The sequence below is a fragment of the Malania oleifera genome, chromosome 3 (assembly GCF_029873635.1).
Source record: "Malania oleifera isolate guangnan ecotype guangnan chromosome 3, ASM2987363v1, whole genome shotgun sequence".
Taxonomy (NCBI): domain Eukaryota; kingdom Viridiplantae; phylum Streptophyta; class Magnoliopsida; order Santalales; family Ximeniaceae; genus Malania; species Malania oleifera.
This window is the reverse complement of record NC_080419.1, coordinates 2,285,806-2,355,038: the sequence shown is the minus strand read 5'-3', so window position 1 is coordinate 2,355,038 and position 69,233 is coordinate 2,285,806. Positions and strand designations below refer to the sequence as shown.

General features: G+C 35.4%; 1 protein-coding gene across 1 annotated transcript; it reads left to right on the top strand.

Moving 5' to 3' along the window:
* Positions 1-14,571: 14,571 nt before the first annotated feature.
* Positions 14,572-37,875, top strand: LOC131151707 (uncharacterized). Its single transcript, XM_058103084.1, has 14 exons — positions 14,572-14,951; positions 15,086-15,198; positions 15,580-15,676; positions 15,772-15,896; positions 16,847-17,387; positions 17,556-17,741; positions 25,258-25,551; positions 26,229-26,381; positions 27,144-27,298; positions 28,168-28,273; positions 28,389-29,339; positions 30,656-30,737; positions 31,175-31,537; positions 37,406-37,875. Exons 1-14 carry the CDS (start codon positions 14,847-14,849, stop codon positions 37,597-37,599), a joined length of 3,465 nt encoding a protein of 1,154 aa, XP_057959067.1. The 5' UTR covers positions 14,572-14,846; the 3' UTR covers positions 37,600-37,875.
* The last annotated feature ends 31,358 nt before the right edge of the window (positions 37,876-69,233 follow it).

The following is a 69,233-nucleotide window of genomic DNA, read 5'->3' as shown; positions in this document are numbered from 1 at the left end:
GTGCTTGGCTTGGAGCAATATTGGGATGGGTGAAGCAATATTGGGATGGGTGACCTCCTGGGAAGTTTTCTCAAGAAGTGTGTGAGTGAAGACAAAACACACTGAAAAGGACACGTGTTGATCTGTGGGGTCAGTCATTAGTCCAAAGGAGAGATGCAATGCTCCCTGGCAGACCCAGGTTGGGGTGATACACACATATCATCGTATGAACAGTGACACGTGAGTTAACTAGAGCCGCATATCCAGGAAGTGATGCGGTACAATCTTGGCCATCCAATATGTATTTTTTCTGGACGGCCGAATCGCTACCATGTCAGCGATCCACCTCAAATTCTCAAAACGAACTATGTTCTACCATGTGGCAAGTTGTGACGACCCAAAGAATAATGGTATTTAAATAATAAAGAGAGAAAGAAATGGAAACAGTAACAGAAGGAGTCAGTCGACGACATCGAACTTTGGGAAAAATACCCCAATAAATTTATCAGGGTCTCGTCAACGAATACAGGGGATTCATTGACAAGGGTACAGCAAGACCTCGTCGACGAGGGCGAGCTTCGTCAACAAGAAAATACCGAGAGAAGAATTTGGGCTACTCTAAATTTCATCGACGAAGGGTAAGGTTCGTTGACAAAATTACTTAAGGACTCATCGACGAGATGACGTGGCTCGTCGATGAATCCCGTAGTATAAATAGCCATAAATTGATTTTTAATTGTAGAAAATTGTCGTAAACCCTCTCTCTCTCTCTCTCTCTCTCTCTCTACCCCTACGGCTCCTCCCTCTTCTCTATTTGATTTCGGCCCCGTTAGTTGCCGGATCGACGATCTGAGGCCACCACGACGCTTCTGACAAAGTTCTCTGCAAGTCTGCCGGAGCGGATCGTTGGTGGGACAAAGTTGGAATTCATCCCAAATCCAGGGTAAGGTCTTTTATTCAATTTTTGGCCTTCTGGAAGTTGTAAGAAATGATGTAAGCCAAGAAATATTAATGTTTTGTTCTAGGATTTATGGTTTTCAGGGTGTTAAGTGGAGAACTCTGCGGATGTAGGACCCATCTTAGTATGAGGACTTTAGTAGGAATTAGGTAAGGGAAATATGCTATGCTAGGCAATTTTACTATATTTCAGTATAAACTATATGTTTTTATCAGATGATTATTCACGATAGAAATTTATACAGGTTATCATTTATGTATAATACGTTTAAAATTACTGTGTGGCTTGAGAATATAGGTATAGTAAAGAAACATGTTTTACAGTATTTTCAAGATATGAATTACAAAATATACAACCATTTATAGTAATTACAGTATCATGATTATACAGTTTACAGTACCATGATTATACAGTTTTCAGTACCATGACTTATATATTACAGTTCATTTCAGAGATATAGATGATACAGTTACAATTTATTTCATTGTCATGGTTTTTACAGTTATTACAGAATCATGGTAAAATAGCTAGTTGTATATAGAAATATATTATATAGTATCAGACCCTGTTGGACCATACAGTTACAGAGCACAGTACCGTAGCTATTTACAATTTACAGAGTGCAACCACCTATTCAGATAATACGTGGTAGTAGGTCAATCGTATAGTGCCCTAGACGTAGACAGGCTCCCCATCAGATATGAGTTGAGGAGGGAAGATCAGATCGAGGAAGTATAGTGGTTTACCCTGGTCGACCAGCTAGGGTAGATCCCACCTACAGGCCGCACAACCGTGTCATGAGGGGTTAAATTATGACACACAGTTATCCACAGGGAAATTTTCAATTATTATTATGTATATACAAATTTCCAGAGATAAAAAATATACTTATGTACATTAGAAGTATTTTAAATAGTAACCTAAAATACTGATATGTTAAGCAACATAGGAATGGTGGTGGTTTATATTATTTGTACTGTATTTACAAATCTAGTTATACATGATTTTATAGAAACAAATTTTCATAATATTATAACTCATTTGCCACACACTAGTAATAGCATATTTCGTCTTACTGAGCGTTGGCTCATCTTAATTATTTTAACATTTTTCAGGTGATCCAAGTAGGCGAACAGATCAGGCTCAAAGGTAGAGGGGGCTCGGTATTGCCCTGACAGTTGTGTGAGTATTTTTGGGAATATTTTGTATAGCCCTAGCCAGTTGAGGGTATTCTGGAAAATAGACATATATTTATATTTGGGGAAACACTTTAGCACTCTAGTATTGTATATAATTACATATGGTTATGTTTATTGATTTCTGCTTCTCGCTGCTTAGGTCGATGATTCAGTTTAATCCAGTATGGTATCAGAGCATATTAAATGTTATAGTATAAAATAAAATAAAAAACCCAATTAAATAGTAGATTGTTACAGTTTGGTATCAGAGCTTAGGTTGCTAGGTTTTGTAGACTTTAGAGTGTAGCAGAAGTAATACCAGAGTATAGGAAAGAATTTAAGGTTTGTTCTGTGGTCTGGGTACAGGATTACCGTGGTGGTTTCTGTGTTTTTCCTGGGGTAACGATTTCACGAAAACCATAGTAAACTATTGTCCGGTCGTGTGTCTAGGTGACAGAACTGGATATTGAGTTAAGGTTAGGGAAGGTAATTAATTTTGAATTGGTATAGGATAGGTCAGTGTAGGAGATGGGGTACTTAAGTGTGTTTCTTATTTTCAGGATGGACCTAGGAAGCAGTGGCACGAATGCTGGGGAGGATAGGCCAAGACCTTCCAGCATAGGTGAAGGAGATACAGATGTTGTACTGCGTAACGTCACTCAACAGGTGATGGCTGAGATGGCCAGGAGCTCTAGGCTGTTCGATCGAGCAGTTTATGCGGATGAAGCTCTCATCCTTTGCTGGAGGAGATGACCCGATTGTAACTGAGAATTGGGTTCAGGATATTGAAGAGACGTTGGCTGTGCTTCCTTGCACAGATGAGCAGAAGGTGGTGTTTGCGGCGTTCAAACTGATAGGGGAGGTGAAGCGTTGGTGGAGATTAGCGTGTCTAATAGAGAAGCAGAGGCCGGTTTCGGTTTCAGTTCCAGTGACGTGGGACCAATTCAAGGAGCTATTCTTCAAGTGGTATTTCCCTGCGATCATTCGGAGCACAAAGGTAGTAGAGTTTATACATCTGGTGCAGGGGCAGATGACCATATCTCAATACGCGGCTCGGTTTATCGAGTTGTCGCGTTTTCCTCCGCATCTAGCACCTGATGAAGAGAAAAAGGTGAGGAAGTTTGAAGAGGGACTGAGGTAGAACTTGTTTGAGCAAGTGATTGGTTTCAAGGCTCAGACATTCACAGAGGTTGTAAATAGAGCTGCGATCATTGAGAGTGGTATTCATAGGCTTTTGGTAGCTCAGAGTCAGAGGAAGAGGTCTGCACCTCAGAGTTTTCAGGCTGGCTCTAGTAAGGCTCCATGGAGAGGAGGTCAAGATAGGAGGGATTAGTGGCTGACGATAGGACCCCGTGGGAATCAGGGTACGCCGACTTACCCAGTATGTCAGACGTGCGGGAGACGTCATTTAAGGGAGTGCCGGGTAGGTAGAGGAGTATGTTATCACTGCAAATTACCCGGTCACGTGGTACGCGAATGCCCAGGTCAGCTAGACCAGGTTGCAGCTCCCATGCCCTATCAGGGAGGACATCAGGCAACTCGGGGAGGATACCAGGCGCCTCGTGGTGACCAATAGAGGAATGTTGCCCTAGCACGAGAATACGCTCTGACGCTGGGTGATGTAGAGGCTGCTACAGATGTGGTGAAAGGTACATTTACTGTTTTATCATATCCAGTTATTGTTCTTTTTGACTCGAGTGCTATTCATTCTTTCATTTCTGCATCTTATGTTAAATTATCTGAGAGTGAGACCCAGCCATTAGATATAACGCTATCAATAGCTACACCATCAGGGTCAATGATCAGATGTCAGAGGGTACTTAGAGGCTATCCGATAGAAATTAAGGGGAAAGTGTTACCAGTTGATTTGATTGTATTTGATATGTGTGGGTTTGATATAATATTGGGTATGGACTGGTTGGCCGCTAATCACGCCAATATTGACTGTCATCAGAAAGAAATAATTTTCAGACCCCCTAGAGAGCAGTAATTCAGATTCGTTGGTTCGTGGGTGCGTGCTCCATCGCAGCTGGTCTCAGCCATGCAGGCGAGTGGATTACTCTTGGATGGAGGTCAAGGGTTTATAGAATTTGTGAAAGAAGTATCTAAAAATGAATTGAATATTGACAGCACTCCAGTAGTACAAGAATTTCTAGAGGTGTTACTTGGATTGCCTCCTGTGCGCGAGGTGGATTTTCTTATAGATTTACCTCCAGGGCGCCGATTTCTAAGGTTCCTTACTGTATGGCTCCAGCTAAATTGGGAGAATTAAAGGAACAGTTGCAAGACTTGCTGAACAAGGGGTTTATACGACCCAGTGTATCGCCGTAGGGAGCTCTCGTGTTGTTCGTAAAGAAGAAAGACGGGTCTATGAGGATGTGTATTGATTACAGGGAGATAAACAAGCTTACTATTAAGAATAAATATCCTTTACCCCGCATCGACGATCTGTTTGATCAGCTCTAGGGTACACGGGTATATTCCAAGATCGACCTCAAATCAGGGTATCATCAAGTAAGAGTGAAAGCAGAGGATGTCACGAAAACAGCCTTCAGGACCAAGTACGAGCTCTATGAATTCCTCGTTATGCCGTTTGGTCTAACGAATGCCTTAGTTGTGTTTATGGACTTGATGAACAGGGTTTTTCCACCAGTATCTAGATCAGTTTGTAGTAGTTTTCATTGATGATATACTGGTGTGCTCGAGGAGTTTTGAGGATCATGAGATGCATTTGAGGCAGGTGCTGCAGACACTCAGGGAGGAGAAACTTTACGCCAAGTTTAGTAAGTGTGAATTTTGGCTTGAGAAAGTTGCATTTTTAGGCCATGTGATCTTAGGAGACGGTATAACAGTGGATCCTAGTAAGATTGACGCGGTGGTAAGTTGGGCTAGGCCGAGGAATGTGCAGAAAGTTAGGAGTTTCTTAGGACTGGCAGGTTATTACCGTCGTTTTGTTGAGGGGTTTTCGGCTTTGTCAGGACTACTCACACGATTGACTAGGAAAAATGCCGGATTTGTGTGGGATGAAGAATGCGAGTAGAGCTTCCAAGAATTAAAGCAACGACTCATCACTGCACTAGTACTGACAATTCTATCGGGAGGTGATGGTTATGTTATCTATAGTGACGCGTCTTTGAAAAGGCTTGGGTGTGTACTGATGCTGTAAAGACCCAAAAATTTAAAAAGGATTAAAATAATTTAGAAAAAAATAATAAATAAAATAACAGATAAATAAATAAAAGGAATGGTGTGGAAAAAAGAAAAAAAATTAAAAATAAAGAAATTAAATTAAATTAAGATAAATTAAATAATTAAATAACTAGTTGTTAAATTAAATATTATTGTATTGGATTTATAAAAAAAAAATAATTAAAATAAGATATATATATATAAAGTTACTGACAGAAGAGGATAAGAAAGAAGGAAGAAAGAAAGAAGAAAGAAGAAGAAGGAAGAAGAAGAAAGAAGAAGAAAGGAGAAAATGTCAGGCGGCCACCCCCCCCCCCCCCCTCCTGAAACTTTCCTGCGTGCGCACCAGTCGCCTCCGTCTCTCTCCTTCTCTCAATTACTCGGCGAGTTTACAACGGATGGGGAAACGGAAAGTGCCGTTGGAATCCTGGCTCCGCCACCGACATTTCTACGGGAGCAGATTTTTCATAGGAAGGACTTACGCACTGCTCCTAAGGAAAGGTAATTTTTTCCTATTTTCTAAATTTCGCCGTTAATACGTGGTTAAATCGATGAACGGACACCACCACGGGATCCTAGTCGTCGTCATCGTCATTTTGACGTAGGTAATTTTTCAATAGGGATTTTTTAGGCCCTACTCCAAAGTGAGAGTAGGATTTAGGAAATTTGGCAATTTGGCTAAATTTAAGGGTATTATTATTTATTTAGGAATTATGGCCATAGGAAGTATTAAATTAATATTTTATTCATGAATAATTTATTGGAACTAGGAATTTAATTTCAGGGTCCGGGTGAGCGCCGCAGGTATTTTTCGGAGTCCCTGTTGGCGTAGTTCAAGAAATCTGGTAAGGGAAAAAATATATATTAAATCAGAATTTTTATGAATTTAATGGAAAAATAAATTGTGTTATATGTATGTGTAATTTTTCAGTATGGGTAACATGCCAGCTGTTTAAATTATATATTTTTTTAAGTTTAGGGCTGTTTATTAGATATGTATATGCAAAAAATGAACTGATGAAAGTGGGAAATATTTTCAGGATAATTAAGTAAGAAAGGAAAGGTATTTTTAATATATAAACATTAAATATTGGTTGGCTTATTTTACAGGCAGTGTATGAATTTTACTGTTAAATTGTGTGGCATGAGAATCTATGCAAATATATGTTAAATGTATGAGATGCAGGTTAAATAAGTAAAACCATGAAAATAAAATATGATATGGACAATGTTGCCTGTGTGTGTTAATGCAATCATGTAAACAGCTGAAAGATGCTGGGTAAACAGTTGAAAAATGCTGGGTAAAACAGGTAAAAGTCGCTGGGTAAATGTGTCACAGCTGAAAGTGGTTGGGTAAATGTATAACAGCTGAAAGATGCTGGGTAAAACAGCTGAAAGATGCTGGGCATGAAATGAAACGAAATGAAAAGGGAAATGAATGAAATGGAAATGAAATGTGAAATGTGAACAATATAAAATGGGAAAGAGTCACTTAAAGTGAAATACAATGCAATGTTAAGTCATGAATATGAATAGATGTGGATAATTAAATAATGATAGAAAGAATGATGTATTATGATATTAGAAGTATGTATGTACATAGAACATGTTACGATTGGGCAAGGCGTACCTTTCTCTTGAGGGCTTGCTGAGTAAGGCGAGTGCACTAGTAGTTACAGATGTGGCAGTAGTCACATAACGTACTAGGGCAGAGGGAACCTACTTGTATGGGCGGGTAGAATTCCCTATCCTTAGGGCCTTTGCCGATAAACTATTGTTGAATGCGTGAGTACGAGATTAATTTATCACTTGAGGGCTTACTAAGTAAGGTGAGTGCCCTGGTATGCTTAAATTGTGACCTTCGGGTTGCCAAATGTATCAGAACAGAGGGGTGCTACTTGTATGGGCGGGTAATCACCCCTATCCTTGGGAAATCTCGTGGGTTAAACATTCACATGTGTTTGATTAGGATCAGGGAATGATTCGAAAAATTATGTTAAGGAATTTCAAATGTTAAATATTATGTTATATATAAACTCATGTTGGCCACACACTGCTTTAATATATGGTTTATTCCCTTACTGAGATATGTCTCACCCGAATATTAATTCTTTCTTTTTTTTTCAGGATTTCTCAGGATCGAGCTTTGAGAGCTCGAGATTTTATAACATTTTTGGAAGATATAAGAAAAAGGGTATATTTTTATGTTAATTCTGATATATATATATATATATATATATATATTTTATGTTTTATATCTTTATGTTTTAACTCAGTTATGAAAGGATAGTTGTTAAACATACTAGTATTAGTGGATAATGTTTTGGAGACATGTATATAATTGAATACTGGTGGATGATTAATTTATTATAGTTGGTAATTAGAATTAGTAAACTCTGGTTTTATGTTATATGGAGATTATGATCATATTTTCCGCTGCGTATGTTATGTTAATTATGGATTATTAGGTATAACGTGCCGGACCCGGGTTTAAGGGTTCGGGGTGTTTCAGATGCAGCATGGTAAGGTGGTGACGTATGCGTCCAAGCAGTTGAAGGAGTATGAAAAGAACTATCCTACTCACGATTTGGAATTGGCTGCGGTTGTACACGCATTGAAAATCTGGAGGCATTACCTTTGTGGTGAGAGATATGAGATATTTTCGGATCACAAGAGCCTAAAGTACTTCTTTATACAAAAAGAGTTGAATATGCGGCAGAGGAGGTGGTTGGAACTCATTAAGGATTACGACTACACCATCAGTTATCACCCAGGTAAAGCAAATGTGGCAGCTAATGCACTGAGCCGTAAATCAGAAAATACAGTACAGCTAGTCGTAGTTATTCAGCACCCAATTCAGATGGACTTAGAAAGATTCGGTGTAGAATTAGTGGAGGATGATCCTCAAGTGCTTATTGGCAGTCTGGTTGTACAACCCACATTATATGAAAATATTAAAACTACTCAGAGAGATGATCTAGAGTTAGTGGAGGTGCTTGCCAGAATACAGGATGGTCAGGAAGAGGAATTTAGCATTTCTGACGATGGGGCTTGGAGATTTCGTACCAGATTGTGTGTGCCTGCAGATGACAGCATTAGGAGGACGATTTTAGAGGAGGCACACAGATCTCTATACATAGTCCATTCGGGCAGCACGAAAATGTATAAGGATCTATGAGATTATTTATGGTGGAGTGGCATGAAGAGAGAAATAGCAGAATTTGTGCAGTAGTATTTGACGTGCCAGCAGGTTAAGGCTGAGCACTAGAGACCAACTGGTCAATTGTAGCTATTATTCATTCCTAAGTGGAAGTGGGACCACATATCCATGGATTTTGCTACTGGGTTGCCGCCAGCTCTGCATGGTCAGAATGTCATTTGGGTAATAGTTGATAGATTGATGAAGACAACACATTTTCTGCCCATTAAAGTCAGCTACCCTATGAACCGGTTAGCAGAGATATATATACAGGAGATTGTTCGACCCCATGGAGTGTCGGTATCCATAGTCTCGGACTGTGATCCACGTTTTACATCACGATTCTAGAGTAGTTTACAGGAGGCATTAGGGACTTAGTTAGCATTCAGCACTGCTTTCCACCCTCAGACCGATGGTCAGACTGAGAGAACAATCCAGGTATTAGAAGATATGCTTCATGCCTGTGTGCTAGACTTTGGAGGTAGCTGGATTCAGTTTTTGCCGCTAGTTGAATTTGCTTATAATAACAGTTATCATATCAGACTAGCATCGGCATAGCACCCTACGAGGCATTATATGGTAGGAGATGCCGATCTCCTCTTTTCTGGGATGAAGTAGGCGAAAGGCGAGTTTTGGGTCCACAGATAATTCAGAAAGCGTGTGATAAAGTCTGACTTATTCAAGACAGAATTAGTGCAGCGCAAAGTCGGCAGAAAAGCTACGCGGATACTTGTCGCCGAGAATTTAAATTCGAAGTGGGTGATCATGTATTTTTGAGAATAACTCCACTGAAGGGGATCTTGAGATTTGGGAAGAGGGTAAGTTGAGCCCTAGGTTTATTGGCCCATTTGAGATACTAGAGAAGATTGGGTCAATAGCCTATCGGCTAGCTTTACCGCCATCTCTATTTCGAGTTCATGACGTATTTCATGTTTTTATGCTAAGGAAATATGTCCCAGATCCTTCCCATATCATCAGCCATGCAGAACTGGAAGTCAGTGAGGCTTTAGCATATGAAGAAGCTCCAGTACAGATTTTAGATAGAAAAGAACAAGAATTGCGCAGCAAGAAGATACCACTAGTAAAAGTTCTATGGAGAAACTACGCGATTGAAGAAGCCTTATGGGAGCTTGAAGATGAAATCATACGGAAATATCCTCATTTGTTCGATGAATTATAGTATTGATGTATATGCTAGGATGGTAATTTTATTTTGTTAAGTTTAGTGTAATTGTAACGTAGAGCATAGGTTAGGTAGTATTTTGGTTTTAGGGGAAATTTTCTTTTATGGTTGTAATCTCCCAAAACTACCCATGTAACCACGATATTCCTCCGCCATAAGTGAGGGTAGGTAATAAAATAAGTAGACCATTTGCCTTTATGGGATGATAGAAGGATATATAGATAGTCAATTTTGAGGACGAAATTTTATAAGGAGGAGAGAATGTGACGACCCAAAGAATAATCGCATTTAAATAATAAAGAGAGAGAGAAATGGAAATAGTAACAGAAGGACTTAGTCGACTTCGTCGACGACATCGAACTTTGGGAAAAATACCTCAATAAATTTATGAGGACCTCGTCGACGAATACAAAGGATTTATCGACGGGGGTATAATAGGACCTCGTCGACGAGAAAATACCGAGAGAAGAATTTGGGCTACTCTGAATTTCGTTGACGAAGTGTAGGCCTGGCAAAACGGGCGGGCGGGCCGGATTTGGGCGGGTCACTAACGGGCCGGGTCATAAACGGGCCGGGTCATTAACGGGTCGATGTTAAACGGATCACATACATATCAATCCTAACCCGCCCGTTTAATAATTGGGTGGGTAACGGGTCACCCGTTTAAAAATATATAATTTTTTATTTTAAAAATTTTTATAATCTCATATAAAATGACATTTAAAAAAAAAAAAACTGCATTTTATTTATTAATTTATAAACAAAAAAAACATAAAATGCAAAAAACAATACATCCCTTTGCAGGAGAGTCAGCGACGACGACTGGCAGGAGACGACTAGCAACCTGGCAGATCCGGCACGCCAGAGGAGAGGAAAGATTGCCGGACTGGAGAGGAGAGGTCTGCCGGACTGGAGAGGAGAGCTGGAGAGGATCTGAGAGATAGAAAGAGTAAGAGCTGAGAGCTAAGACTGAGAGCCGAGAGCCGTGAGGTCAGAGACGACCCAGACGGCCAAAGGAGGAGACTGGAGTGGAGGTGCGGCGCGGGATAGGATTAGGGTTTTTTTTTTTTATGTGTGTGATTGTGTTTGTGAAGAGTGAACCGTGACTCTGTGAGGTGTGAGTTGCGTGAAGTTGAAGTGAAGGGGGCTGAAGCCGTGAAGCGTGAGAACTGAAGCACACAATTGAACTGAAGCATAGCAAATTAGCGGGTGACCCGCCGGGTGACCCGCCCAAACCCACTTAACCTGTTTATAAACGGGTTGACCCGTGACCCGCCCAATTATTAAATGGGTTAGCTTTCTTAAACCCGGACCCGTTTTAAACAGACGGGTCCGGGTGACCCAACGGGTTATGACCCGTTTTGCCAGGCCTAACGAAGGGTAAGGTTTGTCAACGAAATTACTTAAGGACTGGTCGACGAGATGACGTGGCTCATCGATGAATCCCGCAGTATAAATAGCCCTAAACTGATTTTTAATTGCAGAAAATTGCCGTAAACCCTCTCTCTCTCTCTACCCCTATAGATCCTTCCTCTTCTCTTTTCAATTTTGGCCCCGTTAATCGTTGGATTGACGATTTGAGGCCACCACGACGCTCCTGGCAAAGTTCTCTGCAAGTCTGTTGGAGCAGATTGTCAGTGGGACGAAGTTGGAATTCATCCTAAATCCAGGGTAAGGTCTTTTATTTAATTTTTGGCCTTCTGGCAGTTGTAGGAAATGATGTAGGCCAAGAAATATTAATGTTTTGTTCTATGATTTATGGTTTTTAGGGTGTTAAGTGGAGAACCCTGTGGATGTAGGACCCATCTTAGTAGGAGGATTTTAGCAGGAATCAGGTAAGGGAAATATGCTATGTTAGGCAATTTTTCTATGTTTCAGTATAAACTATATGTTTTTATCAGATGATTATTCACGATAGAAATTTATACAGGTTATCATTTATGTATAATACGTTTAAAATTATTGTGTGGCTTGAGAATATGGGTATAGTAAAGAAACATGTTTTACAGTATTTTCAGGATATGAATTACAGAATATACAACCATTTATAGTAATTACAGTATCATGATTATATAGTTTACAGTACCATGATTATATAGTTTACAGTACTATGACTTACAGATTACAGTTCATTTCAGAGATACAGATGATACAATTACAGTTTATTTCATTGTCATGGTTTATACAGTTATTACAGAATCATGGTAAAATAGCTAGTTGTATATAGAAATATATTATATAGTATTAGACCCTGTTGGACCATACAGTTACAGAGCACAGTACCGTAGCTACATACAGTTTACAAAGTGCAACCACCTATTCAGATAATACGTGGTAGTAGGTCGATCTTATAGTGCCCTAGACGTGAACAAGCTCCCCATCAGATATGGGTTGAGGAGGGCAGATCAAACCGAGGGAGTATAGTGGTTTACCCCGGTGGGCCAGCCAGGGTAGATCCCGCCTACGGGCCGCACAACCCTGTCATAAGGGGTTAAATCATGACACACAGTTATCCACAGGGAAGTTTTCAGTTATTATTATGTATATACAGATTTCCAGAGATAGAGAATATACTTATATACATTAGAAGTATTTTAAATAGTAACCTAAAATACTGATATGTTAAACAACATGAGAATGGTGGTGGTTTATATTATTTGTACTGTATTTACAGATCCAGTTATACATAATTTTATAAAAACAGATTTTCATAGTATTATAACTCATTTGTCACACACTAATAATAACATATTTCATCTTACTGAGTGTTGGCTCATCACAATTATTTTAACATTTTTCAAGTGATCCAGGTAGGCGAGCAGATTAGGCTCGCAGGTAGAGGGGCCATATTACCCTAACAGTTGTGTGAGTATTTTTGGAAATATTTTGTATAACCCTAACCAGTTGAGGGTATTCTAGAAAACAGACATATATGTATATTTTGGGAAACACTTTAGTACTCTGGTATTGTATATAATTACATATGATTATATTTATTTGATTTCTGTTTCTCACTACTTAGGTCGATGATTGGGTTTAATCCAGTATGGTATCAGAGCATGTTAAATGTTAAAACATAAAAAAAAAAAAACCTAGTTAAATAGCAGGTCGTTACACAAGTGATATCATACTGAACCGCCAATTCATTTATCTAATTTTAAAATTGATTTTTAATTAATTTTTAATTTATAAAAATTGAAAAAATTGTTAAACATAAAAAGAAAATTAGAAAAAAATAGTAAAAAATTAGAAAAATAATTAAAAATCATTTGAGTTATTTTGACTTGGATAATAGAAAAATGGGAAAATAAAAATGTCAAAAATAAAGGAAAAAGTCCCAGAAAGTTGTAGAAAAATATTGAACAAATTTCAGAAAATTCTTAAAAATTTTGGAAACCTGAGAATGTTTTAAAGATTCTTTTTGCTCAAAGTTGGTGAATTTGTTTGATTATTTTTTGTATATATTCTATTTTTATGTGTGTGTGTCTCATTCATAAACAAAAGGTAAAGAGGTATTTTAGACCTCACTTATATTAGTTTGAAGGGGGGCTTATCTAATAAGATTCCCTCCTTTGAATGTCTTATTAGACATTCTTAAATCGCACCTTATTTCACATTTTCTTTTAAAATTTTAATATTTATTTGATTTTTAAAGGAGTTAATTAAAATTCATTAAATTCAATTAAGGGATAATTCATAATTAATTAGGTATCGTTCGTAGAATGGGTGTGTAGGAGGTGATAGTACCTTCCCCTCGCATAATTGAATTTCCTATCCCAACTTTGGTAAATGCAGACCGAGACTACTGGTTCCTTAACCTAGGATTAGTCTAAAGACCAATCAACAAATAGTAATCAGGTGAACTAACTGAACCGAGAAAAATAATAGGTTAGTGGTAACTCCATTGAACCTTTAATATTATTATTTCTCACTATTTAGGACCCTTTATTCGGGATATTGCGATAGTTGGAATCATGATCTTTGATAAGGTTGCTACAATGCTTGGTTTTGGTTAATGGTTTACTCAAATTTGTCAAGTGCCTCATTGACATGTAGTGCCACTTGTGCATGGAATAAGTGATGGTTAAGGCGAAACCACGCATAATACAAGTTGTTGACTCGTAGGTTGCATGCAATGTTAATGTTAAATATTTGTTGACAAGTTGACTAAGCAAAACAATTAGATAGAAATTTTCCTTAATAAGGCTGAGATGCAGGATTGTTTGAAGAATTAATTCATGGATTGACATTTGGACATGTTTCTAGCTACATAATTATAAATATAGTTGGTTATGCTTTATTAGCAAATATTGATTACGTCCAACACGACATAGATAATTGAGATTGACAACTATACATTAGTATTGACATGGTGTTCTTGCACATATAATGAATGTGCAATCCTTGTCTTGAATAAGAACAATGTTAGGAAGTGTTGCTCTTGTAAATTGTTGTCTTATATATATCATACTTGCTTACACACACTAGTCGGATTAACCATCGAGTTTCAAATTATGTCATTAGCTTAACCAAGTGAACCACTTGGTTTCATCTTAGTGTCAAGACATGCAATATGAAATTAAACTCTGTAACAACTTCCTTTCATGCTTACGGGATGTCTGCGTAAACAAAAGAGGTACACTAGAATCAATAAATTTATTAACTCAATAAAACAAATTAAAATTTGATTATCAATTAAAACTCGCTTACAAATTTAGTAAGTAGTAGTGAATTTTTTTTTACTCCTCAGGTTTGAAGGTTATTGCTAGAAGAAGGATAATTTTTAACTTTGTACTCCCACTCCCTCGCCTCCCCCTCCAATTCTTTTTGAATTTAAAATCTAAAATTAAATTAGCAAAATAATGTTTCTTAAAAATTTAGGGGTATGGAAAACGCACAATGTATGATGGCTGTTTAAAAGAAAAAAAGGAAGAGTAAAATCGCGGTCTCAAAGCACGTTTTCTCGCCAAATCCAAACAAGAAAAAGCTCACCATCACCATCACTGTTCTCTATTTCCGACAACTGGAGAACCCAGCGATTGATCGTATCTCTCTCGCGCCGTCGTACCCCTTCTCTGAACCTTAACTTGCAGAAACTCAAGAAGTGAAAAAGGAAAAAACACTCAAAGAAGTAAAAAGAACGCAAGAAAGAGGGAGAAAATGGTGAAGGTACGGATGAACACGGCCGATGTGGCCGCTGAGGTAAAGTGCTTGCGAAGATTAATCGGCATGCGCTGTGCCAACGTCTACGATCTCTCTCCCAAGGTACTGCGTTTCTTCTTCTTCATCAAAAACCCTAATTCATTCGAGCTTCTTGATCAATAAAATGAGAAAATGTTGTGGTGATTCGGATTTTTAGGTGTTGCTCCTGAATTTAATTGTTTCTGTTTAATTTGCAGACGTACGTGTTCAAGCTTATGAATAGCAGTGGAATGACCGAGTCTGGGGAGAGCGAGAAGGTTTTGCTGTTGATGGAAAGTGGTGTCCGATTGCACACCACTGCTTATGTTCGGTACCAATCACTGTCCTCTTTTTTGGGGTGCTGTATAAATTAGGAAAACATGAAAAAAAAAGAAATTAACGTGTAATTATTGTTTATTAAGTTAGGTGTAACACATGTGCAAGATGAGATAAGGGAAACTGGTTAACATAATGTAAACTGAACAACAGTGTAATGAGGATGAATGATTTAGTCTTTGTTAGAGGCTATATGAGTGTGAGGAGTAGACCTAGAATAATTTGGACCTGGATAGTGAGTGCAGACTTCACAGTACTCCAAGTTATATTTTTTCCTTTGCAAATTGTACATACTTTTTTGGAATAAGAAAATGCATTTCATTTATAAAACGTATAGTAGAAATTGTTTTGTCAAGACTCATACTTTCTGCTGTAGGGATAAAAGTAACACCCCATCTGGGTTTACTCTCAAATTAAGAAAGCATATACGCACAAGAAGGCTTGAAGATGTGCGGCAGCTTGGTTATGATCGGGTACAGATATATCCTTGTCCTGAAATTGTGCAAATTCTTTATTGGATGATTATGGTTTAACATTATGTATTTATGTTGTATTATGTTGTTTTTAGATAATTCTCTTTCAGTTTGGATTGGGTGCTAATGCGCATTATGTTATACTGGAGTTGTATGCCCAAGGAAACATACTCCTTACAGATTCTGATTTCATGGTCATGACTCTTCTTCGATCACATAGGTTTGTGATTCCCATTCAGTGTTTTATTCTATATCCTTTCACTAAGTAACAATACAAACTCGTGTATTAATTATACGCATACTTGCGGACAGGCATGTATTGCAGGAGGGCAGACACATTTTGCAGTAGCATAAGTGTATTTGTATATATTTTAAGTGTTCTTTCATTTTCCATTTATTGGGTATAACAGCTGAAGGCACAACGAAGAATGAATACTTATTTGCATATTTATGTATATTTATGAGGACCTATTTTTTTTCATTTTCCTTTTAGCCGGTATAAGAACTCTACGTGCAATTGAATCACTACTGAATGCTGGAAGATGTATTTATCTGCTTTATTTATTTTACACGAAGGTGAAAAAGTATATGTTTATTTGTGGTTGCATTTGTTAAATCACCACTTGACCTGAGTGCTTCAGCTGGTAATTGTGGGTCAACACTGAGCCTTTTATACTGGTTATTGAAATAAGATAACTTTTAACAAATGAAGAGGGCAATAACAATTAAACCTATAGAACAAATAAGAAATTATACTGATTATGGAAATAAGATAACTTTTAACAAATGAGGAGGGCAATAACAATTAAAACTTTGACCTCTTGGCAACCATGGTTCTCTTACTGTGTTAGATCACCACTTTGACCAAAAAGCTTAAGATGTCAAGTTGTGGGCAAACAATGTCTTTCAAGCCTTTCTGCCTAGGTAGGTGGAATAGTGTGGCTATTGCCTTGTTGCAAATGTATGATTATTAGCACTTAGTTACATGCTTTTTTCCTTTATATTTTTTGTAGTCACATTTTTTAGACTATTTTTCTCCCTTGTGGATAACTACTAGGAGCCTTTTGTTTTAGTATATCAAATCTTTTCCAAGAAACTTTTTAAAGTTTTCTGGCTTTAATCATAATAAATTTGGAAGTTTGATTAAATATGTAAAATCCATATTTATAGGGATGATGATAAAGGATTAGCAATCATGTCACGTCATCACTATCCAATTGACATTTGTCGTGTTTTTGAGCGGACAACTGGTGCAAAGTTGGAGGCAGCCCTTACTTCTCAAAATTCAACAGATAATAATGAAATGAATGAGGTTAAGGAAGCTGGAAGTAATGCACTGGATATAGTTAAAGAAATGCAGGGTAGCAAGAAAAGTGGAAAGTCTTCTGAGTCGGGTAGAAATACTAATGATGGTGCCCGTGCCAAGCAATTCACGTTGAAGATTATTCTTGGGGAGGCACTGGGTTATGGACCTGCACTTTCGGAGCATATTATATTGGACGCTGGTCTGGTTCCAAGTACAAAACTCACCAAAGATATCAAAATAGATGATGATACAATTCAGATTTTGGTCCAAGCAGTTGCAAAGTTTGAGGACTGGCTGGAGGATGTTATATCAGGTGATAGAGTTCCTGAAGGATACATTTTAATGCAGAACAAAAATTTTGGGCGGAAGGAATGCGCCAAATCTCAGCCAGGAATTGTTGACCAGGTCACTTTTATAGTTCTACGTGTTCTTTTTTCTTTATATGCAGTAGACTGGGCATGAATGTTCTTCTCCTTTTGGTATGATGCATTTTTCACCCATTTGTGAATGTGTGCAAAAAGAAAATATTGTAATTTGATTACTCTTATTAATTGTATGCTTCCTTCTCTGCAGATCTATGATGAATTCTGCCCTATACTATTGAACCAGTTCAAATCAAGGGAGTCTGTGAAGTTTGAGACATTTGATGCAGCATTGGATGAGTTCTACAGTAAAATTGAGAGTCAACGGTCAGAACAACAGCAAAAGGCAAAAGAGGGCACTGCCATGCAGAAACTAAATAAAATTCGCAATGATCAGGTTTGCACTTTTGTAGTTGTTAGTTCTCAGGAGTTACGTAGGGTTCCCTGTGCAGCTAATTTGCTGCTTGCTTGTCCATTAAATTCCAGTCAATTATTTTTAATAGAAAAAGAAATATATAAAGATAGATAAAAAGAGAGACCTACAAGCTAGATTACAAGCTAGGAGAGGACAAGAGATCCTCAAAGAAAAAAATTTAAAGAAAAGAAAAAGAAAGTAAAAAGAAACTAAAAAAAGAAAAATCCACTCTAATTAATAAAATCCCTCTTTAAACCCTTCCCTTCATAATTAATAGAGCTTTGAAGTCTTGCCATTTCGCATTGACTTTTATTCGCATTTCTCTTTTCAACTAAACTTCATTCCCTACACGATCCTTTAGACACAAACCCGTTTCATCCAAAAGATTTTTAGCACCTCCATCCTGCACATTAACCTCCTTCCCAGGAATAGGTAACAGCCCATCCCTACATTGATTAGTCACAGCCAAATCTACACCCAAATCCACCTTCTCAAAATTACTAATATCCTCCAAACCTTCTAGCGGAGCAGGAGGCACATAGGAAAGATGCCCAAGTGTGTCAAAAGAGTCAGAGACGTAATCCATTTTCCCACTAATGTCATCCAACAAAAGACCACTAGCACAAGAAAAATTGCTATCGAACCCATTGTCCTCGTCTGAGATATCCCCACACTTTTTTCCTCTTGAAAATGATTTCTTCCTTTGTCAGAACTAGACTTGGAACAATTCTGAGATTCCTATAGCATAAAACTTTCTTGCCTCATCTTTTTTTAAAAACTTACTCCATTTATGTTTGAATTCATACAATTATTAACAAGTAAACCTTTCTTACTTCCCCTTCCTTCCAAGTTGTACGACATTTGTACACCGTTATGTACTTAGCCATTTCACACTCTTTTGCATCATTTGTTTTACCAGAGATGACCAGAAGAACTCATCTCCTGTGTATGCGAACAATGAGCAAAGCATTCTCAAATGTGTCTACGAGAGATTCTGGTCTCTTGATTCAATAAAACAACAAAACCAACCCTTAAGTCTCACTAAATGGGGTCGGTTATATGAATCATTTTCTGCTAATTTATGCGATCATGGACCATTTCTTTTGACCGATTTAGGGATATTAAATTCTAACTCACTATCTTCTCCCAAGTTATTTTAGGTCTACCCCTACCCCTTCTATTGCCCCCACAATAACTAACTCACTCTTCCTCACCGGCGCACTATGTGGCTTATGTTGTAAGTGTTCATACCATCTGAGTTGTCCCTCCCTTATCTTATCTTCTATAGGAGTTACACCAACCTACGTTGCAAGTGTCCATACCATCTGAGTTGTCCCTCCCTTATCTTATCTTCTATGGGAGCTACACCTAACTTACTGCTAATATATTCATTCCTTAATTTATCTTTCAATATTATATCACTCATCCATCTAAGCATTCTCATCTCGATAACTTTTACTTTTTGGATATTTTGTTTTTTCGTCACCTAACATTCTGATCCACATAGCATAACAAGTCTTATAGCTATCCATGATCTTAAATTTCCATGAAATTGTTTCATTGAAATTTTTGATTTCCATCACCCTCGAAATCGAAAAGGCAGCCGATTTCTGTCTTGCATAATTTCCGTTGAAATCTCAACGAATCATCTGAAATTTATCGAAATCTTGAATTTTAGTGAAACTTGTCAAAATTTTAACTATATGATGAAATTTCATCAGAATTCAAATGAGAAATTTAGTAGCGAAGTGAAATTTCTATCTTAATTATTGTATTTATTTTATCGAAACAAAAGATTATTACAAGTGCTTTTGAAATTATATGAAAAAATAAAGTTACAATAACATTTTATTTAACCATTCATGTCTAAACTATCATTATTTGTAAACTAAATAATATTTAAATGATTTATGAATTTCATTTGTATTAACTGGATATGTTTAATGTACATTATCTTACAAATATGTTTGATACACATGCTATTTTACAAGTTTTCCACCTCCTACAAAACATAGATGTATTTAATTTGTAATATATTAGTCCTAAAACTTATATTATTATGTTTGTTAACCATTTCTAAAGTTTCACAAAGAATTTCATACTTTATTACTAATTTCCGTTATTTTTTCAAATCGAAATTCGAAATTGACATCAAAATTGAAATTTCCATACTTTTTTAGTTTCGAAATTTGAGTCGAATTTGAAATTTAAGACCTTGTAGCTATCCTATAAAACTTCCCTTTTAATTTTAAGGGTATTCTACGATCGTAGAGCACACTTGAAGCACTTCTATATTTTACCCAATTTGGTTTAACTCTATGCATTACGTCATCTTCAATTTCTCATTCAGCTTGCATAATAGATCAAAGGTATCGAAATCTACAAGTGCTATTTATTTCTTCATCATCAAGTTTAACTTTGTCTCTAATATTCCTCCTATCATTACTAAAATTACATTTCATATATTCTGTCTTATTTCTACTTATCCTAAAGCCTCTAAAATTCCAAAGTTTCGCTCCATAATTCTAACTCAACCTTTACTCCGTCCCTAGTTTGATCAATTAATACAATATCATCTACAAACAACATATACCATGGAACCTCCTTTTGAATACTCTTAGTCAATTGGTCCATCACTAAAGTAAAATGATAAGGATTCAAAATAGATCCTTGATGTATACCTATGGTGATTGGAAATTCTCTAGTTTCTCCATCTGTAATCCTTACACTAGTCATTATTCCATTGTACATATCCTTAATGACATCAGTATATCTACTATATACACCTTTTTTTTTTTTCTAAAACCTACCATAGAACTTTCCTAGGTATCCTATCATATGCGTTCTTTAAGTCAATAAATATAATATGCAAGTCCCTCTTCTTTTCCCTCAACTTTTCCATTAATCTTTCTAAAAAATATACAGCTTCTGTGGTAGATCTCCTAGACATAAAGCCAAATTGATTTTCTGAGACATTCGTTTCTAACCTTAATCTTTGTTTAACTACCCTTTCCAATAGTTTCATCGTATGACTCATAAGTTTAATTCCACGATAGTCATTACAATTTTGAATATCTCCTTTATTTTTGTATTTAGGTATTAAAATGTTTTTCTTCCATTCATCTAACATTTTCTTAGTTTTTATAATTGTATTAAATAAATTGGTTAACCATATAATTCCGTTATCACCTAAGCATTTCCAAACTTCAATTGGGATGTTATCTGGTCCTATAGCTTTCCCATTTTTCATCTTTTTTAGTGCAAATTTAACTTCGTTAACTCTAATTTTGCAAATAAATCTCATATTTTTGGTCTTTTCCTCATTTGACAATTCTAAGTTTAAGTTTTTTATTTGGTTTTCATTAAACAACTTACTAAAGTAACTTCGCCATCTTTCTTTAATGTCTTCGTCCTTAACCAAGACAATATCATCCTCACTTTTTTTACATTTTACATTTCCTAATTCCTTACTCTTCCGTTCTCTAGCTTTAGCAAATTTAAATATATCTCTTTCCCCTTCTTTTGTATCTAATCTATCATACAAACTATTAAATGATTTGTATTTAGCTTCACTAACGGTTTTTTTTTGCATCTTTTCTCGTCTCCTTATACTTTTCAAAGTTATCACTGTTTCCACATTTTTGCCGTGTTTTATACCAAATTCTTTTTGTCTTTACGTTTTTTTGTACATCTTTATCCCACCACCAACTTTCTTTGCTATTCGAGAATCTTCCCCTTGATTAACCTAAAATCTCTTTTACTATATTTTTAATAGAGTTAGCTAATCTACTCCAAAGAGTATTTGTATTTATCCCATCCTCTATAGTCCAATCCCCATCTTTGATCATTTTATTTTTAAATTTTATTATATTTTCTCCATTTAGGTTCCACCACCTAGTTCTCTTACACTGGTTTATTTTATACATTTTCTTCCATTTTTTAATACATATATCTAACACTAAGATTCTATGTTGTGTGATTTGACTTTCACTTGGAATAACTTTACAATCCTTGCATGATAGACGATCTACCTTCCTAGTTAAAAAAATAAAAATAAAATCTATTTTACTTTTATTTTGTCCACTTTTAAAGGTTATTAAGTGTTCTTCTCTCTTATTAAAGCAAGAATTCATTATACTAAAATCATATGACATAGCGAAGTCTAAAATCATCTCCCCAGGCTCATTTTTGTCTCATTATACTAAAATCATATGTATCCTCTCATAATTTTTATTATCCCTTCCAATGTGTTCATCCAGATCTCCTCCTATAAATATTTTCTCAGTCCCTGGTATACCTTGTATAATACTATCCATATCTTTCCAAAATTATCTTTTTAAGATTTTCTGTTAAGCCGATTTGAGGAGCATAAGCACTAATGATATTTATTATCTCTTGTCCTAATACCATCTTGATTTTTATAATTTAGTTCCCTACTTTATTTACATCAACAATGCTATCTTTTACGTTTTTGTCTATAATAATTCCTACTCCATTCTTATGTTTTTCTTTTCCAGTGTACCAAAGTTTAAATCTTAATTTATCAATTTCTCTAGCTTTCTCCTCCACCCATTTAGTTTCTTGAAGGCAAATTATATTAATTCTTCTTTTGATCATTGTGTCCACAATTTCCATGCTTTTACCCGTAAGTGTCCTTATATTCCAAGTTGCTAATCCAATCCTAGTTTCCTGAGCTAATGTCTTTACCTGCCCACATCTTGAATGATGTAGGAACCCTCGCATATTTGATACCGTACCCGGGCGCCAACACGGAGCATCGCTTCGGGGTGATGACCTAGCCCACCCTCGCCCATTTTTTGCTACACCCGGGTGGTACAAGTGCAACGCGTCGCTCATAGGGGACGTCCCAACAAATATTCGGTAAGGATTCATATCATAGTGATCTGACAAATTTTACGCTGGCTGTTAGCTACCTACGCAACCTTCATCCTTTACCCGGGCTTGGGAGTGGCTGTATGTGAAAAATTTAGGACATTAAGTACATCACAGGCGGAGTTATTCTGGCCTCTTGATTGCAGGAGAAAATTCTTGTATCCAATGGGTTGCATCGCCTGCTCCTCCAGAGGATTTCCACCCATAACTCCTCCACTCCTGGACAAACAGCCTTGCTCTTCATAGCAATCAGTAGAATTCAGGCCTCCCCATTAGTTGGAACCACATGGAAACAAAACCTTTGATCCTTATTAGAAAATCTATCAACACCAAGGCTCTTACACCAACCTATTGGGCCTTATCAGCACTATTTACAGAGAGAAAAAAGCTCCCTTCATTATGCAGAGGATGTTTCACACCAACCTATTTTTATCATGAGAATGGGCAGTTGGAATGGCTGGTCCAATTTAGATAACAAAGGGCCTCCCCTTTTTTCAAGAATCTGGCGAACAACAAACAAATCTTCATCTCTTCTTCCTTCCCAACAGAAACCCTATCTGCCTCTACCAGTCTGCCATTCCCTTCAGTAAACCGAGCTACCTTTACTGACGGAGTCTTCATATCTGAGCAAGAACTAAAGGTTTCCAGCAGAGAACCCAGTTTCCTTTTATTGAAGATCACCCCCCTAGTGGATACATAGCCTGATCATTCCCTGTCATTGCACCCTCCCTCGGTGTCTGCTCATCTTAATTGCTTTCTTTCCCCTTGTTGATCTTCTCTCCTAACACCACCTGGCTCCACTGTCAATTGACTGGCTGGCTTCGCTTATTTTTACCATTACATTCAGGAGGGATCATCTTTGCCACCACATTTACGATGGATATCCCTTGCCACCTTGCAAAACCCTGTCACAAGGCTTTGCCACCTATCACCCTTCAAGCTCCCTGCGATGAACACTAAATATCTCTTCCCTTTGCACCCCAGACCTAACTCCAAAAACTTCCACACCTTCATTGGATGACTTTCTTTTTTGGATGTTAAAAGAAGAGTTTCATTAATAGATAAAGAATATACAGCCAGGAGAATAAGACATCTCCTTTACAGAGTCTGGAAAAATCTAGATAAATGCACAAGGAAAAAACTTGGAAAACTTAAAGAAAAAAAAGCAATTAAAACGTGCACAAATTAACAATCCAACCCATAACGACCCCCTTAAAATTCCCCTGCCCCACGCACCAAAGAGAAGCCAAATAATGTATCTCTTCCCAAACCAGCTAATGTGATGGCTTGTTCCCTAGAAGAATACGCACATTACACTCCACCTCAACCCCCAAAATACTGCAAAGAAAGCACGTTTCCAGAGTGCTGCCCTTTCCTTCCTGCCAAAAAACCAACAAAGGAAATTTCCAAAAAGTCCTTGATATGAATTGACATCCAATATCAAAAATTACCCTCTTGTATGCTTCCAAATCTCCTTCTCATCCAAATGAAGCTCAATAAGCCATCAGAGAACAAGTAGGCAGCATCATTGGGAAATCTCACCTGCCTAGTACTTGAATTATTGTGTTCGACAATGAAGGTATAGGGAATCTTCCCTACTTTGTCTAATCTCAGATTGAAGGTCTTTCCTTTTGATATAGATCGAGTGTTTGCTTATCTCTCTTGTCATAAATGAACGAAACCATCGTGCAAAACCTCGAGAGAGAGGAAGGAAACTTTTGCAAGAGAGAGAGAGAGAGAGAGAGAGACAGACAGACATTGAGATTTCTCCTTACTTTTATCACCACCTAATAAAACTACTTGTCCTCCAGGATTAGACAGCTACAAGCCCATCTTGTCCATCAGTTGTTGAGCTTCTAAATCCTTCCCATTAATCTCCACCACAGGAGGTAATGATAATGGGTGAAATATCATCCCTAATTTGATCACTCTCCCGCTCCATTACATTCGAGTCAAATACACTTTGCACACACATCATTATCTAAGAGTTTAATTACCCTTTTACTTAGTCTTTGACATTCATACCAATTTTTCTTCATTAGAATTTTAGTGCTTGTTTTACCATAGAGTGTTATGTAATGTCATTAGTTATTTGTGTAAATTTACTCATTTGCCTTTCTGGTCTACATACTTTCAACACTCATTATTAATTTTATTAAGATCTTCACCAAAGTCTAGAGAGTAAAATTTGAAATTGTTTTCAATGGCCCCCCAAATATGGGGCAGGGGCATGAGAACCAGTCAATTAAATGATTTTTAAGAGAGATAATGATTAGTGTTATAGTATAAAATTACCTTTATAAAGGCAAGCCATAGAATTGGTGGGCATTGACTGCTTTTAGAGATCTGTGTTCACATAGAGCAGGAAAGGACTGAATTCTGCTTTTGCATGCAGTGCTAAGGTCCTGTTTGTGAAGCATTCATGAAAAAAAGTAAAGAAGCTTATGGATCATGATGTTGTCCAGCATGTGTTTTAGTCATAATCTGAGGCTTAGGGTCCTCCTGTTTGTTGGAGTCCACTTAGAATATTCCACCATCATTTTAAAAAAAAATTATTTATTGGTATCTAATTTTGATGTTTGAATATTTCAATTTTGAGCTGTAGGAAAATCGTGTGCATGCACTGAAGAAAGAAGTTGATCACTGTGTTAAAATGGCGGAGTTGATAGAATATAACTTAGAAGAAGTTGATGCTGCTATATTAGCTGTTCGTGTAGCACTTGCAAATGGCATGAATTGGGAGGATCTTGCCCAAATGGTGAAAGAAGAGAGAAAATCTGGAAATCCTGTTGCTGGTCTCATTGACAAGCTCCATCTTGACAGAAATTGCATGACACTTCTGCTGAGCAACAATCTTGATGAGATGGATGATGATGAAAAGACACTTCCTGTTGATAAGGTACTGCTTGAGGATATGAACTGGGATTTTCTTGCTTTCCTTCCCCCATTCTCAGTATCTGCTTTAGATCAACATAGAGCTTTTGGTTATCTGCATACTCCATTGAATTCTAATTAATAATTTCTATGCACTTGTTTGATTTACTCACTTTCATAGACTTGTATATTTACGTTCATAATTCATGCTGATACATGAATCTGTGCTTCCTGTGTTTATGTGGTCTTTGCCAAGGATTTGAGACAATGATAAGGTGACTCTGCGAGAAACAATGATTATGATGGCACCATTCAGAAACTTATGATTGATATAGTTGGAGATTGTTGTATTGCTATAATCAGATTTTCTTTTTAGGATTTTGTTTTAAGTTATTTGTAGAATCAGCAGTTGAAGCGTTTTGTTCTGCCAGATGCTTCCTAAGTTCAAAGTTAAACTCACAATATGTAAAATGTAACACTGGTGTATGGGTCTTGGGGAAGGCAAGATGTACGTAGTAATATCTCCATGCTTGGTGAGACTGTTTCCGTGATTGAAACTCTGACCTTCCCAATTGGATTTGACACCCTTACCATTGAGTCAAGCTTGCCCTCATATAATCAAACAAAAAATAATAATAATATGATAAACCTTATACTTTCATGGTTTATATTTTTGTATCATTGGATTTTTCATTTTTTTAGGTTGAAGTTGATTTGGCGCTTTCAGCACATGCTAATGCTCGGCGTTGGTACGAACTGAAGAAAAAACAAGAGAGTAAACAGGAAAAGACTATCACAGCTCATGAAAAAGCGTTCAAAGCTGCCGAGAGAAAGAGTCGTCTTCAGCTTTCACAGGTATATGCAAATTGTGGTGATATTTTCCTCCATCTGTTTTGTGGCCATGCATATATCAGTCATTGTGGAATATTATTCTGCTCATTCTTGATTTTCTTTGGGACATATCTTATTCTCCCTCGTAAATTCTTTCCCTATCAATGAAATTTATTTTGTTATCGAAAAAAAAAAAAATCTGCTCATTCTTGGATTATTTAACCTGTGATATTTTAGACACGCATTTAAATAGTTAGAAGCTAAAATTTTTGGATAATGATGTGACATTCATGAAGTCAAAAGTGTACACTTCTATGAAGGTGCTGTGCTTCATGGAGTCCATTTGGCACATCACAGTTGGGAGGCATTTACATGTCTAACATGACAACCTGCACTTCCTGGATGTGTTTAAATTCTTAAATAACTTGTATCTATGAGTTCTAAAGGAATACGAATTCTGTCCCATGTTGCATTGACATGGGCACATGTATTTCAATGCATTGTTCATGTGCTGGCTGTCTGAAACTTAGTAATTATTTTAAAATTTTGAATGTGTTTGGATTGCACGAGGCATGTGTTGAAGGGTTCTTGAAAGTGTTTTGGAATCCAATGTGCTTCCAGCATGGACATGACTTCTTATGGATGTGTAATGCTTACTTAGAACAACCATTATATTGGTCGCTTTCTTTCTTATTGTCCTTTTTCTTTAATTAAGCTTCAATGAGTTGCTATTTTTTTGTTTTTAGTGCCTGTGTTCTTCCCATTTTTTAACCTATCGATTCACAGGAAAAGTCGGTTGCCACAATTTCACATATGCGCAAGGTTCACTGGTTTGAAAAATTCAACTGGTTCATCAGCAGTGAGAATTATTTGATCATCAGTGGACGTGATGCTCAACAAAATGAGATGATAGTCAAGCGGTACATGTCAAAAGGAGATCTGTAAGTAAATATTATTGTTATCTTCTTCTGGTGGAACACCATTTTTTTCTTTTTAAATTTACCTTGCAGTTCAATGTATTAAATGGCATATTTAAGCAATAGAAAAACTTTGTTGGCTAAATGTATCAATGTATTTGAATGTAATCTTCAAATGTGCTCTCAATGCTCCTTTTAATAGCTGCCTTCTCCCTTCCTATGATTTAACTATTTCTTCTTCAATACGAAAGGCTTTTCTTACGACTTTCTGGTAATATATTCCTTGTATTGGTTTTACTTTTTTCAACTTGATCATGTGTCATGAAGGGTATTTACTACGCAGTTCATCAAGCATGTCCCCCTTCCCCATCCCAAAGTTGGGGGTGGGGGTTGGGTTTGGGAAAGGGATTGGATGAAATAGACACCCTGTTGGCCATAGGGCAGGCAGCCCAACCAGCTCAGTGAATAGATGGGCAAGGCTAGGCCAAACTTTATGTCTGTTGCAATCTCAGGTTGGGCTTCGGTAACAAAATTTTAGGCCTGGCATGGCCCGCCTGATCCTCCTCTCTCTTAACTAATGTAATTTTATTGTGATGTATTGATTTCTAAGATATGTATTTAGTAATGACTTTGATAATTCACACATTTTTTTTTTTTTTTTTTATATTTTTGGGGCCATGCCTTGGCTCCATGATATGAATTGGATGAGCATGATGGTATTTCTCTGCTCATTATGGTTGCTGTGAATCATTATTTGATATAGGAATGGGGAGACTCAATATCCCTTCTGTGTCCTTTTTTGGTACCTATGACGTTTGTATTTTCTTGCAAATCTATATATCCCTTTCTTCATTATGATGCCTGGTGGCATTGCTGATTGTTTTGTGGAACAGATATGTCCACGCAGATCTTCACGGAGCTTCAAGTACTGTAATCAAGAACCACAAGCCTGAATACCCAATACCCCCTCTTACTTTAAACCAAGCAGGGTGTTTCACAGTGCGTTGTTCATCTTCTTACATGCTTTTCATGTGTTAGTTTTTGTATCATAGCAAGTTTAACAATTTGAATGGATGTTTTATGCTTTATTATATAAATTTGTTCTACGATTTAGGTTTGCCACAGCCAGGCATGGGACTCAAAGATTGTCACTAGTGCTTGGTGGGTCTATCCTAACCAAGTTAGTAAAACAGCGCCTACAGGGGAATACCTTACAGCAGGCAGTTTCATGATCCGTGGGAAGAAAAATTTTCTTCCACCACACCCTCTTATTATGGGATTTGGGGTGTTGTTTCGATTGGATGAGAGCTCCTTGGGATCTCATTTAAATGAAAGGAGGGTAAGAGGTGAGGAGGAAGTCATAAATCATGTTGAAGAAAGTGGGTCTCTTAAAGAAATATCTGATTCTGATTCTGATTCTGAGAAAGAGGTTACAGATGAAAATTTTCAAAATGATCTGCAAAGCAGTTTGGATGTACCAACAAAAAATCATGAACCTGCATTAGAGGGCTTGTATGAAGTTGCATCTACTCAAAATGGGTTTGCTATCTCCAATCCAAAAGCTCTCAATTCACATGAAATCACTACCAATGACATAAATGCCCTAGATGGCATTAGTGTGGAGAATATATCAGATATTTCTGAAAGAGCTGTTGTTTCTGTCAATACACAACTTGAGGATCTAATTGATAGAGCTCTTGGGATTGGATCTGCGGCTGGGTCTTGTAACAAGTATGGGGTTGAAACTTCGCAAGTTGATGTCACTGAAGAACAAGTTCATGAAGAGAGAAAAGCTACAGTGAGGGAGAAGCCATATATCTCAAAAGCTGAAAGAAGAAAACTAAAAAAAGGCCAGAAAAGCAGTAATGTAGATGGTACTGTTGATCATGGAAAAGAAGTAGAAGATACTGGTGGTTCTGTCAGTCTGTCTGACAAAAATGTTCAAAATTCTAGATCAGGTGGAGGAAAAATCAGCCGTGGGCAAAGGAGTAAACTCAAGAAGATAAAGGAGAAGTATGCAGATCAGGATGAGGAAGAGAGGAATATTCGTATGGCATTACTAGCTGTGAGTACCATAACTTTCATTGTTTACCCTATTAATGTTTCCAGGATGAGTAAGAAAGCTTGCTTCTACTCTTTCTTAAATGGTTGTTCTTTTCTTTGTTTGTTTGAGCCAGTGTCTTGCATATAAATTATAAATGCTGCAATTAGTTTACCCCTGCCTTTCCCATCAAGGGGAAAAGATCTTGCCAGGTAAATCCCAATGAGTGAACTGACGGAGCCCCAACTTGTGTGTGTGTGTGAGTTTTTTTTTTTTTAAATGTTTTTAGACTTTTTTGTTTTAAGCCATGGGAATCCTCAAAACCTGTAGGGCCTGTTTAGTGCAGAGCAGTTTTCATCTTCCATTTTAATTTTCCAAAAAATTAGAAAATATTGAGCTAATTTTTCATTTTACAACATTTGTATGAAATAAATGAACAAACAATAAAAAAATTTGGCTTTATTTGCCTATGGAAATAGTTGTATTTTCCATTTCTATTTTTTTAAATAATTACAAAATATCACCTTGTTTTCCAATTTTCCAAATTTATATAGGAAAGTTGGAAAATACCTTTTTATTATTTCTAGTTCTTACTTTGTGTATGTGAGCATGGAAGTTGGATCTTAGACTTTAACTAGTATTGATTATGTATTAAGTTTCTTCCAAATCCACACGATTCTAAATTTAAGCCTTAAAATTCATGGTCCCAAATACAACCTTATATAATATTTAAAAAATTGTAAAGCAAGATGGTTTTTTGTAATTATTATGAAACCTAGAAATAAAAAATAAAAAATTGTTTTGCACATTTAAACGAACTCTTTATTTTTAACCTTTTTAATATGAATCTTGAAAACTAAAAAATAAGCTAAATTAAAAAAAAAAAAAATAGAAAATAGAAAATGCTTTCCACAACTAAATGGTCCCTTAGCGTCCAAGTATGACAGCCCAGCTAATGGGAGAATGCTGTATACTTACTATACTTATTTAAGTTCTAATTTTTCACTTGTCATACTTCATTATTTACATCAACATCAACATTATAGTGAGTTTTTTTTAGCCTATGATCCTTTTTCAAAAATATAATGGAATTAGGAGTATGTGTGTGTGTGTGTATATTTTTTATATTTTGCTTGGTGTTAGTCTGTGAAAGTTGATGCCCAATTTGAATCTCCTGCATCCTGCATCCTGCCATTATATTTAAACTATTTGAGGGCTGTAGTATTTTCCCGAAGAAAATATAATAATGAGATCATGATTTATTTGGTGAGAAACATACGCCATGTTGCTGTGATCCATACATCACTTTAATGATGAGTTTATATTTTCAACATTTACAGTCTGCTGGAAAAGTACAGAAGAATGATGCAGAGTCACAAAATGACAATGCAGCGACAACCAAGGCGACAAAACCTGTTTCCAGTATGTTCCAAAGTTTAATTAGTTGAAGATACTGATTTAATTTATTTTACATCAGATTTAATCTCAAATTTGAATGTTTGATTATTTCTCTATACAAAATGGTTATTTGATGGTGGTTAGTAATGTGTTGGTGTTGCTAGTTTCATCAATTATATCCAGTCTCACACTCATTGCTTTCTCAAGTGTTGACTGGAGTGCTTCTGTCTGTTTTGAGGTTGTTCAAGCTGGGTTATTATTGTTATCCTTATTATCACTAATATCTCTAATGTTCTGTTTTGTATGTAAGCTCTTAGAATCAAGTTTGTCTATTTGTATTTGTTGTACATGTATACATAATTTTGTGCAGGTTTTGATGAAATGAACTTGAACAGTAGAATGAGCATTATGCAAGATGTTTGTTTTATTCAAAGTGATTTTTTCCTTAAAATTTCTGGCAGGCCCTGAGGATGCTCCAAAAATATGTTATAAATGTAAAAAGGCGGGTCATCTTTCTCGAGACTGTCAAGAACATCCAGTTGAATCTGTGCATAGTTATGCAAATGGCAAGTCTGAAGATAATACTCCTGCAGGATTGGATGACAATGATACTGAGATGGATAGAGTGGCCATGGAAGAAGATGACATTCATGAGATAGGTGAAGAAGAGAAAGGAAAATTAAATGACATGGATTACTTGACTGGAAATCCACTGCCCAATGATATTCTTTTATATGCTGTGCCTGTCTGTGGTCCCTATACTGCTTTGCAAACCTATAAATACCGTGTGAAGATAATCCCTGGCACTGCAAAGAAAGGCAAAGGTATCTAAATAATTGTTTTAAATGTAAAATAATCTTGTTTTTGTGAATTAAAATTCCCCTTTTACTTTTTGGCCTAATATAAACATGCATTGTTTTTGTGCGCACATGCTTCTTCCCAGACAAGTTTGATCAAGGTTATTGTTATGTATGTCTTTTAGTATTATTATTATCGAGTGTGTTAGTATGTTAATTAGTGAGAGTTAGTAAGGTTATTATTGTCATTAGAATGTATTTAAATTTGTATTATAAATAGAGGGAGAGACCTATCTTATAGTTAGTTCATTCATTTTTAATCAAATCTTAACATGGTATCAGAGCATGATCCTATAAAAAAACCCTATTTCCCTTGGCCGTTGCCGGAAAACACCATTCCCGCAACTGTTCTTCCCTAATCCACCTCCATACCATACTAAATCACAAAACCAACCATACACCCATAATCAGACCACCCTGACAACCCACCCCACAAAACCCCATTGTCGGGAGGGCACTCCACGTGCCCCCACGCGCAGGCCAAATTCCGGCAGGGCCTATCCCACATGCTGGCGCGTGAGTGCAGTTCTGGCCATTTTTTTCTTTTCTTCTTCTGCCATGCTTCGATTCCTTCTTTAGACTATATTATCAAGCTATTAGGCCATTTTATTGGTTAAAAAATTCAACCTTTTTCGATCATGCACTCGCGGTATTCCATTAATTTCTGTTCAGGGTTTGTGAAGGCTTCCTTGTGATCTTTTGGGAGCCATGGCTGCATTCGTATGTTCAGTTGTGAGGCTGTGGCAGTGCTATATCCGTTAGTGAGTTGTTCTCCTCATCCGTGGTTGTGTTGGTGCTTCACATGGTTTGTGATTGTTCCGATTATTGATTGTTCTTCTTGTTTTTGGTGTGGTTGCTGATTTGTGAGTGCTGTGGCAACACTATATCCACCGGTGAGTTGTTCACCTCGTCCGTTGTTGTGTCGGTGCTTTACATAGTTTGTGATTGTTCCTATTAATTTTGATTGTTCTTCTTGTTTTTGGTGTGATTGCTGATTTGTGAGTGTTGGGATGGAATCTATGAATCCCAAAAATTTATTTCCTACATCATTGCCGCAAATAACGACTCAAAAGTTGGATGGAAAGAACTATGTTCAATGGTATAAAGTTGTTCGAATTTATTCAGTAGGATTAGGGAAATCTGACCACTTCCTCCAATCTGATTCCTTTGAAGAGAAGAGAAAATGTATATGGGTTCAAGAAGATGCCTTGATTGTTTCCTTTTTTTATGGGATTTGATGGAACCACAGATTGCATGGATGTGTATGCATCTAGATATGTGCAAGGAGATTTGGGATTATGTCAAACTTCTACACTCCAGTAAGATTGCATGTATGTATGAGTTATCTTAGGAGTACGTTAAGTTACAAAAAAGAGATAGGAGTATTGCAGATTATTTTGGAGAGATGAAGCGTATTCATGAGGAGCTTAATGTCGTACAGCTTATAATTGCCGATGTTTGTGAGATGCAGAAGCAAAGGAAGCAAATGTCAGTTCTTAGTGTTCTAGCAAGCTTGAGACCTGAGTTTGAGGTAGTTTGGTCCCAGACACTTAGTAGTGTCGAGCTGCCATCATTTGCTGATGTTTATTCTCATGTCCTTCATGCTTCCTTTAGCATGCATTTTCCTACTCATGCATCTAGCTCTAAGAGGACAACCTTTACTACATAGAGTGATTCTAGTTCTCTACCAAACAACCGCAAAAGTTATCGCGGTGGTTCAATTAGTTGTAGTGGTAGAGACGGATGAGGCAGAGGTAGTCCTTGCAAGTGCACTCATTGTGGACAGAATGATCATGGTATTAAGCAGTGTTAGGATCTCCATGGCAGACCTTCATGTGTTGCCAATGAAGCAACCATTGACTTCAAACCTTTAGGGGTAGCCAATGCAGCCACCACTGACTCCTCACCTTTGGGGTTGAGTGGGGGGCAACATACTGTCTCTATGTCAGGAGAAGAGTATTCCAAGTTCCAACAATATCAAGCATCACAAGAAGCTTCTTTTCCCATTGCATCTCTTGCCCAAATAGGTAAATCACATAGTATGCCTGTCATCCAGTACTTCTTATCCTAGTCCTTGGGTCATAGACTCCGTTGCCACTGATCATATCACAGGTATACCTACCTTTTTCTCCACTCTTCTATGTCCTACAAATTTACCTTCTGTTACTGTTGTTGATGGAAATGCTATAGCAGTAAAGGGAATTGGGACTTTAAATCCCACTTCTTCTATTTCTTTTCCTTCGGTTTCATATATTTCCAAATTTCCTTTCAATCTTATGTCCGTTAGAAAAATTTCTAAATCCATGAATTTTTCAGTGACATTCTTTCCTAATTTTGTGGTTATTCATGGTTTGAAGACGAGGAAGATGATTGGCGGAGGGCGTGAAGTTGGTGGACTCTATCACTTTGAGCCGCTATCTCCTTCTACCGCCCACACTACTGCTGCCACACCTTTCCAAATTCGTTGTCGCTTGGGTCATCCTTCATTGGAAAAGTTAAAATGTCTTGTTCCTAGTTTGAGTTCTGTGTCTAGTCTTGGTTGTGAGTATTGTTAGTTGGGAAAGCACCATTGTGTTTCTTTTGCTTCTCAAGTCAATAAACGAGTTGCAAGCCCTTTTATGTTAGTTCATTCAGATCTACGAGGTCTTAGTAGGGTCGTGTCTAAGTTGGGTTTTCGGTACTTTGTAACCTTTGTGGATGATTATTCAAGAATGACTTGGTTATATTTAATAAAAGATCGTTTGAGTTATTTCACGTATTTTGTGCCTTTTGTTCCAAGATAAAGGCTCAATTTGGTTTGCCAGTTCGAATACTTCGAAGTGATAATGCTAAAGAGTTTTTTAGTGCACAATTCACTACTTATATGACACAGTTTGGTATTATTCATCAATCATCTTGTGCCCACACTCAACAAAATGGGGTTGCAGAGCTGAAAAATAGACATCTTCTTGAAATCACTTGCACTTTACTTTATCAAATACTTGTTTCTAAAGTGTTTTGGAGTGATGCTATACTTATTGCTTGTTATCTGATCAACAAAATGTCATCCTTTGTTCTTAATGGTAAAATTCCCTATTCCATTCTCTTTCCTAATTCACCTTTATTTTCTCTTTCTCTTTGTATATTTGGGAGTGTGTGTTCTTCAACTAACTCTTGGGGTGGATAAATTGGATCCTCGTGCTATAAAATGTGTCTTTCTGGGCTACTTGTATACTCAAAAAGGATATGGTTGTTATAGTCCTGTGCTGCATCACTTTGTTTCTGTTGATGTCACCTTATTTGAGTCTACACCTTAACACACTGAGTCACTAAGCATTTCTTAGCTCAATAAGTCTCTTCCTTTGCCTAATCTTCAAGATTCTACAATTCTGTCCTTGCCCAACCAACCATGCGAGTCTCTATGTAGTTCGTGTCCTTCTCATCACCTTGATCATCCTAATTTGCAGGCATATTCACGACGGAAGCTCCAAGGAAGAGAGTCCCCTCTGGCTTCTACTACCACGCCTTTGGTTTCCTCGTCTAATGATCACACTTCCCATGATGTTGATCCTCCTATTGTTGTTCGGAAAGGTGAACACATATGTACTTAACACCCCATTTCCAACTATGTTTCTTATGACTATTTATCACCCTCCTATTATTTTTTTGTCACTACTTCGTCATCTACAACCCTTCCTAAATCTATTTTGAAAGCCTTAGCCCATTCAGGGTGGAGGGATGATATGGTTGAAGAGATGAATGCTTTACATGACAATGGTACTTGGGACTTGGTACCTCTTCATCCGGACAAGTCTGTAGTTGGTTGTCGCTGGGTTTACACTGTGAAAGTCAACCCTGATGGTTCTGTGGCTTGTCTAAAGGCTCATCTTGTTGATAAAGGATACACTCAGGTGTATGGTCTGGATTATTCTGATGCTTTTTCTCTGGTTGTGAAACTTGCATCAGTACGTCTGTTCATCTCCTTGGCTACTACTTGTTACTGGTCTTTGCATTAGTTAGATGAGAAAAAATGTCTTCTTGCATGGTGACCTTGAGGGGGAGGTTCATATGGAGCAACCACCTAGGTTTGCTGCTCAGGGGGAGTCAGGATTAGTGTGTTGGCTCAATAAGGTTTTATATGGTTTAAAACAGTCTCCCAAAATATGGTTTTCGTTGTTTCAATGCTATAGTACTTGAGTTTGGTCTTCAATGGTGTGTTGTGGATCATTCTGTGTTTAATTGTCATACTTCATCGAGTAGGATCCTTGTTTATATGGATGATATTTTTATTGCAGATAATGATGATAATGGTATTCGATATCTCAAATTTTTTCAATAGACTAAGTTTCAGATCAAAGATTTGGGACCATTGAAATACTTCTTGGGTATAGAAGTATCGAGATCTCGTATTGGAATTGTTGTGTCACAAAGGAAGTATGTTCTTAATCTGTTATATGAAACTGGCTTGTGGGATCTAAACCAGTTGATACACCCATGGATCCTAACAGCAAGTTAATTCCAGATATGGGTGATTTACTACCTAATCCTGGACAATACCAGAGACTTGTTAGGAAGTTGAATTATCTCACAGTCACTCGGTCGGATATATCTTTTGCAACTAGTGTTGTGAGTCAATTTCATGATTCTCTAAGGACAAGTCATTGGGATGCAGTAATTCACATCTTGAGATATCTCAAAGGTGTACCTAGGAGGGGTCTTTTATATTGTGATTAGGGTCACACTTAAATCCATGGATATACAGATGCAAATTAGGTGATCTCCTTTCGATTGGAGATCCACCATTGGGGTACTGTATCTTGGTTGGTGGTAATTTGGTTTCTTGGAAAAGTAAGAAACAAACTAGGGTGGCAAGGTTAAGTGCTGAATTATAAAATAGAGCTGACTCACACTACCTGTGAACATATCTAGTTGAAGAACATGATGGAACAATTGGGTTTTCTGCATTCTCAGTCTTTGAAGTTGATGTATGATAATCAAATTGCTCTTCGTATTGCCTCCAATCCGGTCTTTCATGAGCGGACAAAGCACATTGAAGCTGATTGCCATTTTGTTTGGGAGAAACTTGTGTAGAAGCTCATTACAACCGCTAATGTGAAGTTGGATGTGCAGCTTGCTGATTTTGTTTACCAGAGCATTTGGGGTGCTTGTGTTAGATTCATTTATAACATGCTAGGAGCTTATGACATTTATGCTCTAGCTTGAGGGGGAGTGTTAGAGGTTATATATGTCTTTTAGTATTATGATTATTTTGTATGTTAGTGTGTTAATTAGTGAGAGTCAGTAAGGGTATTATTGTTATTAGAATGTATTTAAATTTGTGCTATAAATAGAGGGAGAGACCTATCTTCAAGTTAGGTCATTCCTTTTTAATCAAATCTTAACAGTTATAAATACTGTATCAATAAGCATATCCTCGTTTTAAAAAAAGTAAAAATGGGGTGATTACTGTTTATTTTTTAAAATTTTAAAATATAAATAAATTTGATTTTATAAAGAAGTGATATTTTCTTATATTCAGGGTTACTAGTATCGACCAATACAGCATGAGAGATGCTACTGACAGGTTTATAATCAGAATAGTTTGTACAGGCCAATGCTGATATTTACAACCATGAGTTTTGATGGCCCCCATTTTGCCATTTTGGTTCACGAAATATTTTTTTCCTTCCTTTTTCTCTCTTCTTCTTCCCGGTTGGGGTTAGGAGGAGGATGTTTGGTTCGGTTGGGAAGGCACTATTTCCTGGTCCTCATTATTAATTGTAGCTCATTGTTTTTAGCTGCTCACATGTAGATTTGACTTTATTATTATTATTTTTAAATGTTTCTTTTGGGCAGCTGCAAAATCTGCGATGAATTTGTTCAGTCACATGCCGGAAGCAACACATAGGGAGAAGGAATTGATGAAAGCATGCACAGATCCTGAGCTGGTTGCGGCGATTATTGGTAATGTGAAGATAACGGCGGCGGGTCTTACCCAACTGAAGCAGAAGCAGAAGAAAGGCAAGAAGGCCAGCAAAAATGAAAGCTAGTCAACTTAGAGGTAACCATGTCTCATATCCATTGCTTAGTAATTTATACACACTTGTACATAATATTTGATAATCCTCATGGGGACAGTTTTAGGTGCAGCCTTGTAGTTTTTTTGGGTCAAGTGAGTGTAATAACTAGCGTTAATTGTATAGGTTGCCAAGAAGCTTGTAGTTCTGAGTGTACTTTTGACTGAGATTTTTGCATGGTTAAATGCTCTGATCATTTACATGTTTGTGAACAGAACAATTCTAACTGAGGATTGATTGAGTGGATCATGCCTTGTTTCGTCTAGGTCCAATTTCATTGGATGAAGACTTTTTTTTAATGGTTAATTTAAATGAAAAAAAAAATTCTTAGAAAACAAGTAATCCTTAACTTTTTCTTTCTTTGCTTGGAAAGCACATCCTTCTCTAATGCAGATAAATAAGAATATTGTTTCCATTAAGTAGGCTCCTCTAGGTCGGGTTTTCGTAGCTCTCACGGTAATCCTTCTATGTTTATTTTTCAAATCCAGTCTCTTGTTATTTATATTTTGATTTACATCGATAATATTGTCATCATTGTGTCGTCTTTTTCTTTTGAGATGATGAATTATTGTTGCTTGTACGATGAACAAATTTGTTCGTGGTTTAGATAATCTCCACTATTCCATGGCTCTAAAAGTTTTCCTCATTTGCACTGCAGGACGTTATTCTTTTGTGCAAAAGATATATTTGCTTCACTTTTTAAGCAGAACGAATATGCATATAGTGAAAGTGAAGGTCCAAATCCAATTTTAGTTCAAAACTAAAACCAGACTTTGCATATAGATTTTAGTACAAAATAGTTGAGGCAGTTTACATTTTATAAATAGGGGGAGTTTTGATTGCATAATTTGAAGTAAGAAAAAGAGTGGAGATTGAATTCATGTTGAAGTGTTGGACCCTTCTTTATCGAGACCATAAATGGAAAATGCATGCATACAGATATGGGCTGACCGGCCAATTGAGACTGATAAACATTTCATGCGCTCTTTTACCCCCATTTTTCTTCTAGTAGCCCAGCTATAGCTTAGTAAATTAAAGGCAGCCAGCCTTGTGGAACCCAAGCTTCTTCCCTCCAACATCAAAGATCACATCCAACTAATGCATTTCTGTTTCTGGCAAAAGCGAGATACACACTTCCCCTGTTAAACCAAACTAAGATTCTAGAGATGTCAACGTCTCTTCCCACACTGCCTCGGAAGAATAGGCCAATATTGATATACTAGCATTTGCATAGGTCATAGCACATATCCGTTACTATCGTTCGTTTTTTAGCCCTTGGGTATTTTGTTATTTCGTTCTGGAAAGCTAATGGAAGGACAACATAAGTTGGTGGCAGTAGCCAAGTGAGGATGTTCCAAAGGTCTGTAATTGTGTTTGTCATAATGTTAGTGCACTCATATGTAGTTTTTCTCCGCCAACACTTATTTTTGTTATCAAGTCAACAACATAGTAATATGGCATATTCTTATAATTATGAAAAACATGTAAATTTTGTTGAATTACAATTCGGATCAGTAAGACTAAGAGAGCGTTGTATTTTTTTTGAGCAGTTTGTGACACTAGAGATAGCCTGCTTAAACCAAGTCTGAGCAACCTATTGTTCTACCAAAGGATTCATTGTTGTCTTTGCCACACCCAAATAGGAAAAAAACTAATCAAATCGGCTTTGTTAGTGTTAGCTTAGTTTTCCCATATTCATCGTAGCAACTGCAAGTTGAAATGATCTTTTTGAAAATAAGTATATCAGATAATTGAAACAATGATGAGTTGCAGGAAATGTTTAAATAAGGCGAGGACTTGAGGATTTGGTTCTATTTGGTCGAAACTGTTTGATTAGCATGGCAAGCATAAGTCCATTTGATGTCACTTCCAATGTTGAGACCCAGAATGAAAACATACTCCATTGTTTCCAGTTAATCCAGATTTGGTGGGGAGGGTGATTGTTGAACCCTTGAGGATTTGTCTTTGGCTCGAGTAAAGTAAGTTCACTCGAGATTGATCTTGGGCGAGAATTCGATGATGAGTTAAAAGAGTAGTAGGAGCATTCACGTTGTCTTGGTACTCTTGAAAGCATGGTCCAAACCTGTAGCGCTCTTTTTGTGTCTAAACTAAATGTTTCAAAGAATTATTTTGGAAAAAATTGTTCTTGTATACACTTGTAATAAAATATACTTCATTAGAAATAATAAACGATTTGCGTACTTAGTAAGTTTTAGCTTCGCTCTTCTCATTTTTTCAATTCTAGTTACATTTATTCCATGATATTCATTTTCTTTTTTAGAGATTATATAGAATTCAACTTAGAAAATACATTTAAAAGTAAAATGAAAGAGTCTTGAGCATTCTTCAAGTTTTGCCTAACTCTAAATCCTTAAAAATACCCTTCAAGCTTAATTTGTCCATTTCATGAATTCATTAATAACATATGCATCACAGTTAAGATAAAAGTAATTAGTTCTTAAATAGTTTATTATCATAAAAATTAGGTCATCAAACCTTGGGGCTAATTGAAAGTGTACTAACACAAATTTGGGATTGTATATGAATAGGTTTCTATAACTATTAGGTTTGTATTTACAAAGCTACAATTCAGGAGCTAAAGTAGAATTTCAAAAATTATAATAAAAAAATTTGCTCTCTAATGGTTGGCTAAGTGCTTATATGCGTAAACAACTTTTTGATCTAAATTAAACTAACTCTTCACAATTTCGAACTTCTACATGGAATATTAAGATTGTAATATTTTTAAATCTTCCAACAAATTAAAGCAACAATTCTTTTGATTAGAACAAACACCGTGTATTTATCCTACAAAGTCAGTATGTTATTGCATTGCTTACCAAAAAAATTAGTAATTTACTATCGCAAGGACGTTTACACAAAAAGAAAGAAAACAAATTTAAAAAAAAAAACCTAAATCAGCCGTTAAATATGAATATGCTGATGTACATTTTGAAATTGAGGAATTGGTTTTAATTAAACTAGACCCTAAATAGAAAAGGGATGAAACATTTTGAATTATAATATGTTCCAAATTATACTTATCTCATTCTCTCAAAAACTTGGCACTTTGACACACCACACGTAAATGAAATTAATAAGTATTTTATTAATTATTTGTTATTTTAATTTTAAATTAAAATTTAAAATGACATTTGTATTTAACTATCTTGTAGAAGGTTATGACTAATCCAAAAAATGCATTAATCTATTTAAACCAAGTTGCAATTAAGGCATGGAAAACTCACTCAAAGGCCCTCTTTTTTACTATAATTTAAGATTTTTTAACTATTAATTTGTTGTAGAAGTTATGTGCAAATGTGTGAAATTCAATGTTCATATTAATTTCAATAAGTGTTTGTCCCCCTAATGATAGAGTTGTTCAGAATATTCAAAAATTGACGATCCAAAAACCCCACCTGAACCAAACCAAAAATCGATTGATCGATTTGCATAGTTTGATTTTGGTTTACATTTTTTTTTTGTTTTGCAATTGTAGGTTATTGCTAATCGAAAATATATGTATTTATTTATAATATATATTTTTATATTGTATATATATATATATAATAAATATAATATGTCAAAATTTAAAATCAATACATGTGGGAAGTATTAACCACGCAACCATTAATTTAGGAAAGTTTTATTGTGATCATATGGTTGGGAACTATAAAATGCTATAAGCAATGCTTCAAATTAATATATATATAAAATTAAGACCTATGACCTATGAACACACTCACGTGTACATAAGATCAATATGATAGGGGACAAAATAGCTATAGCAATTAAGAACATGATATTATTGTCCTTATACATGCTTCTACACATAACTTTAAAAAATGTGCATGTGTCACGTGCACATTCAAACAAAATGAAGATAATAAATATTTCTTTCTTGCTAAATTAATCCCTTAAATACATCATTTACATTTTGAATTAGGGATTATGACGAATTTTTCTTATTAAATTAGCCCTTTGAATATAAAGATGAGAAAACATTTTGAAATAACGATATGTTCCAAATACTATTCCATTATATTAGTCACCATCTCAAAAGTCTTGACACTTTTGACATGGTCTTGCATTATTATTAAGACCTATGACCTGTGTGCATTTGTCATGTGCGCATTCAAACAAAATGAAGATAATAAATATTTCTTTTTCGCTAAATTAGTCCCTTAAATACACATTTGAATTAGGGGCCATGAATTTTTTTATTAAATTAGTCCCTTGAATATAAAGATGAGATAACATTTTGAATAATGACATGTTCCAAATACTATTCCATTATATTAGTCACTCTCTCAAATGACTTGACACTTTTGAGATGGTAATGCATAAATAATTAAGAGATATAACCCATGTGTTCACTCACGTGATGTGTGCATAAGATAGATATGATAAGGGGCAAAATAGCTATAGAAATTAAAAACATGATATTATCGTCCTTGAACATGCATCTGCACACAACCTAAAAAAATGTGCATGTCACGCACACATTCAAACAAAATGAAGATAATAAATATTTCTTTATTTGCTAAATTAGTCCCTTAAATAGGCATGTACATCTTGAATTAGGGGCTATGGCAAAATTTTCTAATTAAATTAGTCCCTTGAATATAAATATGAGAAAGCATTTTGAATAATGACATGTTGCAAATATTATTCCATTATATTAGTCACTCTCTCAAAAGACTTGACACTTTTGAGACGGTAATGCATAAATAATTAAGACCTATGACCCGTGTGTTCACTCATGTGAGATAGGGGACAAACTAGCTATAGCAATTAAGAACATGATATTATCGTCCTTGTACATGCATCTGCACACAACCTAAAAAAATGTACATGTGTCACGTGCACATTCAAACAAAATGATGATAATAAATATTTCTTTATTTGCTAAATTAGTCCCTTAAATAGGCATGTACATCTTGAATTAGGGCCATGGCAAAATTTCCTAATTAAATTAGTCCCTTGAATATAAATATGAGAAAGCATTTTGAATAATGACATGTTCCAAATATTATTCCATTATATTAGTCACTCTCTCAAAAGGCTTGACACTTTTGAGACGGTAATGCATAAATAATTAAGACCTATGACCCGTGTGTTCACTCATGTGAGATAGGGGACAAACTAGCTATAGCAATTAAGAACATGATATTATCGTCCTTGTACATGCATCTGCACGCAACCTAAAAAAATGTGCATGTGTCACGTGCACATTCAAACAAAATGATGATAATAAATATTTCTTTATTTGCTAAATTAGTCCCTTCAATAGGCATGTACATCTTGAATTAGGGGCTATGGCAAAATTTCCTAATTAAATTAGTCCCTTGAATATAAATATGAGAAAGCATTTTGAATAATGACATGTTCCAAATATTATTCCCAAATATTATTCCATTATATTAGTCACTCTCTCAAAAAACTTGACACTTTTGACATGGTCATGCATAACTAATTAAGACCTATGACCTATGTGTTCACTCACGTGACGTGTGCAAAAGATCGATATGATAGGGGACAAAATAACTATAGCAATTAAGAACATGATATTATCGTCCTTATACATGCATCTAGACACAACCCAAAAAAATGTGCATGTGTCACGTGCACATTCACACAAAATGAAGAAAATAAATATTTCTTTCGTGCTAAATAAATCCCTTAAACACCCATGTACATTTTGAATTAGGGGCTATGGTGAAATTTTCTTATTAAATTAGTCCCTTGAATATAAAGATGAGAAAACATTTTGAACAATGACATGTTCCAAATACTATTCCATTATATTAGTCACTCTCTCAAAAGACTTGACACTTTTGACATGGTCATGCATAATTGATTAAGGCCTATGACCTGTGTGGTCACTCACGGGAGATAGGGGACAAACTAGCTATAGCAATTAAGAACATGATATTATCGTCCTTATACATGCATCCGCACACAACCTAAAAAAATATGCATGTGTCACATGCACATTCAAACAAAATGAAGATAAGAAATATTTCTTTCTTGCTAAATTAGTCCCTTAAATACGCATGTACATCTTGAATTAGGGACCATGGCAAAATTTTCTTATTAAATTAGTCCATTGAATATAAAGATGAGAAAACATTTTGAATAATGATATGTTCCAAATACTATTCCATTATATTAGTCACTCTCTAAAAAGACTTGGAACTTTTAACATGTGTAACACATAAATAATTAACCATCTTAATAAGGGTTATAACTCTTCTTTAAGAAAAGAAAACAAAATAAACTATTTAAAGCATCTTATACGGCATGAAAAATTTACTTAAAGGCCAATTTTTATGTTCATGAATCAACAACTACCTGCAAAATTGATTTATGTGTTTGGCTCTGTAAAGAGTTGGGATATGAAAATATTTGCATTGAAAGCGACTCGGAATTGGTGGTGAGATGGATCTTATTGGGAATTTACTCATCCTGGTACTTATGAGACTTTTTGGAATTGTTAGAAGAGGAGCTATAAGGCCTTCATTTCTTTATAAAGCACCAATTTAGAGAAGGTAATCAGGTGACGGATTACTTGAATCGTCAAGGCGAGGGAGGCAACACAAGGAGATATTTTGTAGGTGATGTGTTGTTGAGTAAAATGAGAGGTCTAATTTGTATAGATAAGCTGAGTATTCCAAGCCTTCATTTTGCATAATTTGGTTCTCCTATGCTTTCCTTAGATTTTTGTTTTGCAGGTAATTGTCAACAGTTTGTAAGTGTTTTTTTTTTTGTTTGTGTTTGTTTTGTTTTGATTCATATGATCTTATTTTGTCGTTTTAGTTGGATTATGGTACGGGTTTCGTTGGGCCTATATTGTTTTGTTGCCTGAGTTGGTTTTGTAGCTTATTTGTAAATTTCTTGTGACATGTTTGTAATCACGGTTTTCCTCTACCATAAGTGAGGGCTATCAATAAAGTTGGGATTTTCTTTTTTCTTTTTTTTTTTTTTAAAAAAGGATAATGTGTTAAAAGATACATGTGAGAAGTATTAACCATTCAACCATTTATTAAGGAGGGGAAGTATTTTTTTTTTAATTTTTTTTCAAGTGATATGTTTCGAAACTATGACATGCTAGTAGCATAGATTAATAAAAAATATAAAAATTAAAAATCAATGAGTATTTGAAAATACACACATAAGGAGGAGCTATAATAGGGGTAAAAATGACATAATGCTTTTATCCTTATATGTGCATTTACACACATTCTAATATAATGTGCATGTTGTTGGCCTAACAAGGCTTACGAGTCCTGTTTTGATGATAATAAATCAAGGAAACTTAACATGTTTGGTTAACTGATGATGTTTCAGGTAACTCAAGTATCAAGCTCAAGTGACCCAAGTGACTAATATCAAAATGCTTAACAAAGTCTGAAAAGTTTGAACTTAATGACACAAGATCTTATGAAGTTAAAGATGAAGCTAAAAGCCAAACTCAATGTGAAGAATGGAAGCTATACATGAAGATTTGGTGATTAGAAGAGTCATAGTTTTTAAGAAGTCTCGTGTAAATACTTCAAACATTTTAATATGAATGAATGAAGCTCTTAGGAATCTTTTATTGACTTAGAGACCAATTTTTGAAAAACCCAAAAAATGCTTTTTAAAGTTATATTGAAGTTTTTCAAAAATTGAAGGATCAATGTCTTGAAAATTAAACATTGTGGAAATTTGCTAATTCAGTTGATTGACCAAAATAGATTAGTCAACTCACATTTTTATGCTGAATTAATTGAGCAGACAGAACAGGCCTAGTCGACTGACCCTCTGAGATCAGGCGACTGGCCCCATTCTAAGTTCGAATTTTTGCTGAAACTAAATAAGATCAGGGAACTGACCATGACAGATTAGGTGACTGATCTTCGTAAAATTCAAAATAAAACAGTGAGGGAATATTTCTAAAATAGATTGCTTGACCCCCAAACTTTATGAAAACTTGGGAAACACTCCAAGTAACTTGGGGAATACAAAAATTAAACTTTTTCCATCTATAAATACATGCTAAATCAAAGGATTAAAGACACCAATACATACAATCAGCATTCAAGCATAATATTTTCTACTATTCAAAAGCTTTCTTGCTAAAACTCTTGCTGAAATTTCCACTAAGAATTTGTTGATTAAAGCCTATGAATCTTTGCGTTTTTACCGAGTTTCTCAATCTAAGAAAGAACCCCGGTGATAAATCCTTGGAATCAAAATACTATGCAAGCACATCCTCCACTAATGCTTATGAACACACTACTTGGTTCTTGTACAAGAAAAAAAGACACATAAAGTTTGAATGTCCATTTAAAAGAAAAAATAAAGTCAAGAAAGTATGGAGAATAAGAGCCGAAACAAAACCTGAAATCAAAAAGCCTAAGAAGGTTTGGATACCAAAGAGTAACACCTTGAAACCCTCTTGTTGGTATGCTTAAGGACCACTCCATCAAAAGACAAATATTACTTGAATAGTGGGTGTTCAAGACACATGAGCGGTGACAAGTTCAAGTTCACCACATTAATGCTTAAGAATGGTTCATATGTCACCTTTGAAGACAATGCCAAAGGTAAGATAATCAGTATCGAAAAAGTAGGTAAAGATCCATACTTGACTATTGATGAAGTATTACTAGTAGATGGATTAAAACATAATCTACTCAGCATTAGTCAACTAAGTGATAAAGGATTTGAAATAATCTTTAAACAAGATAAATGCATAGTTGAAAACAAAGACAAGAATAAAATCTTGTTCATTGCAAAAAGAGTTGATAATGTGTACTGCAGAAATTTTGAAAACTTGATCTCTCAAGAAGTCACTTGCCTAACAGCTATGAATGAAGCAAGTTGGCTATGACATAGGAGACTTGGACATGCAAACATGGATTTACTTTTTTAACTAGCTAAAAGAAACTTAGTCAAAGGTTTACCTAGTACAGAGTTTGTAAGAGACAAAATCTGCGATGCATGCCAACTTGGAAAGCAAACTAAGACTAGCTTTAAAAGAAAGAAACATATTTCCACTAGTAAGCCCTTAAAGCTTATTCACTTAGATTTATTTGACCCTACTAGAACTTAGAATCTAAGAGGAAAGCAATATGTTTTTGTCAAAGTTGATGACTACTCCAAGTTTACCTGGGTACTCTTCTTAGCCTCCAAAGATGAAACTTGCAAGATGCTAATTAACTTGTGCAAAAGACTTCAAAATGAAAAAGGATATGGTGTTTTCAATATAAGGAATGATCAAGGAAGATAATTTAACAATAAAGAAATTGAAAAATTTTGTAATGAACATGGAAAAAATCACAATTTTTCAGCACCTCGAACTCCTCAACAAAATGGAGTTGTTGAAAGAAAGAATAGATCTCTTCAAGAAATGGCTAGGACCATGCTCAATGAATATAAGCTACCTAAATATTTTTGGGCTGAAACGGTAAATACCATATGCTATGTAATGAATAGAGTTTCCATACAATCAAGTTTAAATAAGACCCCCTATGAACTATGGAAAGGAAGAAGACCTAACATCTTATTTTCATGTATTTGGGTGCAAGTGTTTTGTATTGAATGATAAAGATGAATTAGGAAAATGCAAAATCAGATGAAGGAATATTTTTAGAATATGCATTAAAAAGCAAAGCATTCAGAATCTACAATAAAAGAACTCTCACAATTATAGAATCAATACATGTAACTTTTGATGAGAAAAATCCATTTACTAAAACAATAAATATTGAGGAAACTGAAACAACACAAAATTTAGAAGACTTAGAAATAAAAAAGTCAAGGATGAGACAAATGAACCAAATTCAAATGATGAATCTTTAGAAATTCTGAACTACCTAGAGAATGGAAATTTGTAAGGAATCATCCAAAAGATCAAATTATAGGAGAACCTTCACATGGTGTATCCACTAGATCTTCATTGAATAATATATGCAGTCATTATGCATTCCTATCTTAAGAAGAACCTAAGAACATTGATGTAACATCTTGCTTAATTTAACATATAATAAAGCATATTTAATAAATAAGTCAACCTGAACCCGTGAGTAACGGGGACACACATGACATTCACAGTGAAAACCTAAGCAGCAGTAAATGTAAAACATCATCATCATAACCACAAAAGATATAATACCAGAGTGAACTATAATACATAGACATGGTGTTTAAATACATCTCCCAAAATACAAAACATATATGCATATCTAGGAACCCACAACTCCAATTTACTGTTCCTAGACAAAACTTACCCTCCTGATAGGGTAGTAACACACTAACTCAACGGCGGCCGCGACCCGCCGGTCCTTCTGGGTTTCCAGAAAATTTTTTAAGTTCGAGGGTGAGACATTTCTCTGTAAGGGAAAATAAACTAAATATAGTTATGTGACAACATGAACATTTAATGCAATTCTACATATACAGTACATTTCATATACCTGAAACATTCATCATAACATACTGAATAATCATACACTTTCGTATTATCTAATAAATCATATAATTCATAAAGTGTCTGGTATAGCTGATAATATTAAAAACATACCTAGGATGAATAACTAACTGATGTCATGTATTACCCCCCATGACGGGTTGTGCAGCCTGATAGCGGGACCCGACAATGGCTGGCCGACCACTGCCAAGTCAAAAATATCTGTAAGTACGATGGGCCCGCCACGCCCTGGCCCGGACTGTCAGGTCGACGTCTACAACTCTACACTGAAAGCCATATTGACTATCCATCTCCCACCCTCTCATGGGGTGGTTAGCACCAATGTGAACATAGATATCTGATCAATATAGCTATGGTACCGTGCTCCTGAACTGAACTAAACTAACATTCGGGTTCTGATAACATATAGTACATGATAATATAGCATTTAACATAAATGGATTGATAACATTTCTATACTTTCATAAATACGGCCTTGCACCGAACATTTCGTAAATACGACCTCACGCTGAACATTTCATAAATACGGCCTCGCGCCGAACATTTCATAAACACGGCCTTGTGCTGAAAACATATAACATACACGGCCTTGCGCCGAAAATCTCATACATATCATTCTGAGTAAATAAGTCATTAATCATGTACTTCAAAATTATCATATACTGCATTATTTTATAATTCCTGAAAACATGTTTATTCATAAAATTTCCCTATCATAATATTTTCCACACAAAATAATATTCATGTCACACAGTACTGCATAAAACCATACATTTTACTCAAAAATCATATTTTCTAGCATCTCATGCTAATATACGTACATTTCAACATAACAGTATTTTTCCAAACATGCATTTTTACCAATTTCCTCATATATATAATACATGCTTCCTAAAAATAATTTTTTTGATAAATAATAATAATATAATTTGCATGGAAAATCACTGCTTTAGTTTACTCCCTTACTTGACAATTGAAAAGCCCCTATGAATTCCTAGTCTCACACCCGTAGGATTTCTTGATCAATACCCTGAAAATGACAACTCTCATAACTAAACCTCAGTATTTCTCTGTGTGTAACATTTCCTATAACTACAGTAAGACCAAATTTGGCATAAAAAGTCTTACCTCAACTCAGGGATGAATTTCAACTCGCTCCCACCAACGATCTGCTCCAGCAGACTTGGAGAAAACTTCCTCAAAGCATCGTGGTGGCCTTAGATCGTCGATCCGGCGACCGACGGAGCCGAAATCGAAGAGAGAGGAGAGAGAGAAATCATAGGGAGGAGAGAGAGAGAGAGAATTTCCTGATTTTTTCTACGTTTAAACTCGGATTTACACTATTTATACTAGTGGCTTCGTCGACGAGCCACGTCACCTCGTTGACGAGGTCAATAGAAAATTCGTCAATGAGCTCTCCCCTTTGTCAAAGAAATTCAGAGTCACCCCAAATATCCTCTCGGTATCTTCTCGTTGATGAGTCACGTCACCTCATCGACGAGGTCAATAGAAAATTTGTCGACGAACTCCCCCTTTGTTGACGAAATTCAGAGCTGCCCAAGTTGCCACATCATCGACGAAGTCTACTGCCACCTTCCATTTCCCTCTCTCTTTAATATTTAAATATCATTATTCTTCGGGTTTTTACAATTGAAGAAGCCTTAAGTGATGATTCTTAGATAGTTGTTATACAAGAAGAGCTAAATTAGTTTCAAAGAAATAAAGTATGGAAGTTAGTTCCTAGACCCAATGATCATTCAATAATTGGAACAAAATGGGTATTTTGGAATAAAAAGGATGAAAATGGAATAGTAGTACGTAACAAAGCTAGACTTGTGGTTCAAGGATATAACCAAGAAAAGGGAATAAACTACGATGAGACCTTTGCTCCCGTAGCTAGAATGGAAGTTATAAGAATGTTATTAGCCTACGCATCCCACAAAGAATTCAAATTCTATCAAATGTATGTAAAGAGTGCATTCTTAAATGGATTCATAAATGAAAAAGTTTATGTGGCACAACCTCCAGGATTTGAGAAAATCCATAACCCTAATCATGTGTTTAGGTTAACAAAAGCTTTATATGGGTTGAAACAAGCGCCTAGGGCTTGGTATGAGAGGTTGAGTGGATTTTTACTAAAAAAAGAATTTTCTAGAGGAAAGGTAGACAACACATTATTTACTAAATCTAAAAATGAGGATATGCTCATCATTCAATTCTATGTAGATGATATTATATTTAGTGCTACAAATGAAGATTTATGTAAGGATTTTGCAAAATGTATGCAAGATGAATTTGAAATGAGTATGATGAGAGAATTAAATTACTTTCAAGGACTTCGAATTAAGCAAGCCAAGAATGGAACTTTCATAAATCAATCTAAGTATATAAGGGACATACTTAAGAAGTTTGACATGGAAAGTACCAAACCTATAGGTACTCCAATGAGTACGTCCATAAGTCTTGATAAGGATGAAAAAGGAAAACAAGTAGATATGAAATATTTCTTTCTCGCTAAATTAATCCCTTAAATACATTATTTACATTTTGAATTAGGGATTATGACAAATTTTCCTTATTAAATTAGTCCCTTGAATATAAAGATGAGAAAACATTTTGAATAACGATATGTTCCAAATACTATTCCATTATATTAGTCACTTTCTCAAAAGTCCTGACACTTTTGACATGGTCTTGCATTATTATTAAGACCTATGACCTGTGTGCATTTGTCATGTGCACATTAGAAACAAAATGAGGATAATAAATATTTCTTTTTTGCTAAATTAGTCCCTTAAATACACATTTGAATTAAGGGCCATGGTGAAATTTTTTTATTAAATTAGTCCCTTGAATATAAAGATGAAAAAACATTTTGAATAATGACATGTTCCAAATACTATTCCATTATATTAGTCAAAAGACTTGACACTTTTGAGATGGTACTGCATAAATAATTAAGACCTATGACCCGTGTGTTCACTCACGTGATGTGTGCATAAGGTAGATATGATAAGGGGCAAAATAGCTATAGAAATTAAGAACATGATATTATCGTCCTTCAACATGCATCTGCACACAATCTAAAAAAATGTGCATGTGTCACGTGCACATTCAAACAAAATGAAGATAATAAATATTTCTTTATTTGCTAAATTAGTCCCTTAAATATGCATGTACATCTTGAATTAGGGGCTATGGCAAAATTTTCTAATTAAATTAGTCCCTTGAATATAAATATGAGAAAGCATTTTGAATAATGACATGTTCCAAATATTATTCCATTATATTAGTCACTCTCTCAAAAGACTTGATACTTTTGAGACGGTAATGCATAAATAATTAAGACCTATGACCCGTGTGTTCACTCATGTGAGATAGGGGACAAACTAGTTATAGCAACTAAGAACATGATATTATTGTCCTTATACATGCATCTACACACAACCTAAAAAAATGTGCATGTGTCACGTGCACATTAAACAAAATGATGACAATAAATATTTCTTTATTTGCTAAATTAGTCCCTTAAATACGCATGTACATCTTGAATTAGGGCCATGGCAAAATTTTCTAATTAAATTAGTCCCTTGAATATAAATATGAGAAAGCATTTTGAATAATGACATGTTCCAAATATTATTCCATTATATTAGTCACTCTCAAAAGACTTGACACTTTTGAGACGGTAATGCATAAATAATTAAGACCTATGACCCGTGTGTTCACTCATGTGAGATAGGGGACAAACTAGCTATAGCAATTAAGAACATGATATTATCGTCCTTGTACATGCATCTACACACAACCTAAAAAAATGTGCATGTGTCACGTGCACATTCAAACAAAATGATGATAATAAATATTTCTTTATTTGCTAAATTAGTCCCTTCAATATGCATGTACATCTTGAATTAGGGGCTATGGCAAAATTTCCTAGTTAAATTAGTCCCTTGAATATAAATATGAGAAAGCATTTTGAATAATGACATGTTCCAAATATTATTCCCAAATATTATTCCATTATATTAGTCACTCTCTCAAAAAACTTGACACTTTTGACATGGTCATGCATAACTAATTAAGACCTATGACCTATGTGTTCACTCACGTGACGTGTGCAAAAGATTGATATGATAGGGGACAAAATAACTATAGCAATTAAGAACATGATATTATCGTCCTTATACATGCATCTAGACACAACCCAAAAAAATGTGCATGTGTCACGTGCACATTCAAACAAAATGAAGAAAATAAATATTTCTTTCGTGCTAAATTAATCCCTTAAACACGCATGTACATTTTGAATTAGGGGCTATGGTGAAATTTTCTTATTAAATTAGTCCCTTGAATATAAAGATGAGAAAACATTTTGAACAATGACATGTCCCAAATACTATTCCATTATATTAGTCACTCTCTCAAAAGACTTGACACTTTTGACATGGTCATGCATAATTGATTAAGGCCTATGACCTGTGTGGTCACTCATGGGAGATAGGGGACAAACTAGCTATAGCAATTAAGAATATGATATTATCGTCCTTATACATGCATCCGCACACAACCTAAAAAATAATGCATGTGTCACATGCACATTCAAACAAAATGAAGATAAGAAATATTTCTTTCTTGCTAAATTAGTCCCTTAAATACGCATGTACATCTTGAATTAGGGCCATGGAAAAATTTTCTTATTAAATTAGTCCCTTGAATATAAAGATGAGAAAACATTTTGAATAATGATATGTTCACATAAATAATTAACCATCTTAATAAGGGTTATAACTCTTCTTTAAGAAAAGAAAACAAAATAAACTATTTAAAGCATCTTAAACGGCATGAAAAATTTACTTAAAGGCCAATTTTTATGTTCGTGAAATACAACTACCTGCAAAATTGATTTATGTGTTTGGCTCTGTAAAGAGTTGGGATATGAAAATATTTGCATTGAAAGCAACTCGGAATTGGTGGTGAGATGGATCTTATCTGGAATTTACTCATCCTGGTACTTATGGGACTTTTGGGAATTGTTAGAGGAGGAGCTATAAAGCCTTTAATTCTCTATAAAGCACCAATTTAGAGAAGGTAATCAGGTTGCGGATTACTTGACTCGTCAAGGCGAGGGAGGCAACACAAGGAGATATTTTGTAGGTGATGTGTTCCTGAGTAAAATGAGAGGTCTAATTCGTATAGATAAGCTGAGTATTCCAAGCCTTCATTTTAAAATGTCATCATTTGGTTCTCCTATGCTTTCCTTAGATTTGTTTTGTAGGTAATTGTCAACAGTTTGCAGGTGTTTTGTTTTTGTTTGTGCTTTTTTTTTTTTTTTATTCATATGATCTTGTTTTGTTCGTTTTAGTTGGATTATGATACGGGTTTCGTTGGGCTTGTATTGTTTTGTTGCCTGAGTTGGTTTTGTAGCTTATTTGTAAATCTCTTGTGACATGTTTGTAATCACAGTTTTCCTCTGCCATAAGTGAGAGCTATCAATAAAGTTGGGGTTTTCCTTTTTTTTTTTTTTAAAAAAAAAAAATAATGTGTTAAAAGATACATGTGAGAAGTATTAACCATTCAAGCATTTATTAAGGAGGGGAAGTATTTTTTTTTAAATTTTTTTTCAAGTGATATGTTTGGAAACTATGACATGCTAGTAGCATAGATCAATAAAATATATAAAAATTAAAAAAACAATGAGTTTTTGAAAATACACACATAAGGAGGAGCTATAATAGGGGTAAAAATGACATAATACTTTTATCCTTATATGTGCATTTACACACATTCTAATATAATGTGCATGTTGTTGGCCTAATAAGGCTTACGAATCTTATTTTGATGACAACAAATCAAGGAAACTTAACAGGATTGGTTGAGTGATGATGTTTCACGTAACTCAAGTATCAAGCTCAAGTGACCCAAGTGACTAAAATCAAAGTACTTAACAAAGTTTGAAAAGTTTGAACTTAATGACACAAGATATAGTGACTCGAAGAATAATAGTATTTTAATAATAAAGGGGGAGAAAAATGGAAATAGGAATAGAAAGAGACAGTAGATTTCGTCAACAAACGGACGACATCGCACTGTGGAGATAATGATAAATTCGAGGAATTTCCAAGCCTCGTTGACGAATACAGGGGTTCGTCGACGAGAAAATACCAAGAGAAGAATTTAGGCTACTCTGAATTTCGTCGACAAAGGGTAAGGTTCGTCGGAAAAATTACTTAAGGACTCGTCGACGAGATGATGTGGCTCGTCGACGAATCCCGCAGTATAAATAGCCTTAAACTGATTTTTATCCAGAAAATTGCCGCAAATCCTCTTCTCTCTCTCTCTCTCCTACGACCTCTCCTTCTTCTCTCTTCGATTTTTGCACTGTCAGTCGTCGGATCGACGATCTGAGGCCACCACGACGTTCCTGGCGGAGTTCTCTTCAAGTCTGCCGGAACGAATCGTTGGTGAAATGAAGTTGGAATTCATCTCAAATCAAGGGTAAGGCCTTTTATTCAGTTTTTGGCTTTCTAGCAGTTATAGGAAATGATGTAAGCAAAGAAATACTGATATTCTGTTCTGGAAAATATGGTTTTCAAGGTGTTGAGTGGAGAACCCTGCGGGTGTTGGACCCGTTATAGGGAGGATTTTTTTTATAGCAGGAAACAGGTAAGGGAAATATGCTATGCTAGGTAATTTTAAAATGATTTCTAGTATGAAATGTATATTTTTACCAATTTATTATTCACAGAAGGACATTATATAGTTTATTAAATTATGAATATTATGTATTAAAGTATTGTGTGGCTTAAGAATATGAAAATAGTACGAAAGTATGTTTTATAGTTTTCAGTACCATAATTATATAGTTTCAGTATTATGATTATACAGTTCTTAGTACCATGACATACAAATTACAGTTCAATTCAGATATATAGTTGACACAGTTACAGTTTATTTCATTGTTATGGTTAATATAGTTATTTCAGAATCATGGTAAATCAGATAATTGTATATGTATATATATATATATATTATATATTATCAGACCCTGTTGGACCATACAGTTACATAGCACGGTACCGTAGCTACAGATATTTCAGTTATGAGTGTAACCACCTATTTAGATAATACGTAGAAGTAGGTCGATCGTATAGTGCCCTAGACATGGACAAGCGCCCTATCAGATATACGTTGACGAGGGCAGATCAGACCGACGGAGTATAGTGATTTACCCTGGTCGGCCAGCCAGTGTAGATCTCGCCTACGGGCCGCACAACCCAGTCATGAGAGGTTAAATCATGACACACAGTTATCCACAGGAAAATTTTCAGTTATTATTATGTATATACAAATTTACAAAGACAGAGAATATACTTATGTACAGTAGAAGTATTTTAAATAGTAACCTAAAATAATGATATGTTAAGCAACATGGAAATAGTAGTGGTTTCTATTACTCGTACTATATTTTTTAGATTCAGTTATGTGCGCTTATATAGAAACAAATTTTCATGGTATTGTACTCACTTGCCACACACTAGTAATAGTATATTTTGTCTTACTGAGCGTTGGTTCATCCTAATTAATTTAACATTTTTCAAGTGATCCAAGTAGGCGAGCAGACCAGGCTCGCAGATAGAGGGGCTGCTGTAATGCCCTGTCAGTAGATAGTGAGTATGTTTTTGGAGTATTTTTGTATAGCCCCAGCCCAGTTGAGGATATCTTAGGGAACAGTTGTACATATATATTTTGGAAAATAATTTAGCACTCTGGTATTGTATAAAATTATATGTGGGTATGTTTAGTTGATTTCTGCTTCTCACTGCTTAGGTTGATGGTTGGATTTAATATAGTTTGGTATCAGAGCATTTTAAATGTTATAGTGCAAAAAAAAAAAACATAGTTAAATAGCAGGTCGTTACACAAGATCTTATGAAGTTAAAGATGAAGCTAAAAGCCAAACTCAATGTGAAGAATGGAAGCTATACAGGAAGACTTAGTGATTAGAAGAGTCATAGTTTTTAAGAAATCTCATGTAAATACTTCAAACATTTCAATATGAATGAATGAAGCTCTTAGGAATCTTTTATTGACTTAGAGACCAATTTTTGAAAACCCCGGAAAATGCTTTTTTAAGTTATATTGAAGTTTTTCAAAAATTGAAGGATCAATGTCTTGCAAATTAAAAATTGTGGAAATTTGCTGATTCAGTCGATTGACCAAAATAGATCAGTCAACTCACATTTTTATGCTAAATTAATTGAGTAGACAGAACAGACCTAGTCAACTGACCCTCTGAGATCAGGCGACTGGCCCCATTCTAAGTTTGAATTTTTACTGAAACTGAATAAGATCAGGCGACTGACCCCGATAGATTAGGCGAGTGATCTTCGTAAAATTCAAAATAAAACAGTGAGGGAATATTTCCAAAATAGATTGCTTGACCCCCGAACTTTATGAAAACTTGGGAAACACTCCAAATAACTTGGGGAATACAAAAATTAAACTTTTCCATCTATAAATACATTCTAAATCAAAGGATTAAAGACACCAATACATACAATCAGCATTCAAGCATAATATTTTCTACTCTTCAAAAGCTTTCTTGCTAAAACTCTTGTTGAAGTTTCCACTGAGAATTTGCTAATTAAAGCCTATGGTTCTTTGCATTTCTACTGAGTTTCTCAATCTAAGAAAGAACCTCGGTGATAAATCCTTGGAATCAAAATACTATGCAAGCACATCCTCCACTAACGCTTATGAACACACTACTTACTTCTTATACAAGAAAAAGAGACATATAAAGTTTGAATGTCCATTTAAAAGAAAAAAATAAAGTCAAGAAAGTATAGAGAGTAAAAGCTGAAACAAAACCTGAAATCAAAAAGCCTAAGAAGGTTTGGATACCAAAAAGTAACACCTTGAAACCCTCTTGTAGGTATGCTTTAGGACTACTCCATCAAAAGACAAATGATACTTGAATAGTGGGTGTTCAAGACACATGACCAGAGACAAGTCCAAGTTCGCTACATTAATGCTTAAGGATGGTGGATATGTCACCTTTGAAGACAATGCCAAAGGTTAGATAATCGGTATCGAAAAAGTAGGTAAAGATCCATACTTGACTATTGATGAAGTATTACTAGTAAATGGATTAAAACATAATCTACTCAGCATTAGTCAATTAAGTGATAAAGGATTTGAAATAATCTTTAAACAAGATAAATGCATAGTTGAAAACAAAGACAAGAATAAAATCTTGTTCATTGCAAAAAGAGTTGATAATGTGTACTGCAGAAATTTTGAAAACTTGATCTCTCAAGAAGTCACTAGCCTGACAGCTATGAATGAAGCAAATTGGCTATAACATAGGAGACTTGGACATGCAAGCATGGATTTACTTTCTAAACTAGCTAAGAGAAACTTAGTCAAAGGTCTACCTAGTACTGAGTTTGTAAAAGGCAAAATTTGCGATGCATGCCAACTTGGAAAGCAAACTAAGACTAGCTTTAAAATAAAGAAACATATTTCCACTAGTAAGCCCTTAAAGCTTATTCACTTAGATTTATTTGGCTCTACTAGAACTTAGAATCTAAGAGGAAAGCAATATTCTTTTGTCAAAGTTGATGACTACTCCAAGTTTACCTGAGTACTCTTCTGAGCCTCCAAAGATGAAACTTGCAAGATGCTAATTAACTTGTGCAAAAGACTTCAAAATGAAAAAGGATATGGTGTTTTAAATATAAGGAGTGATCAAGGAAGAGAATTTAATAATAAAGAAGTTGAAATTTTTTTTAATGAACATGGAAAAAATCATAATTTTTCAGCACCTCAAACTCCTCAACAAAATGGAGTTGTTGAAAGAAAGAATAGATCTCTTCAAGAAATGGCTAGAACAGAAATGGCTAGAACCATGCTCAATGAATATAAGCTACCTAAATATTTTTGGGCTGAAGCGATAAATACCGCATGCTATGTAATGAATAGAGTTTCCATAAGATCAAGTTTGAATAAGACTTCCTATGAACTATGGAAAGGAAGAAGACCTAACATATCTTATTTTCATGTATTTGGGTGCAAGTGTTTTCTATTGAATGATAAAGATGACTTAGGAAAATTCGATGCAAAATCAGATGAAGGAATATTCTTAGGATATGCATTAAAAAGCAAAGCATTCAAAATCTATAATAAAAATACTCTCACAATTATAGAATCAATACATGTAACTTTTGATGAGGAAAATCTATTTACTAAAACAATAAATATTGAGGAAGCTGGAACAACACAAGATTTAGAAGACTTAGAAATAAAAGAAGTCAAGGATGAGACAAATGAACCAACTTCAAATGATGAATTTTTAAAAAATTTTGAACTACCTAGAGAATGGAAATTTGTAAGGAATCATCCAAAAGATCAAATTATAGGAGAAACTTCACGTGGTGTATCCACTAGATCTTCATTGAAAAATATATGCAATCATTATGCATTCCTATCATAAGAAGAACCTAAGAACATTGAAGAAGCCTTAAGTGATGATTCTTGGATAGTTGCTATACAAGAAGAGCTAAATCAGTTTCAAAGAAATAAAGTATGGAAGTTAGTTCCTAGGCGCAATGATCATTCAATAATTGGAACAAAATGGGTATTTAGGAATAAAAAGGATGAAAATGGAATAGTTGTACGTAACAAAACTAGACTTGTGGTTCAACAAATATAACCAAGAGAAGGGAATAAACTACGATGAGACCTTTGCTCCCGTAGCTAGCATGGAAGCTATAAGAATGTTATTAGCCTATGCATCCCACAAGGAATTCAAATTCTATCAAATGGATGTAAAGAGTGCATTCTTAAATGGATTCATAAATGAAGAAGTTTATGTGGCACAACCTCCAGGATTTGAGGAAATGCATAACCCTAATCATGTGTTTAGGTTAACAAAAGCTTTATATGGGTTGAAACAAGCCCCTAGGGCTTCGTATGAGAGGTTGAATGAATTTTTACTAGAAAAGGACTTTTCTGGAGGAAAGGTAGATAGCACATTATTTACTAAATCTAAAAATGAAGATATGCTCATCATTCAAATCTACGTAGATGATATTATATTTGGTGCTATAAATGAAGATTTATGTAAGGATTTTGCAAAATGTATGCAAGATGAATTTGAAATGAGTACGATGAGAGAATTAAATTACTTCCTAGGACTTCGAATTAAGCAAGCCAAGAATGGAACTTTCATAAATCAATCTAAGTATATAAGGGACATACTTAAGAAGTTTGACATGGAAAGTAGCAAACCTATAGGTACTCCAATGAGTACGTCCATAAGTCTTGATAAGGATGAAAAAGGAAAACCAGTAGATATGAAATATTATTGATGCATGATAGGAAGTCTACTATATTTGACAGCTAGTAGACCGGATATAATGTTTAGTGTATGCATGTGTGCTCTATTTCAGTCAGCCCCTAAGGAATCTCACCAAATAGCCGTAAAACGGATTTTAAGATACTTGATAGGTACTATTGACCTAGGTCTTTAGTATCCTATGGACACCGTTTTTGAAATGATAAGCTGTTCGAACGCTAATTATGCTGGATGTAAGTTTGATAGAAAAAGTACAAGTGGTACTTGCCACTTCCTAGCAAGGTCCCTTGTGTCTTGGTTCTCCAAAAAACAAAATTATGTAGCTTTCTCTACTACTGAAGCTAAGTATGTAGCATCAGGTAGCTGTTGTGCACAAACACTCTATATGAAACAATAATTAAAAGAATTTAATTTAGAGTATTCAGCAAATCCTATAAAGTGTGATAATACTAGTGCGATAAATATCTCTAAAAATCCTATATCATACTCAAGAACCAAGCATATAGACATAAGACATCATTTTTTAAGAGATCATGGGCAAAAAGAGGATATCTTGCTTGAATTTGTGAATACAAAAGACCAATGGGCAGATATTTTCACCAAACCTCTTCCAAAAGATAGATTTATATCTATAAGAAGAGAACTAGGATTGTTACATAGCAGAGAAGTTGTGTAAAGAAGTTATCAAATAGGAATTCAAAAGTAGAAGAGGTCAGGCGACTGAACTTTCAGCCTCATTCAATCGATCCCTTTCTAAATTCATCAATATTTTTTTCAGGATGAGCAAGGTAAGATGACTGGCCATTAATCCTCAGTCGATTGACATGCTACTATCTCAAAAAAATTGATATACGCCTGAAGGTCAATCGACTGACCTCGAGTTCGGTAGACTGACTAACGGAGTTTAAAAACGAAGAGAGCACAAACCCTAAAAATATCAAGCCTCTAGTCAACTGACCTTAGTTTGCTCCTCTCGTCTCTTCAGTCTCCTTTGATTCTCGGTGCTCATACACTTCAAAAACATCCGATTAACCTTCGAAACTCATCACCCTACATCATTCCCTCAAAAAATTCTAGGGTTTTACCATTTAGTCTTGAGCTCAGGATGCCTAGAATGAAGACAATTGGGCGTAAGCAAACAAAGCAAGTAGATGAAGATTCCTCCATCGAACAATGGCTTGTCACTCCTCATACTAAGCGTTTATACAAAGATTGTAGTGACCCGAAGAATTATGGTATTTAAATAATAAAAGGAGGGAAAGGAAATTATAAAGGGGTCACAGCAGATCCTCGTCGATGAGAAGATACCGAGAGGATATATTCAGTTCTGAATTTCGTAGAAAAGGAATGAGTGTTCGTCGACGAACTTCCTTCGTGGCCTCATCGACGATCTGAGGCCACCACGACACTCCTGGGAAAGTTCTCTTCAAATTTACTAGAGTGAATCGTAGTGTTTTGATAGGGTCAAATGGATTTTTGTGGGAGGGACCCTAGGACTCTTTTGGGTTGTATACATTTTACAATGGATATAGCAACTCTGGTATTGTGTTGAATGGTGGTATATATATATATATATATATATATATATATATATGATTTTATGTTTCCTGTTGCTTAGGCTTCCGTGTTGCATTTCTGATGTATCCCTAGTACCCCACAGGTTCAGGTTGATTATGATCTGCTATACTTATTATATCGGTTTTATTTATCATGGAAAAAAATATGGTAAAAAAGGCAGGTTGTTACAAATGTAGTATTATGTTTGGGAAATATTGCTATAAACAAGGGTATGATTTAAATATGATTAATACCTAATTAGTGTGGCACTAGTAAAATTTACCATGAAATATTATGTTTACAAAATAAATATGTTTTACTACTTCCAGGAAAATGTTAAAATGGTACAGGGTTTTTATATGATATGTCGGCGTACAAGCCGAGGATTTTTATAATATGCATTATCGGCGTACGGGTCATGATATATAAAATACAAAATGTCGGTGTAAGGGCCGAAGATTTTTATGATATTTAATGCGAAATTTTATGATGATATTAACTTGACAGTTATTATTATGAAATAGCCATGTATCACTATTTGGAAATATGTTATATGTTATTAGAACCTGGTTGGCTTGGTTTAGGCTTTCATGAGCACGGTAACGTAGCTATATGATCACGATCATGATATGTTAGTCCTACCGCTAGTCGTACGGGGCAGTGGGAGATTGGCAATCAATATGGTTTATTGTAGTGTTGGCACCCCAGGTGAAAAGACTAGTAGAGGCTGACCCATCGTACTTACAGACTTTTGCTTTTGATTCGGCAGTGGTCGGCCAGCCATTGTCGAATCTCGCCTTCGGCTGCACAACCCAGTCATGTGGGGGTATGACATGACACTAGCTAGCTAACCATCCAAGATGTTTTCTATGTATTATTATATGAGATGAATTATGTTTATGAAAATCCAGTATGTTATATCATGTGATGATTATATATGCTTTTTTCCAGATATAATACAGACAGGTTTATCAAGTATGTATATGTACTATTATATGTACAACACGAAAAAAACTCATGTTGCCACACTGATATTTGTTTATTTTTCCTTACTGAGAGGTGTCTCACCCCAATTATATAAACATTCCAGGAGCCCCAGATAGGAGAGCAGATAAAGCTCCGTAGTGATAGTATTCAGCTGATCTACCGTATTTGAAGGGTAAGTATTTTGCTAGGGTCAGACAGATATTTGGGTGGCAGGGCTCTTTTTGGAATATTTTGGGGTGTGTATAATTATATGATGGTTGTAGTAAACTCTGGTATTGTGTTGAATGATAGTTTGGTTCCGTATTGTATTTCAAGTGTTCCCCTGATACCATGGGTCCAGGTGGATTATGATATCTCCAAGACTATTATATTGAATATTAGGAAAGGGAAAATATATATATATATAGTAAAATAAGCAGGTCATTACAAAGATCATCTTCGTTTGATTGATTTGATTCTTGGTAAAGCTCTTGATACTTCATTTTTAAAGAAGATTTTCCCGAATTCCTACCCATGTTTAAGAACCATGGATGGAAAATTTTCATTACCTACCAAGACAAAGGCCATTTTCCTAAATTTGTAAAAATTTTCTATGCCAGTTTGGTTAAAGGGGAGTCGGTAACCACTACCGAAGTCTTTGGTAAATCCATCGCACTTTCACCACAAACCCTAGCTACTATCTTTAATATATGCCAAGGCAAATTTAAATGTCCTCCTTTTTGACAAACATGGATCATGGAGCAAGGATTTACTCCTGAAGAATTTTTACCATTAGTTATTGTTGAAGCGTCTATTTACTTCGTACATCCTCCATTGTACAAGCAACTGAATCTCCAAGAGCAGATCCTCCAAAAGATCATCATATACAACATCCTCCCTCGGGTTGGTTCTCATGACTATATGACATACTTGGACTATTTTGTTATGTGGTGTTTGGTGAAAGGAAAGAAGATGGACTTATCAAGCTTAGTCCTTAAATGGATGATTTCTTGAACTAAAGCTCACAGAGTAACTATTCCTTATGGAGGAATTATGAACCTCCTCTCTGTTCATCTTCATGTTTCATCTTCAAATGACTTATTTGTTAAACATACCCATTATGATCTTTTCTCTTCTACTACACTTAAACAAATGGGGTATGAAAAACGCAAGAAAGGTTGGTTTCCTAAAGGAAGTAGAAGGCAAAGACAAGCTCTTGACCCGCCACCGCCAGTTCAGTACCCTGCTCCTCAAGATGATATTGCTCCTTCCTGGTTCCTTCCTTTTTATCGCCAATTCACCACCTTCAGTAGTGACGAGATCCGAACTTCAATCTCTTCAAGATAATTTTGCATCTCTTCAGACCAACTACTCCTCACTTGATCAGAGGATTGGTCGTATTGAAAAGAATCTATCCAGTTCTTCACGCAGCATAGATCCTATGGGCATTAGCTCTGCAAATGCTAGTGATGATGCCTCTGATGAAGAAGAAGAAGCAGAAGACACTGAAGAGGAAGAAGGTGATGATGAAGATACTAGAAAAGACGAAGGTGATGCAGCAAATGATGATGAAGCTGCAAATGATTGATTTTTTAGTTGCTCTTTGTGCTTTGTAACTCAGTTCTATGTTTTTTTTTATCTCCCGATGATTTTACATTGTATATACATCTCAATGAATATAATTCTCTGTTTTTTGTGCTATTATGTGTCTTCGTTTGACTTTTCTTTGTTCCTCTATCTCTTTTGGATTGATGTCAAAAGGGGGAGAAAGATTTTTGAGCAAAACTGAGAAATGAGATATGATATGAGATATGATATAAGATAAGATATGAGATAAGATATAAGACATGCTAAAAGAATTGCAAAACTAAGATATGAGACATGATTCAAATTAACACATATACATTGCTGACATTCATGAATTCATATACATGGTTGATATATTGATCTTGAAATATGAACCTAAACTGATTTTGATAACATCTGACATTTCATTTTTCAAATATTGTTAAGAGTATGCTTGTTGTAAGAGGGAACCTTATTAAGGTTCACTTACTTTTACTCCTTATTTGTTATTATCAAAAAAGGGGAGATTGTTGGCCTAACAAGGCTTACGAATCTTATTTTGATGATAACAAATCAAAAAAACTTAATATGTTTCGTTAAGTGATGATGTTTCAGATAACTCAAGTATCAAGCTCAAGTGACCCAAGTGACTAATATCAAAGTGCTTAACAAAGTCTGAAAAGCTTGAATTTAATGACACAAGATCTTATGAAGTTAAAATGAAGCTAAAAGTCAAGCTTAACGTGAAGAATGGAAGCTATATATGAAGACTTAGTGATTAAAAGAGTCATAGTTTTTAAGAAGTCTCATGTAAGTACTTCAAACATTTCAATATGAATGAATGAAGCTCTTAGGAATCTTTTATTGACTTAGAGACCAATTTTTGAAAACCCCGGAAAATGCTTTTTTAAGTTATATTGAAGTTTTTCAAAAATTGAAGGATCAAAGTCTTGAAAATTAAACATTGTGGAAATTTTCTAGTTCAATCGATTGACCAAAATAGATCATTCAACTCACATTTTTATGCTGAATTAATTAAGCAAACAAAACAGGCCTAGTCGACTGACCCTCTGAGATCAGGCGATTGACCCCATTTTGAGTTTGAATTTTTGCTAAAATAGAATAAGATCAGGCGACTAACCTTCATAAAATTCAAAATAAAATAGTGAGGGAATATTTCCAAAATAGATTGCTTAACCCCCAAACTTTATGAAAACTTGGGAAACACTCCAAGTAACTTGGGGAATACAAAAATTAAACTTTTTTCATCTATAAATACATGCTAAATCAAAGGATTAAAGACACTGATACATACAATCAACATTCAAGCATAATATTTTTCTACTCTTCAAAAGCTTTCTTGCTAAAACTATTGCTGAAGTTTCTACTGAGAATTTGCTGATTAAAGCCTACGGTTCTTTACATTTCTACCGAGTTTCTTAATCTAAGAAAGAACCCCAATGATAAATTCTTGAGCTTCATCTTTCTATATTGATTTTGATTGAAGTATATCGTGATATTCTATTGTACTAATCTGCTCTTGCTGAAAGTGCTTTTTGTATACAAGAATTGTTCATGTTTCTCTTGTTGTTTTTTACGGTTCAGGATTGTGAATCGTTGAACTATTTAGCATGGGGTATCACTTGGCGAGGAGGGCTCCATCCTACTTGAAGGAGTGTGTAAATGGTTTGCTCCGCCCGTTTAATGGAGTGGTATAGTGAAATCCTTGAATGGTTTGCCTAAGGCGAGGACGTAGGTAGGTATAGCCGAACCTCGTAAAATTTTGGTGTCTTTCTCTTCCCTACTCTCTTTAATTTTTTGCATATATAAATTGCGTGGATGTTTACTTATTGCTAGAAATTAAAAAGTCATTGAGAATTGCAAAAACCTTGATTAAAGGAAGTACGTTGATTGCGAAAACCTTGATTAAAGGAAGTACGCTGATAAATATCAAAGTTCATTAATAAAACTCAAGTAACTTGTTTGATATCAAAATATGAATTTTGGAAGCTTGCTGAAATTTCTATTTTATTTCATATTGAAAAATCAAGCTTACCTTATTGATTGGATTGAGTGTTGGTCAATACAAATAAACTGTACTTGTGAAGTTGCTGATAAGTTTAATTGCGCTGTTAATTGGAGAGTGTGATTGTAATTAATTCAATCTGAAAAGGGTCATACTAAATTAAAGTTTCCAAAAGAAATTTTAAAATCCTAATTCATCCCCCTCCCCCTCTTGGGAGTACACCTTACTTCTCACATGTGTCAGTTGCACATTTATATCGATTAGAAACAATAAAGAATTTTTAATTAAATTTGTCCCCTAAATTAATATGCACATACATGTACATACAAGATTGAATATTAAGGGTAATGAGGAACTATTTTTTATTAAATAATATCCTCCAAAATTTATTTTTTTCATATTCTCTCGAAATACTTGACAGCTTGACACATGGCAGCTATAAATAAATATCAATTAATACTTAATTATTTGTCTATATCATTTACGTATTTATTTAAGTTTTAAATTAAAATTTGAAATGACATTTATTTAACATCCCATAGTGGAAGTCTAAAAAACTATGAATATATATATATATATATATATATATATATATATATTATAAATGGTAAAAGAGAAATTTTATTACAAAGTTAACAAGCAAGACGCTTGAAACCCGAAATAAAATATCAACAAAATTACATGCCCAAGAAAGAAAATAATTGTAAACCTTCTCCCACTCGAGACCAAAAATTTTTTAGCTTAGCCTAGTATCAAAAAAAATATATCTATATTCTAAGCACATTTCGACCTACCACTTGAGGATTAGTAGATTTTTCTTGGAATGTTTTAGCATTCCTTTCCTCCCAAGTATCCCAAGCAATAGCAGCTGGTAGAGAAAACTTTAATCTTCTGGTGCCCCCTTCAAGAACTAATCAACACCAAGCTAGTAGTTGCTCCGAAATTGTCCTTGGGCTGCCCAAGAAACCTTCCCCAATCAAAGGAGAGTGGACCAAATTTGAAAGCCAAACTCACAATGGAAGAGCAGATGGTCCACAGATTTGGAGTCATTTTTTGCATAATAGACACATTGACGCCAACGACCAACCCCTTTTCTAAATATTATCTCGGGGTCTTTTAGAAGCAAGTCCCAAGAAGATAGAGCATTTAAATTCAATGGAAATAATTCGCGTGTACAAACTGCTAACAAAGAAATCCCCATATTTTTTTAGGGTCCAACAACATTGGTCTCTCAAGGATCCATTCGACTGAGTTTCATATAACAATTGAGGGAGGTTCATGGTCGTCTCAGCTTCCAGCCCAACATCGAAATTTTGGAATGACAATGTATTACTTTGTCTTTTTGGTGAGGAGGCAAAATGAAGAGGTTGGGGAAGAGTTGCTTCAAAGTGCTTTTCCCTACCCAACGATCCAGCCGGAAGAAGGTGTTTTGTCCACCAATGCCCAGAATAATTCTTGCATATTCCCAAAAAATATTTCCTACTTTGATGATACCTTTCCAAATGCTCCACCTCCTACTGAATTTACTCGGATTCAAGTTCCACGAATCTTGGTTGCATTCATATTTGCAGCATATGACTCCTCTTCATAAATATTATTTCTCTCTGCAGAATCTCCACCACCAACTAGTAAGCAGGGTTGTGTTTGCCACTTTGAAATTCTTTATTCCCAAACCCCCTTTAGCTATAGGTGGATATAGCTTAGACCAGTTGATGAGGGGATATTTAAAACTTTCTGAGTTCCCTTTCCAAACATCCTTTGCATTTTCTCGATTTTGCTTGCCACTATATACGAAATTGTCAACAAAGAAGCATAGTATGTGGGTAGATTATCAAGGGCTGCTTTAAGTAAGATCAATCTACCTCCCATGGATAAATAGTTGGCCTTCCATCCAGCAAGCTTACGTGTGATTTTTTCAATCATTGGATCCTATATCTTTGTCGAGCCTCCTTTAGTCCCCAGTGGCTTACCCAAGTAATTTCGCAACCATAGATCAGATATTTGGTTCGGTTTCCGAATCACGAACATGTATAGATACAAATTTTTATGTTGGAAGTTTCATGCTCAAGCCTCGACATAAAGTTGTAAGGAATGTGGGATGTGTTGGGGGTTGTCCCACATCGGTTGTGGAGGGGTTTGTTGGTCGGTTATTAATTGTGAGGAGAAGTCTCACCCTATGAGTTAGCTTTTGGGGTTAAAAAGGTTCAAGACCACCCAACACTGGTATCAAAGCCCATGGTTTCTTCTTGAGATGTTGGGCATGTGGTGCTGCCAATTTGGTGAGCCCAATTCGTGAGGAATTTGGAGCCCGATGTGTGAGGGGGAGATTGTTGGAATTATCCCACATCGGTTGTGGAAGGGGCTTGTGTGACAACCTGATTTTTCCACCATTTTTTTAAATAAACAATAATAATTAAACTGCTGTCAAATAACAAAACTCTGATACCATATATCAAGACAACCTGACCCAAAGTGGGATACCGGGTAATCCGTCTATCACATACAAATATATCTAACAACGGAAGTCAATATTTACATACCATCCCAAATACAAATACTAGAAGACTATCAGTCCATATATACACATGTCTATCCACATCTCCAAACTCAACAAATATACTCTAGGGGATTAAACAAACACATCCCCAACACAAAACACTTACCCTGACTACCAGGGTACTAGCTCCCCTCTATCTCGGAGCTCTCTCTACTCGACAGTCCTGATTACTTGAAATGCTTAAATTTCTAGGTGAGAGACCTCTCAGTAAGACGGAATAAATTATTCACAGTGCGTGGCAGTACACTCATTTAAATGATTATATCATCTGAGAAAATATACAGATATGTACTCATAATCATATAGATATAAAACATAGTTTCATAAGCTTTGATATCATTTCTCATACTCATAATCATAAGTTATCAATTCTCATAATCATATACATATACTTTCATTTTTCAAATCATATTCATATACTTTCATATCTTATCTTTAAATTCATACTCTTTCATTTCTCATATTCATTTTCACATTCTAGCCCATGGGTATCCTCCAGAATATTGCACAACGTGTCTGTAACCCATGACTTTTCATTTTCCAATTTCATAATCTAGCTCATGAGTTTCGGCTAGTATAGAATCCATTAAGTGTCTGTAACTCACGGCTGCCCTAAGGATATTCACATCATCATGTATCAACCCCATGACCGGACTGTGCGACTTGAAGGATGGACCGAACCACGGTTGGCCTACCTGATTAGATCAAAACAGGGAACGTGTCTATAGTATGATTAGCCTAACCACTCCTGGTCCGAACTCCAAGGGGCAACACAACCCTTCTCACTAGCCCAATCAACTGTCTCGCCACACTCTGCACCAGACGTGTGGTTGCATTATCACCATGCTAGCAATGGTGCCGTGCTTTCTATACAACTATGGTCCATTAGGGCTCTCATTTTCACATTTCTATATTCACATTTCATTACATCTGTATATCTCAATATATCAATATTATTCTCATCATTTCTGTATCATTTCCATCATATTTGTATTCATTTCATCTCATATTTGTATGTATCTCATTTCAACATTTCTGTATAAATCATTTCTGTGCATATCACGTATATCATCATTTCAGTAAAAACATTTTTGTA

Bases quoted from the DNA above. Each gene is read 5' to 3' on its own strand.
- LOC131151707 (XM_058103084.1), top strand. From the start codon at position 14,847: ATGGTGAAGGTACGGATGAACACGGCCGATGTGGCCGCTGAGGTAAAG. The intron at 14,952-15,085 runs GTACTGCGTTTC...TTTAATTTGCAG, and splicing joins TCTACGATCTCTCTCCCAAG to ACGTACGTGTTCAAGCTTAT. The intron at 17,388-17,555 runs GTCACTTTTATA...CCTTCTCTGCAG, and splicing joins AGCCAGGAATTGTTGACCAG to ATCTATGATGAATTCTGCCC.